At 48.6% G+C, this 66912-nt stretch overlaps 3 protein-coding genes across 5 annotated transcripts; 2 read left to right on the top strand and 1 right to left on the bottom strand.

Annotated features, from left to right (window-relative positions):
• Nucleotides 1-32009: 32009 nt before the first annotated feature.
• On the bottom strand, nt 32010-48473 carry LOC149345793 (uncharacterized). Of its 3 annotated transcripts, none has more exons than XM_089586232.1 (3): nt 47520-47861; nt 45921-45925; nt 32010-32523 (listed from the first exon to the last, which is right to left on the bottom strand). In XM_089586232.1, exons 1-3 carry the CDS (start codon nt 47859-47861, stop codon nt 32010-32012), a joined length of 861 nt encoding a protein of 286 aa, XP_089442358.1. The 3 variants fall into 3 exon arrangements, with proteins under 3 accessions (XP_089442358.1, XP_089442359.1, XP_089442357.1); XM_089586233.1 differs by lacking the exon at nt 45921-45925 and adding an exon at nt 34735-34738 and having other exon boundaries at nt 32010-32518; XM_089586231.1 differs by lacking the exon at nt 45921-45925 and having other exon boundaries at nt 32010-32535; nt 47533-48473.
• On the top strand, nt 33018-34871 carry LOC149345795 (uncharacterized). Its single transcript, XM_089586234.1, has 5 exons — nt 33018-33204; nt 33455-33847; nt 34348-34462; nt 34520-34688; nt 34749-34871. The coding sequence occupies exons 2-5, from the start codon at nt 33542-33544 to the stop codon at nt 34846-34848; spliced, it is 690 nt and encodes a 229-aa protein (XP_089442360.1). The 5' UTR covers nt 33018-33204; nt 33455-33541; the 3' UTR covers nt 34849-34871.
• On the top strand, nt 34987-36470 carry LOC149345794 (uncharacterized). Its single transcript, XM_089585989.1, has 6 exons — nt 34987-35121; nt 35352-35525; nt 35645-35720; nt 35790-35900; nt 35988-36236; nt 36295-36470. Exons 1-6 carry the CDS (start codon nt 35035-35037, stop codon nt 36468-36470), a joined length of 873 nt encoding a protein of 290 aa, XP_089442115.1. The 5' UTR covers nt 34987-35034.
• Nucleotides 48474-66912: the final 18439 nt, after the last annotated feature.

The raw sequence follows: 66912 nt of genomic DNA, 5'->3' as shown, positions 1-66912 counted from the left end.
CAAGAAATTGTATGATCTAAAGGAGGGGTAGAGCCTTCGATAGAACTAGTAGTGTCATAAAGAATAACAACGATAAGAATGGAGTGGGCTACATTTGGCAAGTTCTCTCAGATCGTGAATGGCAATTTATAAATCCCTCAAGAGAACAGTACATAAAAACGATCTCTTAACAGCACTTCGTATGTGACAGAAACGTGGAGGATAATGAAAAGGGTTCATCTTAAATTCAGGACAACGTAGCGAGCAATGGAAAGGAAAATGATAGGTGCAACGTTAAGTTGCAGGGAGAGGCCAGAGTTGGTTGCGAGCAAATGCGTGTAAATAACATCGTGGTTAAAAATCAAGAGGAAGAAAAGGGCTTGGGCAGGGCATGTAATGCGAAGATAACCGCTGGTTCCTAAGGGTAACGGAGTGTATTCCAAGAGAAGGTAAGCGTAGCAGGGGGCGGCAGAAAGTTAGGTGGGCGGATGAGATTAAGAAGTTTGCGGGGACACGGTGAGCGCAGCTGGCGAAGGACAGGGTTAATTGGAGAGACATGGGAGAGGCCTTTGCTCTGCATTGGGCGTATTCAGCCTGATGATCACGATGCGAAGGACTAATAGATCTTTATTTGAAAATTTAAAGCAGTCAGTGGCGATATTGAGCTGTTGGTAACAATCGCTAGCCTGAACGAAAGATGAAATAACACAGTTGCACGTTTACTGCTCGTTGATGTGGAGCTAGTGAACAGCAATCGGGATTCTTAATTCCAGGCTCCCAAGCTATACGCGGGCTCTTGCGATAAACTGACATAAGCGAAAACTAAAATTTGAACTGGAATTCGTAAATTTGGGCATATTTTTCCTAGTGCAACAGTTTCATCCGTCACTAAAGCGAGAAAAGGGAGCTTTGTTTCTGTGCTTTAATTTTTCCTGTTTATGGGCAAGCGTGAAAACACAACTGTAATCTAATTTTATTTCGACCAGGACGGCGTAAAACCTGGTGCATATAATACTGCCGCGAATCTTTGTACTGTGTGCTTGTTCATTCTTCAAAGCTGGCGGCATGCGGCTTTATCTGTGTTATTTGTGATGCAAGGCGCCATTAGATTTATTTTCATTCATTGCATCCAGGAGGTGCCAATTGTACGTTGTTCCAGACAGTTGTGTTACCTTTGGATGCAGTATCTCGAAAGTTCGCTATCAGCTTTAAATTGACCACTGCCGATAGCGCCGGCCATTATGTTCGACGACCACTGAGCACGCTTGTTGCTACACCGCCGCCGAGCCATTCCGTTCTATGTAGGCGCGAGTGAGCCCTGTTACGTTTCGGGCGACTCGACGAGCGACGAGCAAGCGGCGACACCGAAGGTTATCTGGAACGCCTGTATTCGAACTCGGCAGGCGGGCAGGAAAGAGCGACGCAGCGCTCTGCCGTGGCATTTATATAACATCCCCAGAACGCCGGCGCACGTCCCACTCGGCTCGCCTAGAACGCCGGCACGCGTCCCACTCAGCTGGTCCAGAACGCCGGCGCGCTTCTCACTCCGCTGGCCCAGAACGCCGGCGCGCGTCTCACTCGGCTCGCCCAGAACGTAACAACTCCTCCCCCTTCTAGGAGGGCACCACATAAATTGAACAAGTTCTTCGCTGTTATGCCAACAGCTGTGAAGAGCTCCCCCACAGTCGCAAGTCGACAATAACGTAGTTCGTGAGAGCAACACGCACCGCTGCTCCATATAACAGTCATGACGACCAGTTCGGCGCTGTTGAAATCCTGCTTCCGAGATCTGGTGCGGCGGAGTCCACAGACGAAAGCACCAGCACAGCACAGCACAGCAGCACACCGTTCCGAGGTCTGGCTGGAGGAGGGGGCTGTAGCACGAAGATGAATTCACCCACACATCATTGTGACGGCTTCCATGCGGTTGAAGAGATGTGGACTGCACTGGCCAGGCATCAAGGGTTGCCCCGACGGTGCCTTTTTTAACCTCTGGCCGGAGCCACCGGTGTCCCATTCTTGAAAGAGGCTGATGGCTGGGCAGACGGGGAAACAAACAACAACCAAGCCCCACAGAAGCCACCGAGGCGCCGAAGATGTCAATTCTGTTCACCGCAAATGCCTTTGCTTGCCTTGCCTCATTATACTGCCCAAAAGTCTTCCTAAATGCAACCAGAGTTTTTCCCTAAAAAAAAATATCACTAGCGAACATTTGAAAAGAGGAATAAGCATGAATGATTATCTGATGAGACTATGTACAGTGATGCAGGTGAGCCAAAAGAAACAAGAACTCTAGATGGCGTACTTATTCGTGCGCCCGACTTAAGAAGTCTGCGTTCGCATGAAGTTTACCTCTCTTATGCTTTACCACAAAAGCATATTCCTGGATAGTTAAACTCCACCGGAGCAATCTGCCGTTCTTTTGAGACAGTTGCTGGAGCCATATCAACGGTAGATGATCAGTAATTAGAATAAATTCAGAGCCCAAAAGGTAACAGCGAAGTTTCTCGACAGCCCACACCAGGCAAGCACATTCTTTTTCAATTGTGCTGTAAGCTTGTTCCCTCGAAGTAAGCTTCCTGCTGACAAACAAAATCGGGTGTCCTTCCCCTTTGTCGTTTTCTTGGCTTAGTACCACGCCCATACCTCTTTCGCTAGCGTCACACTGCACCAGGAAAGGTCTCGTGTAGTCTCGGGTGGCCAGCACAGGCTGAGCTGTCAATGCCAGCTTCAGGGACTCAAACGCTTGACGCTTACGATCGTCCCATACAAGGTTATTGGGCTCCTTTTTCTTGAGGGCATCCGTAAGTGGACTTGCCTTTCCTGAGAACCTGGGAATGTACTGATGGTAGTAATTCACCAGCCCGATGAAAGACATCACCACCAGCACCATCGGCACCAGGGTAAGGGGTGCTTTTCGTCGCTCGTTCGGACGTCCCGTCCTCTGACACGTGTCACACGAACGAACAAACTCCTCAACATCCTTGGAACAATCGGGCCAATAATACTTTGCCAATAGCCTGCACTTCGTTTTCGTGATTCCTAAGTGCCCCGACCATCCTTCCTTATGAGCACGTTCCAAGAGGTCACGCCTGTACTTGCATGGAACTACCAGCTGGTCTACTTCATTCACTCCTTTGTCCTTAAAGTGGCGATAAATAATACCGTTGTTCACATAAAACGAGATGTGGTGTTACATTTTTTCCCAGGCTATCTCGACTTTTTCCTAGCGTTGGGTCCGTGGCCTGTTCTCTGGTAAGTGTGGCCTTATCAACATTTACCAGAGCACGGAAGTTCGCGCTTTCCGGCGAAACCAGCGTGGTTACGTCGGCTTCTTCGAGCGTATCCTCCGGCATCCTTTCTGCCGTTTCGTTATCTGACTTATCAGCTTCTGCCCTCGTCGCGAGCGTTTGCGGCTCAGAGGCGTTCGCTGACGTCATGGAGCGAGTGACTACTAGAACGGGATTCATGTCAAGCGAGGCGCCCGAGTCATCGAGCTGCCTTGCCGTTCTGTTCGAAAGAATGTACGGGCAGTTTGGCAATACCATAGAGTAATATAGAAGTAAAGAGCGGACACTCCCGTAGGCCCCAGCGGCCGACTTTAGTGCACAGCGCACCTAGCGGACCCGGGGAAACGCACTGGCCTCAGAGATGATAGGCATAAACAGGAATCTTGGAGGCTTTAATGTCAGACCCTGGTGGTGGGCATCTGCCCTTGACGCAGCTTTGTTGCCTCTTTGGAAGTGCTTAGGAAGAGCCGCCGCCGCCGCCTTTAAGGCCGACAGCTGCAGCTTCTTGTTGGACAGTTCACGGGGTGGAAGAAACAACCGTCGCAGCACCACAGCAGTACACAAAACGGACGTGCCCACGAAGCTTGCAGACGCCGCAAAAAAATACAGCCGCTCACACCGTCGGTCCGTCGCACACTGCCGCCTGGGCGTGCTTGCCCGTTGGCTTGACGCACTTAAAAGACGCCGCTGTTGCTGACGTAACTGCGACCGTAGGCGCGCAGCGCACGTCACTGCAAGCCAAGATATGCCAAGACCATACTCTTTTTCTTTTTTTATTTGCACGTTCAGTGCCATCTGGCGGAAACGGGGGAGCGCCGAACTCGGCCGCGAAAGGGCCCGAGTGTCCGCTCTTTACTTTTATGTTACTCTATGGCAATACCCCGTCGGACACTGCTGCGTCCGTGTCTACTACACCGAAAGGCCCGTCTAGTTTTACTCTGGCTACTGGCAAGCTGATTGTACGATCTTCCAGGGCCTGTCGAACCCACACGCAGTCGCCTGTGAAATCGTCTTGCTTCACTAGCGAGGAATGAACCAGGTCGTGTGTGGCTCCTGTGTATCTTAAAGCCTTGCAATACTGACCATTTATTTGTATGTCGTACAAGTATAGCCTAAGCAGGTCTTCTGCCTTATCCATGCACAAGCTAACCGGTGACACTTAGGCACACAGCAGCCTGAAGCCACATGACCCGGCTGGTGACATTTGTAGCAAAGAATAGGCTTTCTGGCTTCAAACGACTTTGTTTTTAGCTTTTGCTTTTCTGGATCCAACGCTTCCTTAACCGGTGACACTTTAGGCACACGACAGCCTGCAGCCACATGACCCGGTTGGTGACATTTGTAGCAAAGAATAGGCTTTCTTGCTTCAAACGACTTTGTTTTTAGCTTTTGCTTTTCTGGATCCAATGCTTCCTTTGAAGGTGGAACATGCGTCGAACGCTCTGCTTTTTTAGATAACGCACGAACCGCTCCTCGCTCGTGGCTTCGGACAAAGCTAGGCTTTTCGTTATTAAACGTTTTCCCGTGTCTGGAGCAATACAGGTCTGCGTAATCTGCCACCACTTGTACGGTTTTTACATGTGGCCTGTCTTGAATCCAATCCTTCAGGGTTGAAGGAATAGAACAGAAAAACTGCTCAAGTGCAATGTGCGCTAGCACCTTTTCGCGGTCCTCATAAGAGTCTACACCACGGAGCCAACTCTCTAGAAAGCCCATTAACTTGTAAGCGAACTCGGCATAGCTTTCTTCCGGCTGTTTCCTTGCCTCTCGAAACTTTATTCGAAAAACCTCAGGGGACAACCTGAACTTCTTCAGTAGGCAGGTTTTTAAAGACGAGTAATCATCCGCCTCTTTGCAATCTAACCTTGCCAAAACGTCAGCCACTTCCGCTGGCAGCAAGCTCAGAAGCCTTTGGGGCCAGCTCGACTCCACGAAGCCCCCTTTTCTGCACACCCGCTCAAAATTTACTAAGTAGAGACCTATGTCTCCTCCGACGCAAAAGGGCTGCAAGAGACTTCGCATGTCCAATTTTGTCGATATATTGACCGCCATGGCTTCCTCGTCCTTCTTAACCTTTTGCTTAAGCATTTTTAGCTCAAGTTCCTCTTTCTTCCGTTTCCTCTGCACCTCGGTTCAAGATTCTAAAATTTCATCGGCGCCCGCGCCACACTTTTCAATGGCCGAGATGATCTAGGGCTTTCTCATGGCTTTCGTCACCTTTATGCCCAACTCTTCGGCTAAGAGCATTAATTCGGGCTTAACAATTGCACCGAGATCCATCTTGCTACGACCGAAAATTTTACGAGGAAAAAAATCTGGCTGCTTTCCACCCACTGCCCTTTCTAGTCAGTGACAGTCTACTTTCATATTTAAAGCTACCTGATGAACAAAAGAGACTTTTCAGGCTCTCACCGACAACCGCCGCGGAACCCGGAGTCGTCGATCTCCACCGCTGCTAACCAGCTGTTACGTCTCGGGCAACTCGACGAGCGACGAGCAATCGGCGACACCGAAGGTTGTCTGGAACGCCTTTATTTCAACTCGGCAGACGGGCAGGAAAGAGCGACGCAGCGCTCTGCCGTGGCATTTATATAACGTCCCCAGAACGCCGGCGCACGTCCCACTCGGCTTGCCTAGAACGCCGGCACGCGTCCCACTCGGCTGGCCCAGAACGCCGGCGCGATTCTCACTCCGCTGGCCCAGAACGCCGGCGCGCGTCACACTCGGCTCGGCCAGAACGTAACAGCCCAATAAAGAGTTTCCTTTGCAAGCCTTTCCGCTGCTTTTCTGCACGCCAAACTACCGTCGATACTACTTGACAATAAAAATCGAATCATGACAAAGTTGAAGGTGGTTTAATAAACCAGTATTGCAGATACAAAAGTTTGAAGAGCTCTGTAGCACAGTACGCGTGCACCGTGCGTGTTGCACAACTGGGCGACTAGCCGGTGATGATATTGCAAGAAGGAACCATTCGCCTTGCCTAGCTATGATCAATGCTTTGGTAAACAAGGAACAACGTCCAGATTGGGAGTCCTGGCTTTATTACTGTAGCATAGCTGGCCGAAATCCCGGTCCCGAGCATCAAGTCGAAACGATGTCTAGTGGTCTGATGCTTTCAGAGGCACGCCATACGTGCAGCAAGGTTCCGCGTGTTTCAGAGTTGCGCCAATGAGCTGAAGGTGTGTGCCATTTATCGGTTCGAATGCTTCCTACATTCGGTCGGGAGGAGCAAGTCCACATCATATGCGGCGATCAGGAAGGAGGAACAAAGTTTTCGTCTGCATGAATATTGCCGCAACGCATTACTGGCGCCGCCTAGTAGTCGCCTAGTAGTCTGTGACATTTTGGTGGAGGTGCTGGGTACATCCCATGTCCGAAGAGCTTTTGGGTGCCTCCGAAGCCCCGCTACACACCGTGGACACACCTGTGCACAAGGCCAGCCGCCGCTTGAGAGGCTTAGCTCCCGAGTGTGGTCCCCTTCTTTCCTTGCCGCGAACCATGACGACTACAGAGGCAAGCCAGCCCGTTCACCTTCCAGTGAGTGCCCAGCCGCTGTTCTTCCATGCTCCGCGTATGCCCACGCCGTTCCATGGCGACAAATTTGAGGATGTTGAGGACTGGTTGACGAACTACGACCGGGTCGCTGCGTTTAATGCGTGGGACGAGGAGCGAAAGTTGCGGAACATTTATTTTTCACTTGAAGACGCCGCCAAGATGTGGTTCGAAAACCACGAGGCTACCATCACCACCTGGCAAGATTGCCGGCAAAAGCTGCTCAGCACATTCGGCAACGACGCAAGAAAAGAGATGGCTGAACTGGCTCTACAGTCCCGAGCGCAGCGGCCCAATGAGAGCGTCGCCATGTTTGTAGAAGAAATGACTCGGCTTTTCAACCGCGCGGATCCGTCCATGTCGGAGGCAAAGAAGGTGCGCCATCTTATGCGTGGCGTTAAAGAACAGATCTTCGTCGGCCTTGTACGTGACCCTCCATGTACTGTGGCTGATTTTAAGAGGGAGGCGACAAGTATGGAGCGTGCCCTACAACAGCGATTCGTACAATTTGATCGTTCTGCGAACATCACTGCTGTGGACTTCCGCTTGCCGATGAACGACAACGAGAGTGGCGCCCTTCGCGAGCTTGTCCGAAGCATCGTACGTGAAGAACTTCAAAAGCTGCCCTTTCTCGAGCAACACCCGCGTGTTGGAGGCATCTCGGATGTTATACGTGAAGAGCTGCGGCAAGCAGTGCCATCAATGCCATCCCCCCAGCCGCCTGCGCCGCACGTCATGTCCTACAGCGACGCGTTGCGTACCCCTGCGCCAGCACCGCCGGCAACCTACAGGCCCGCTCCTCTCGTCCGTCCTGCACCCCGACATCCAGCTCCGGCTGATGCGCCCGACACTCGACCGCCCGTTCGCAAAGCACACGTGTGGCGTACGCCGAACAATCTACCTCTGTGCTTCCACTGCGGCGAAGCCGGACACGTACTGCGCCACTGTCCATACCGTCGGATGGGCTTGCGCGGATTCTCACCGGATGCCCCTCGGCCGCGCTATGGTGAACGACCTCGGGACATCGACCAGTACCTCAGCGCCAACGTCCCACCTGCGTCCCCACCGGGACGCCAGTCCAGGTCGCCATTGCCGCGACAGTTTTCCCCCAACCGGCGTACTTCCTTCAGGCAGTCCCCAAGTCCGCGCCGGGAAAACTGAGGACGGCGACTCTCGGAGGTAGAGCCGCCGTCGATGAGCACTGCCACCAACATCCTCCATTCGCCGATCCGATCAAACATTCCGACCTCCGACCCCCCGCATCGACCAGCAGTCCGACCACTTTCCGACGATCGCCGCAGTTTTCCTCCGACGCCCCCAATCGACGCACCGAACGACCAACGAGTCCGACGACCTCCCGACGATCACAGAAGCTTACCTTCGACGCCGCGCTTCGACGCACTGAACGACCCGTCAGTCCGACGATCCGTGATACGGCGCACTTCGTCGACGTTGAGCTTCTTTCCGCTGAGATACCGATCGCCGTTGACAACCACCATACGACTGCCCTTGTAGATACCGGCGCTGATTTTTGCGTTATGAGTCGTAGCCTTGCTACAATCCTACGCAAAGTTCTGACTCCTTGGCACGGCGCGCCGATAAAGACAGCCGGAGGGCATGTGCTGACGCCGCTAGGAGTGTGCTCCGCCCGAGTCGAGATTCGCCACGTAACTTTCTCTTGTTGCTTTGCTGTGCTGGCGGAGTGCTCCAAGGACCTGATCCTCGGTCTTGATTTTCTTCGAGAAAACGGCGCAATCATCGACCTCCGTGACCTCATGGTGACTTTTTCGACCCAGCGCGCAGTTTCCGACGACTACACAGCAGACAGGCCAGTTTTCCGGGTATGCGATGATCATGTCACACTACCTCCACGCACCAGCATGTTTGTTACAGTGCACTGCGACCGTCCACAAGCCCATGGGCCTCGCCTGTTGTGCTGGTCGCTAAAAAGGATGGAACACTCAGATTCTGCGTCGACTACAGGAGGCTCAACAAAATTACAAAAAAAGACGTCTACCCACTGCCTCGAATCGACGACTCGTTCGACCGACTCCGCCATGCCCGATACTTTTCATCGCTCGATCTACGCAGTGGCTATTGGCAGATCGAAGTCGATGAACGTGATCGTGAAAAGACGGCGTTCATTACTGCTGACGGCCTCTACGAATTTAAGGTGCTTCCCTTTGGTTTGTGCTCCGCCCCCGCGACCTTCCAAAGAATGATGGACACTGTCCTAGCCGGCCTCAAATGGCAGACGTGCCTCGTCTACCTTGACGACGTCGTCATTTTCTCTGCGACTTACGACGAGCATCTCCAGCGCTTGACGGCCGTCCTAAATGCCATCCGCGCGGCCGGCCTCTCACTAAAACCGGAAAAATGCCACTTTGCATTCCAACAGCTGAAGTTTCTGGGCCATGTCGTCAGCGCTGAGGGTATTAGCCCTGATCCAGAGAAGACGGCTGCCGTAGCTGCTTTCCCGACTCCTACTGATAAAGGTTCTGTTCGACGGTTTTTGGGCCTCTGTGCATATTACAGACGCTTTGTCCATGACTTCTCCCGGATAGCCGAACCACTGACTCGTCTGACAAAGGACGACCAACCTTTCATCTGGGCCGACGAGCAGCAAAGGGCTTTCGAGGAGCTTCGCACACGCCTTCAAACAACGCCCATACTTGGCCACTTCGACGAGGAGGCGGATACAGCATTGCATACCGACGCCAGTAACGTTGGCCTCGGAGCAGTTCTCGTTCAGTGGCAAGATGGTGCTGAGCGGGTCATTGCTTACGCCAGTCGCACCCTCTCTCGTGCCGAAGCGAATTATTCTACTACCGAAAAGGAGTGCCTTGCAATTGTCTGGGCGGTGACAAAATTTCGGCCGTATTTGTATGGTCGGCCGTTTAGAGTGGTCAGTGATCACCACTCTCTCTGCTGGCTAGCCAACCTTAAAGATCCTTCTGGCCGCTTAGCCCGCTGGAGTCTCCGCTTGCAGGAGTTCGACGTCACTATTGTGTACAAGTCCGGCAAGAAACACAGTGACGCTGACTGTCTATCCCGAGCCCCTATCCCGTGTTCTTCACCTGAAACAGATGACTCCGTTTTTCTCGGCGCTCTCACGACGACTGATCTCGCTCAACAACAGCGAGATGACACCGAACTGCGGCCCCTCATCGATTACCTCGAGGGAACCGCCTCATCGCCACCTCGCCTTTTTACGCGTGGCCTGTCGTCTTTCTGCTTGCGGGATGGCGTCCTTTACAAGAAAAACTACGCTTCCACAGACATTCGGTACCTGCTGGTGATCCCAACGCCGCTCCGTCCCGACGTTTTGCAGGCATGCCACGACGAGCTTTCTGCCGGCCATCTCGGTTTCTCACGGACCTTGGCTCGCGTACGACAAAAATACTACTGGCCCAAGCTTGCTGCTATTGTCCGGCGCTATGTTAAGACGTGCCGTGATTGCCAACGTCGGAAGACGCCGCCTGTCAAGCCGGCCGGTCTGCTGCAGCCTATTGGTCCTCCTCGAGTACCCTTTCACCAAGTCGGTATGGACTTGCTCGGGCCGTTTCCTACGTCATCTTTGGGCAACCGCTACATTATAGTCGCCACTGATTACCTCACCCGTTATTGTGAAACCAAAGCTCTTCCCAGCGGCGCTTCTACTGATATTGCGAACTTTTTCATCTTTAACCTAGTCCTCCGTCATGGTGCTCCTGCGGTCGTTTTAACTGACAGAGGCACTGCATTTACTTCAGCTCTCACCCACGAAGTTATGCGGCTCAGTGGCACTTGTCATCGCAGAACAACAGCTTACCATCCTCAGACGAATGGCCTTACTGAGCGACTCAATAAGACCATCGCCGATATGCTTTCAATGTACGTCGACGAAGACCATAAGAACTGGGACCAGGTACTACCGTATGCAACATTTGCGTATAATACCGCAGTCCAGGAAACGACCCGCTTCACCCCGTTTCGTTTGGTGTACGGTCGCGAAGCCGTTACCACGCTGGATGCAATGTTACTGCCCGATGTCGCCCTTCCATCAGTTGCCGGCGCTGCCCAATTCGTCCAGCACGCTGAGGCCGCCCGTCAGCTTGCTCGAACGAGACTCCGGACGCAGCAGGTTAAAGACGCTCAACGCTATAACCTTCGTCACAGGGAGGTAATTTACAACCCTGGCGATAAAGTCTGGGTGTGGGTTCCTGTTCGCCAGCGGGGTCGCTCCGAGAAGCTTCTGCGCCGCTACTTCGGCCCGTACGAAGTGCTGCGCAAACTCAGCGACGTCACCTACGAAGTGATTCCGCAAGGAACTGTTCGTACGTCCCGACGGCAAACACAGTCGGAAGTCGTACTCGTTGCCCGGATGAAGCCCTTCCACGCCCGCTAGGTCAAGCCTACGGTTCTGCTTGACCTCGCCACGCAGCATCGGGACGACGCTTTTTCCACCGGGAGGGGCAATGCCGCAACGCATTACTGGCGCCGCCTAGTAGTCGCGCTCAGGAGGCTGGAGCGCGCTCTTCGCCCGTGAGCTCGCTCGCTAGTCGGTTAGCCGGCCGGGCCGTTTCCGCTGGCGCTTGGACGTTGTGGCAAATACAAACCTGCCTACCTGCTTCTGTGACAATATATAGCTAAAGTGTCCTCAAATGAAGCGGAAAGGAGTCGGGCGACAATAGGTTCAAGCTCAAAATGCCCTTGTTGTACGAGCACCGCCATCTATGCTCGGCAACAAAAAGATCACAGTGCTGACTCTGGACTAGCATTTATGCCCATTGCGACAAATTCACGCGATCTGCGTTGGCGTTGTTCACAGTGCACACTTGATGTTCGTTCGCGATTGTTTCTATCGGCACGAACGAGCCGTTGAACCATCACATTCGCATCCGGAGGCTGTTAATGACCGCCCGTTTGTTCACGTCCTGTTTTAAAAAGAGGGCGTTGCTTCATCATGTAGGATTTATTGCCGTGAACCTGAGCAACCACATTTTTGATGACAGATTTCTGAGGCCTTATCATTATTACAAAAGCCACCTTATGGCTTTGGCTCTCTTTGTCAACATAGCACACGATAACAGTTGCTTGGTAATGTGAAACTTCTATGTTAATGAGGCACCACAACTACGAGGACGGAGATGTGGAACGAGAGAACAAGAGCTCACTATAAATTGGCAAAACTTCACTCGGATGCGCAATATATGCAAAAAGGGAAACAAAACAGCAGAAAAGCATCTGACATGCGGAGTCCAATTCATGATTACAACATTCAGCCAGAAGAACAGCACGTGAAACAGCACCGCGAGTCAAACCGTATCACAAGGATAGTGCTCAAGAATCTGTGCTGCAATTGAGAGGTATGACACAGCGCATGGGAGGAAGAACGGGTGTGATGTGAGTCACTCCGATCCGTTATTAGACTTTGCTTGCAGGATTGTTTACACTATTCGTCCATCTTGTGACCTGCATTATACTGGTCAGATAGGGCACTCTCCAACGTGCGCCTTCGTAGACATGCTAGGTCAGTTGATGGCAGTTCAGGAACACATTTGAACAAGCCCGTTAAGAGTCACAAGCGCACTCCACTGTTGGAAGAAACGCGCGCTCTATACAGACGTAGAGATAAGACAGCCCGGGAGATTACGGATGCTTTTTGAATAAGAAAATAAGCCGACACATGTGTGAGTGCGCCTTCGCTGTTGTTACTTGATTTAGAGTTTCAGTATATTGACAATGTATTATCAATTAAATACGGTTTGGATCGTGGTGTTCCCTCACGTGCTCTTTTTCTGGCTGAATGTTGTAATCATGCATTGGATTATGCATGTCAGGTGCTTCTCTCCTCTTTTATTTCGTTTTCTGTTTTGTATATATATAACGTGTCCGAATAAATTTTGTCAGTTGATGGTGAGCACCTGTTCTGTCTTTCGATGTCTCCGTTCTCGACCTTGTGGAGCCTCTTTAACATGGATCCGTGCCAACTAACTCCCCCTGTTTTCAACCCTTTTGCCAAAATTCTATTTTAGTTCGCCTTCAGGAGAAATTGAAGGGTTGAATTTTGTGCCATGTGTGGCTAACGAAAACATAGCCATAAAATGGTTCTCGAACCGACGCGTCAGCTAAAAACTGTCGCAGTGTTGGCATCGCCTGAGTATAAAAAAAAAGGAGTCCTGACGAAGACAAACGCGCGAGCAGTCGAAGACAATTTATATCGCATAAAACCGATTTTGTTGTCAGTACTAGAAAAGAAAGCACGCTCCTCGACAGTCATTGTGCAGTGGAAAACAAAATCCGCGTCGCAAAGGGAAGCCCTAAGGCAGGCAAGAAAAAGGAACGCGTTTGTTTCCGGTTGATATACTGTTGAAAAATGACACGAAGGTTCCTCGACCTTTCACTGCGAGCCAGGGAAATGTGACTCTGCAGTTGCCTTTTGAATCATCGGTTGGATCTTTTTCTCTTCCGGCGTTTTCGCACGTACAGAGACCAATGAACCCTCACGCACTTTCCCACCCCCGCTCGGAAAGGCCATCAGCCGAGACAAAGGAATCGATGCTTGCTGGGCTATAGAGCCACTTTGACGGGAGCAACACAGCGCACTTCTTTTTCGGAAAGAAAACAAGAATCTATCAAATCTAATAGCAAAAATGACTTCAGTGAAGCAGAACAAAAGCCTTGTGTATCAACCGTTCGCGTAAGCACTCACTTCTTCGTGCCGCTGTCAATGGGCTCCGTTCTCGTGCTTCGTGACAGGCCAATTTCGATCCGGTTGATGTTGGGCAGACATTTGAAAAGATCGTTTTGAAGCGCTAATGTACACCGGCACTCTATTTTTTTCTTCATCGGCGCTGACATTACACGTCGAAAGTTCCGAAACACGCTAGCCATTTCCTGAAGACTCAGTGCGCCGCAAACAGCCGTACGTGTACACCTGCACTTTAGCCACAACGAGGTTACACGAAGAACACGTAGCCGTTCCATTTTAGTGCGTGCTACTAGAAAAAAAACAAAGAGAAATTTAAACCACTTTCTGTGCTTATAAGAAAAGCTTCGCCACTGGCGAACGTTGCTCACTTTATGCTGGCAGGACGGTCACAATTAATACTGCGCTTCGGAGTTATATTGGTCTATTGGGGTGTGTATTTCTCGTATTATTTTTGTTGTGATCGAAAAGCGTTAAAATATCTCCTATTGCTACACCGTATATGTTTGAATTCAAGGCATGTACTTTTGCTGCGGCAGGCTCTAACTCGCATGAGGTGGCTAAGGCCTAGTCAGGCTTCCAAGCCTTTAGCCTTATGCAACCCGTAGGAATTGATCTATAGTGCTTCCTGCAAATAAAAGCCAATTAAATTCAATTCAGTTAATCATTGTGTCTCTCAAGGAACTAATCGACCTGTTGATGTTCATGCAACGGTAGTTCATAGGAGTGCTACGCATCTCTAAGCGAAAAAAATCTGCGCCGCCACCTAGTAAATATAACGCAAGTACACGTCATGCAATGCGCATAGAAGTATCATGACTTTTTTTTTGCAAGCTAGCAATTATTAAGTTATTGACTTCCAACGGCGTCGGATGGGCGTGCTGAAGGAGCAGGGTCGTGTTGCCAAATCCGTGGAAACGATGGCCACCAGCCTATAGCCGTTTTCTCGATTCCGGCGGTAGGTTCTGTGGTCAATTCTTTGACGGATGTTGGTATTCATCCCATTAGGGGCAGCATTAGTTTCATCATCATCATAATTTATTGAATCATTAAGGACCCCTTACATGGCATTACATCAGGGGGGGGGGGGGCTATTCACGGAACACAAAGTCAATGAATTTGAAACAAAAAGTTAGAAATGCTGTCACAGAGATTAATCTACAATGAGTGAAATAAGTGCAATATCGATACAACCAAATGTAAATGCACTTAAACAGAGGCCGCCGCGGTGGCTCAGTGGTTATGGCGCTCGGCTGCTGACCCGAAAGACGCGGGTTCGATTCCTGCTGGGGCGGTGGAATTTCGATGGAGGCGAAATTCTGGACACCCGTGTACTGTGCGATGTCAGTGCACGCTAAAGAACCCCAGGGGGTCGAAATTTCCGGAGCCCTTCACTACGGCGTCCCTCATAGCTTGAGTCGCTTTGGGACGTTAAACCTCAATAAACCATTAAGCAAACCAGTTAAAACAGAGATAAAGATTGCTATCAAGCAGAGCAAGTGAAGTACATATCAGTTGCTCAAGTACATCAACCTCGGAAAGTGGCAGGAAACTGAAATAATTTCTTTTTCATTTTTTATTTTAAAGTACTTCTGCTTTGATTTGTTGACATTTTTGCTTTTGTTTTGCACAAGCTTATAATCACGGCAAGAAGCATTTGCGGTCCCTGTAGTGAATAAATCACAGGTATTCTGACGTATACTTATTTCAGGAGAGAAAATTTAACGCTACCAATAAGCGCATTCGTGTGATGATCAAAGCAACAGCACTGGCGAGGATAGCTATAGTGCAGTAGAGCAACCAAGAAATTCACAGACGATCACGATTGTCCGTAATGCGAAGTTTGAATGCAGCTCTTCACGTATTTTACTTTTCCCAAACTTCCGGATCTTCCCGTTGCAGCCACCTGGCGGCGGTCTATTCGTGCTCTTTCGCCGTGGCACGTGGCATCTCGCTCTGCTATTGCCTGCCACCTGTCACGTGACCGTGCGACCTTTGACCTGTCAGGTGGCATGTTACGCTGACTACACCGACGCGTAGCGGCAAGTGGCGTGCTACGCGGCTAGCCGCCCTCCGGGATCTTCATGTGGCAGCCACCTTCCAGGTGGCGTTTCGCTCTGCTGCTTGGACAACCAGTTGCACCGAAGACGCCGAAGACGACGACAACGCCGACTACGACGCGGAACGCAAGATCGGCGTCTAAGAGCTCCGCTCTAAACTGAATTCTAAACAGCCACAGAATGTTCATAACCCTCATAGAATGATTCTACATTGTAAATAAATATACTGACTGATTGTTATTGAACAATTCGCTTCGAATCGGGGATACTGAGAGGAAAGTTACTCTTACTGAAGTGCCTCTTTTCGGGTTAAGAAGTTAGCAATACGGAATGCCCTGCACAGCTCCGAAAAAAAATCGGAAGCCAAAATGTCACGCACGCGTAAAGATAGCAAAGTGGGAGCGCGGAAAGAGTCAACACATAGACCAACTATTCTTATCGTCACTGATAACCAATAAAGCAGCCAAAAACAAGCGAGAAATGAAAAAAAACTAGGGAAACAAAGGCACGGAACGTAAAGAAACAATTCCAAAAAGTTCTAAAAAGACCTCGAAGCAGCCAACAACCGACACGGCTAAACGAATGAAGATGAAAGGTGACAAAGATGATGGCACTAAAAACTGAACAGACTGAAGCATACAAGGTGCAGGAAAAGCCTGCAGAAGATGTAAAAAATCCGCACGGCTAAAAGATCACGGAATTAAAAGCGTTAAAACAGATAAAAGCAAAAACCTGAGAAGCCGATGAGAATAAAAACAAGCAGGAAAGGTGGTCACTAAAAAATGAAATTGAACAGACAACAGATCTCTAAAATCAAGCAATGAATCGTAAAAACGTGTGGGCGATAAAACCTAAGGTGAGATAACAGAGAAGTTTTTACAGAAAAGTTTAAGATGGAAAACATCGTAAAAAGTGGACGCCAGCAAAACATCACGGGATGAAACCAAAAGAATGGACTGAATCAAATCGAAGCAGAGAGGAATGAACACTCTTTGTCTAACAGGGCAACTGACGGTGTGCTAACGCACTCATCTTTTAGCTTGGTAATAGTGGCTGGTTCAATGATTTCTCGGGTCAGTTGATTTAAGTTTTTCGCCAGAATATCTGTTTCCTTGAAAGTGGGGGAGCGGCGTCGGCAAGGACTGCAATCACGGCAGTGGATGGCCAAATTACCGCACCTTTTATCCGCAGCATTAGCTTTATGCTCTAGTAACCGCTTGTTAATACATCGCCCTGTTTGACCGATCTACTTCCTGCCGCAGGGTAAAGGGATCGAATATACTCCTAGTTTTTCAGCGCAACGCCACACGGCCAAAGAACAGAAGCAGGAAGAGAAGAAGGACGAACACAGCGCTGTGCTCGTCCTTCTTCTCTCGCTGCTTCTTTTCTTTGGCCGTGTGCCGTTGCGCTGAAAAACTATCAGTGTAAATCGAGAATACCAACTAGCCCAAGAACTAACTCTACGGATCGAATAGACAACACCCGACGAGCATGCTACGAACGGATCCCGCTGCTTAACTGTGCACTCTGTAATTTTTTCCCCAGAGCCATTGACCCTTCTGCAGAGTCTAGACAGACGGTGAGGGGCAGAGAAAAGAACGTCTACCCCTGCCCTTTTTCCAATTCTTTTTAGATTGTGGGACACTTGGTGGATGTAGGGTATTACAGCAACTTTTTTATTGCGACTCTGCCCTTCCCTTGAGGTTAGGTTCTTTCCTTGCCTCATTTTAAACATTTTCTGAGCAACTGAGGACAGGAGTAAGGCCGGGTACCCAGAACTGAGAAGCCTCTGCGCTTGGTTAAAGAAACTGCTCTCGAGACTGTGCTCACAGGACTTGAGTAATGCATTATTGAAGGTGGCCTGGACTATGTTTCGTTTGACTAATTTCGAATGCGCTGACTCAAACGGTAAAAGTGGCTTATTGGCCCTTGGTCCGAAGATCCAACCTAAGTGATCGGGTGAGAAGTGCAGCTTAAGGTCAAGAAAGCGAAGACAGCTATTTTCCGGAACTTCATGCGTTAATACGAGGGGATGAAAAGACTCTCTAAAAATGGTTAGTAACTTCGAAACTTCGGTCATAAAAACATTGCCTGGACAGTCAAGAAAAGTTAGATAATCATCGACAAATCTGAATATCTTTAGTACCGGCGAATTTGCAATCTTTTTGCGTACTTCTCTGTCACGCATGGCCAAGAAGAGGTCTTCTGAAGGAACCAGCGCACAAAACACAACGGACAAGAAAAAGGCTGAACACGACGGACAGGAGCGCTGAACTTACAACTTTATTTCGGAAGTACAGATGCAACGTATATATATAGCCATGTCAGGGGGGCGTGCCACACAAGGAAAGAAAGAACAAGTGGAATCTACAAGGTCATGAAGAGACATGCGACACAAGCAAACCAAAGATCTTAACTAATATAACAAGTGAAGGTGAGAAGTTTCAATGGAGGCAAGAAAAACAACAGGGAAAAAACAAGGAAAAAACGCCAGACATCGTGAAGATAGTTTAGTTTAGTTTAGTTTATGGGGTTTAACGTCCCAAAGCGACTGAGGCTATGAGAGACGCCGTAGTGAAGGGCTCCGGAAATTTCGACCACCTGGGGTTCTTTAACGTGCACTGACATCGCACAGTACACGGGCCTATAGAATTTCTCCTCCAAAGAAATTCAGCCGCCGCGGCCGGGATCGAACCCGCGTCTTTCGGGTCAGCAGCCGAGCACCATAGCCACTGAGCCACCGCGGCGGCCACATCGTGAAGATGAAAATTGATACTGAAAATACAAACCGATAGAAACAAAAAGGTAAAAACCAATAAAAGCGATAAAAGCAATAAAGTAAACAGGGCAATGGAAATGAAAAAGATAAGATGCCAACAAGTAACACGGCAAAAATACTAACAGCTAAAATTAAGAAAACATCGCGGAAAAACTAACAGCTAAAAGGTAAAACCCACAGAAACATAAGGTTAAGTCTTGTGTATCAAATAGCGGAATAAAGTTGGCGGGAAAAAAGACGGATGCATAAGGTGGGAAGTTAAAATGTTAGTGCCTCGAATTTTTTGCCAGATAGCCGAGTTCTTTCTCAGATAGCGACACTGAAGGCTGGCTAATGCACTGTTCTTTTAACGCAGCTATTGTGATTGCCTCAACTATTTCACGGGGCCTCGTGTTTCTGGTTGTGGCCATTACCCGAGTTTTTTCAAAATGTGGCACACATCCTGTTTCTACATCTTTGCAATCCCGACAATGGATACCAATGTGACGGCACTTTTGGACATTTGCGTTGTAATCATGTTCATTTAGTCTTTCATTTAAACAACGCCCTGTATGTTCATAATACTGCTTTCCACAGGACAGAGGGATGGAATAGACAACTGAATCGGTACACTGCACAAAATTCTTCTCGTGCCGGACATTGCATATACTCTCTTTTTTAAGAGTTTCACTGACCTTTCTGCAAAGCTGGGAAAGTCGCTTTGGGGCACTTAAGACGACTTCAACTCCAACACATTTCCCAATTTTCTTCATGTTGTGCGAAATGCGATGCAAGTAGGGCATAACAGAGACTTTCTTTCTATTGGCGTTGTCAGTCGTGGCAGTCGAATCGGGTCGTTTTGATTTTTTAAGCATTGCTTCAGCGACTGAGGCTAAAAGCTTAGTGGGGTAGCCAGCATTTTCTAATCTAATTGTTTGCGTTTAGAAACTGGTCTCAATTTGGTGTTCACACGATTTTACCAGCGCATTTCTAAAGATTCCTTGAACTACATTCCGTTTAACCAACTTAGAGTGGGCTGAGTCAAAAGGAAGTACCGGCTTCTGGCCCCTTGGCTCATAAGACCAGCATAGGTGATCACACTTGAAATGAAGGCCCAATTCTAAATATATCAAGGACCCATTATTCGGAAGTTCATGTGTAAGGGGTTAGAGGAGATAAGCATTCTAAGAAAATGGCCGATGTTTTCGAGACATCAACTTGGAAGGTATCCTGATTGCAATCGAGAAAAACGAGAAAGTCGTCTACAAAACGAAAAATCTTTGTTGCTTTTGTACCCTCCAACCGACTGTTCACGTTTTAATCAAGTTTGGCTAAATACAGGTCGCTCAATAAAGGGGCAATGACGGAACCAATACAGATTCCTTTCTTCTGAAGAAAAATCTTGTCATCCCATTCTGCAAAGGTTGATTTCAGATAAGCTGTTAGAAGTTCCAGGAAACCGCTTACTGCAATACCACATTCATTTTGAAAGGAAACCGGACCAAACTTCTCATTGTCAAATGTCAATTGTCATTGTCAACTTGTCATTGTCAAATGCCCTGATGCGAGGATGCCTCGGGCAGTTGGTGTGATTATGCTTTGCTAGTAATGACGGTATGTAGCTTGGGAGTCGGTGCAGATATCCGTGATGTTGGGATCTTGTGTAGCGTGTATGAACACCAAGGCGATGGCCGCACCCTAAGCCTAAGTAGGATTGCTAGCATGAAGGGTGGCCGCGGCCCCGATGTTGCCATCCTTGTGGGCGGCGACAGTGGTATAATATCCGGAAGCGCGATGTGAACTGTGAAATTGTTTTTCCGCTGTCAGTCTTGCGTAGCAGACAGAAGCCATTATAAAGATTTGACAGTCACTTTAAAAATTTTCTAAGTATGCCTCTGTCGACGCTGTTTGGTCCATCTGTGGTGCAACTGCGACGAGTTTCGCATGGTTTCATGTCATCAGTAAATAAACGCTGGACGACAGCTAAGTAAAGGCAGCAGCAGACTGCAAAAAGGGGTTTATTACTCCAAGAAAATAAATTGCTCACCAACGCATATCAACGAAAACAGCATCTTTAAAATTAACTTGGTCAAATGTTTAGGGGAATCCTCCAAGGTGGAGTAGATTTGTAATAAGGGAGTAATTACTCATTGGCATCCACCCGAGCGCAGCCATACGGCTACAAAGGAAAGCTGTACAGCTTTCTCAGAAACTTCGTAGTTAAAGAAAAATTCGTCCTGGTCCGGGATTCGAACCCAGGACCACCGCTACACCGGAGCAGTCGCTCTACCAATTGAGCTAACCAGGACGGCAAGCTTATGGTAGGGCGAGATCAATTCGATCTCGCCCTACCATAAGCTTACCCTACCATAAGCTACGTTGCAAGCGCAGCTGCTGTGGTTGAAGTACTCGGCGACGGCATTCCCGGAGCCAACGCCGGGTTTTCTATTGACATCGAAGACTTGTTTTACAGCATCCCTCATGACGAACTATTTATTGCAGTGCGTGAAGTGATTGAACAGAACGGCCTAGTTGCCTTCCAAAATGCTTGTGGCATCTCCATCGATGCGTTCTTAGAACTGTTAACTACTTATCTTTCATCTACCCTTGTAGATTTTAAGGGCGGTCTGTTCATACAGAAAAAAGGAATCTGTATTGGTGCTAGCGTAGCTCCTATCTTGTGCCAAATTTTTTTAGCGAAGTTTGACAACACGCTTTTAGGCTCTTTTCTTGACAAACGAGTGTGCAAAGTTTTTAGATATGTTGACGATTTCTTGATAATGTTAAATCTTTCACCGACTGACTCCTTGCATGAGGTTGTAGAAAATGTCTTAGAAGATTTTAAAGCTTGCTCGAGCTCCCTTTCTTTTACCTTTGAACTACCCGCTAACCGGTCAATTCGTTTTTTAGAACTTCAACTAACTTTTCGTGACGATGGCCATGTATGCTGGTGTTTTTTACCTAGGAGTAAGAAGGCTTTATTACCGTACTCGTCTGCACACTCAAAAGTCGTCAAGAGAGGGATTGCCATGAGCTGATTTCGCAATGCTCTGCAGAAGAGTTGCCACCATAGCATGAAATCAAGTTTCGACAACCAGGTTAAGCGTTTGCAAGAGGCCGGTTTCCCAAAACCGCTTTTGAATGCTGTGGCAGAGTCGTTGCTGCAAAGAATTAAGAGCCGTGACGAAAAGGTGGCTGGCCCTACTAGGACTGAAAGAAGAAAATTTGAGGTGATGCCTTATGTGCATGGGGCTTCGCACAACATCAAAAAAGTTGCTGCAAGACAAGGTGTCAATGTTGTCTTTTCTGCTCCTTGCAAACTTTCAAGGCTTTGTTGACGTGTCGCGCGTGGCAGAACTAGACCACCTGTTTGTTCGACGCGGCATCAAAACTGCTATGTTCCTTGTGCGACACGGGTGGTTTATAAGATTCCGCTGACATGCGAAAAAGTTTACATCGGCCAAACTGGCCGGTGTATTAATGAAAGGCTACGAGAGCACCATAATTCTCTGACTCCGGCTGACGGAGCAAACTTGCCTCGCCATTGCCGCGATTGCGGGTGCTACCCGTTGTTTTCGAATGTCACTTTTCTCGGTAGAGGCAAGGGTAAGGTTGAGCGGGAAATCCTCGAAGCATTTCACATTAGCAATCATGGAGATAACTGTGTTAGCACGGCTTCTATCACGTTGATGCAGAAAGAATTAGGTTACTTGTCCCGTTGACACTGCAGCTTGACTATCTTACGAGCTCGCTGTTGTTGTTTTTTGTGCTGGTTTTGCTGTGCCGTTGAGCTGCGCATGCTCTGTTGGGTTTTCTCGGAGACTGGCTGTTTTTCAATAAAGCACAGTTGATAGTCCAGTCGTTGTGTGTGCCTCGTCTCTCCTTTGTCCCCGTCTTTTTGGCTGGTTTTTCATATGAGGGCATTGTTAATATGATGTTAAGGTTGAAAATAAACTCATCCCCAGGACCAGATGGTATTCCAAATACGTTTCTCCGGCGCTATGCAGAGCAATTAGCTAGGTACATTGTATTAATCTTCCAGCTTTCAATCAGATATTCCTCTCTTCCAGATGACTGGAAGATAGCGCGCGTAGTGCCTGTCTTTAAAAGAGGCAACCCACTCTCAGTATCATCGACCTGTAAAAATGCTTGAACACATAGTGAGAACTCACATCTCTGAGTTCCTAAATAACCACAATATTCTATCTCCGTTCCAGCATGGCTTCAGAAAGGTGTTTTCAACCACAACACAGTTAACAACAGTTGTTCATTTTTTCGCTTCTGCCCTCGACAGAGGTGGACAAATAGATACTATATTTTTGGACTTCAGCAAAGATTCTGATGGTATTCCGCATGACAAACTTATTTTCGGATCAAAGGAGCTTGAACTTTCCAGTTTCCTCATTGCCTGGATCCCCACCTACTAAACCAACCGTTCTCAGTATGTACATATAAATGGTTCTGACTCTGGCTGTCTTCCCGTCTCTTCCGGTGTTCCGCAAGGTAGTGTTCTCGGGCCACTCCTCTTCCTGATATTTTGAAATGATGTAGTTAATGTGATCCACGATCCAGTGAAAATTCGTCTCTTTGCCGGTGCCTGCGTTATCTTTAATGAAATTGTGGTACCCGAAGACCAGCATGCACTTAATGTTGAACTAATTAACATACTAGATTGGTGCCAGGAGTGGGACATGCTCCTAAACTCAGAGAAATCGGTCTTGCTTCGCATAACCAGGAAAAAATACCCACTTCAGTACACTTACTCTGTCCCGGACTGCAGTTTAATCGAAATGAACGAATATAAATACCTCTGGGTTACACTAAATACCCGCCTCCGCTCGAACACATATATTGTTATCATCTCCTCTTCAGCCTTTCGCAAACTATGCCTGCTCAGACACAACCTTAAGGATGCCCCCGCTCATGTTAAACTTCTCGCTTACACAACTCTTATAAGACCTGCACTCGAATATGCTTGCACAGTGTGGGACCCCCATACGATGCGCAATATAAACGCTCTTGAAAAAATTCAGAGACGGGCCGAGCGTTTTATTTATTCCAAATACGGTTGCACTGATTCGGAATCTGAATTAGTAGCGGAAAATGGTATTGCCACTCTTCAAGCAAGAAGAAAATTGCTCCGTCTTAAATTTTTATTTATCTTACTTAATCACAAACCCTGCACTTGATCCTAGCCCTTACGTTTGCCCTCTTACCACTAGGCAGACACGCCACTCTCAAGCCCTCTCTTTAACGCCTCACTTTGTAAGGACTAACTTAAACAAATTCCCCTTTTTCCCTAATACAATTTCAGATTGGAATAGTTTGCCTGCTTCTTCCCTCCAGTCTTTAGATACGCCGGAATTAAGTATGTAATGGCTATGAAATCTTGCCTCCTGTCAGTTCTTGTGTGTCGATTTTGATTGTGTCAGTTTTTTTGTGCTTTTATTTTATGCGCAGTAATAACCTCTTCAACTGGTCTACTCAATGTGTTGATGTGTTTTGTAACTGGTGCATTCATGCTTTTTTTAATTTTATGCATACCACTCCTGCTTGGGCGCTCAGCCTGCAGTTTGTTCAAAATAAAAATAAAATAAAACACCGCGCTAAAGGCTCTTGGCTCACCGCACTTTAGGTCAACAAAGTGCTTCCTGAATTTTTTCATAGCAGAGTGGTTTAGCTGTCGAACTTCCGTGACCAGTTCATGGGCTCCACGATGAAGAGCAGCTTGTAAGTATTGGAGGGCAGCTTTGGGATGGGTGAAAATAGACCACTGCTGAGGGCGCTGCTGATTGATGTGTTCAGTGGCGACACGAAGAGCGGCGAGTTCTGCACTCGTCAAAGAAGTCTGGTGAGCTATCCGAACTCTAATTTCAATAGTCCTTTCGGGGTGACCACGGAGCCCGAAGAACTCTTAGGGTTCAGTGAGCAGTCGGTGTATACACGCACGCGGTTTGCATGCTGCTCATTGAAATATTGAAAAGTGACTTGTTTTAGTTCTATCCGCGATAAATCAATGTTCTTCCTGATGCTAGCTATTGAAAGAAGCACACAGGGATATTACAGGCTCCAATGTAGCGAGGATGGTCTAGAGGCGGGTTTAAACTTGGACGGCGGAATGGCGCTATATGAATCAATGGTGTTTTTAAACGATATGCGCTACCTCGTAATAGTAAGACTGGCAATATTGTTAGAGGGAACCCGGGATACGTGTCGGAAATGTGCCCTCAGTGCGTTAACTGTTAGGTAGGCAGGGATTTAACGCTCCTGGCCGATGAGTACAGATGCGGCCGTAGAGGCACATGTCGGCAATCCTAGGCAAGTCCGGAGAGCTTGAGCTTGAATGCTTTGTAGACTTCGTATGTTTGTTTTTCGATTGTTTCCAAGTACAGGGAGGCTGTTGTGAAGAAACCCCATGAATAAGGCGTACAAATAAGCTAGGGAAGCTACTAAGCTCTCGAGGCAACAGGTAAACAATAGCCATTAGGCAGAGTGCACAAAGCAAGTATGGTTTTTTGCTGTTATTTGCTGTAGCCTTTGCCGCCTAGACATGCGGAGGAGGCCTGGCCGTTTCTCGCTGACTAGACCTTTATTTCCCAAACTCGCAGCCGACGAAGCCTGATCTCGAGTCAGCCCCAGCGCGCAGAGCGGTAGGTTTCTTTGCACTTTGCCGCTCCCTGTAGAATACACACTCAAACAATCGCACAGGAGTGAACGGGAGGGGGGGCACATAGGCGACGAGGGGAAGAAGTCGTGAGTGAAGATCATGCGAGTAAGAGCCGTTCGACGAAGATACGCTTTTGTAACACGCGCACGCGCACTAATGGGGATGATTAGTGTTAGCTATGGAGATATAATCACGTTTCAATTGCATCATTCACCGGCGATGTCACTCATACAGGATACTCCGGTATCCTTCCAAGTTTCATGTCCACGGAGCGTCCTAGTTCTCCGAAGTTCAGAGGGAGGGGCGGAAGCAAATCGGAAGATGTAGAAGTAGCGAAATTCTCCTTTCGCCACCTGCTCCTGGAACCCACATGCACACTTGCGCTGCACCTCAAAACAGTACAAGGTAATAGGAATGGATACCCACTTGAAGTCGCAAGGCGGCGGCCGCTTCGAAGAGCAGAACGTGCCAAAGCCCCGTAGCTTACTGCTGGGTCGGTGATCATTAAAAGGTTCGTCTACAGTGAGCCTTCACCAAGTTTATCTGCTGTTTGATTGCTGTTTCTTGCGTTTTTTCATTCCCTTCGAATCCTAGCTGGGACTCTTCGTGCGTGCTTCTTTTCTTTGTTTTGTATACAACACGAGTGCGGTGACGGAGAAGGCGTGCGGCTACTAGCCTTTCGTGTTCTGCTCGCACACCTTCTCACTGCAGAAACCACGTCTTCACCAGGAACCCTCGCGCTGAGGACTAGCGGGAATTCATAACGGGCAGCACAGAGAAGAAACGTTAGCCCGGAGTACGGTTCGGGACATCATACCCCACTCAGACCGTGCCTCTTGTCATGCCTCCCCCTCACCTCATGTCTTCCCTCCCTGGCCATCGTCACGGCCGAGTGAAATACTCATGAGGGGAGAGTGAGGACGCCCTCATGAGGATGCCTAGGTCCGATCCTTCCTGAAAATACCCCGACTGCCATCCACTTATCGCCCTTTACGCGTTCCATTATAGCACTTTTGCGCCTCATCATGTTTGAGTCACCAGCAATAAGCACGGAATAACTACCTTTCTAAAATACTTAACTCACAAATGAGCGCGGAAAATCCTAGCTTCCGGAAAGAATAAACCTGGCCATTAGGTCACTGACATAAATTCTGCTTTCTAGCCTGCACTTCACATCATCATCACCATCATCATCAGCCTGGCTACACCCACTGCAGGACAAAGGCCTCTCCAATGTCTCTCCAATAAAACGGAGAGTTGAGCTAGTTGGTACATGTTGCTGGAAAAAAAAAGCGCTAAGACGAAGGACCTGTTTTCCTCTTTTCTTTGTCCTTCGTGTTATCGCTGTTTTTTTCCAGCAATGTCTCTCCAATTAACCCTTTCCTTTGCCAGTTGCGGCCACTGTATATCCCCGCAAGCTTCTTTATCTCAGCCGCCCACCTAGCTTTCTGCCATCCCCTGCTGCGTTTGCCACGTTCTTCGTAATGGCATTAAATAAAAGGTTAGCTACTTTTTCTCTGCTAATTAATTACTTTTGTATGATGGAAAACTACTGCAGACTAGTACACGCGACTGTCAATAACCCTCAGTTGGTTTCACAGGGCTAGGGAACATCCTCTTTAAAGAGCGTGAGCTCTTATTCATGTCTTTATACGGTGAACATCTATAACTTCTTGGTCGATGAGCGCTTCAAGCATTTCTTTTTTGTGAGGTGGAGAAAATCTGTTTTAGAGATGAGACTTCGGAGAGTGTTTAGAGATAGATGGGAAGTGATGGAGACTGGGATGCACCCTTTGGACACGATGTTCTCGAGTTTTGAGTATTGGGCGTTCTCGCGCAGTTCGAGCAGTAAGTCACCAGAGGTCATTTTGGACACCTTGCAGCCAACACCCAAGACATCTGTCAAGCGCTTTGCTACCAGGAAGGGGGACTAGATTTTTCCTTCTTTGACATGTATTTATTATTGTTGAATATATTAACCCACCCCTTATGTAATACCCCCTGAAGGGGGTCTTTAAGGTGAATAAAGTGAAGTGAAGTGAAGTGAAGAGCGTTAGCTCTTATTAATCATGTTCCACAATTTCTTGGGGTCTGCTACCACCTCTCTGCGGCGTGAAATTTTCCAACTCCGAAGAATTTATGACAGCGTCTCCCATAGTACATCGGTACAGCAACCCAATTGGTGACTCATCGGTAACGTCATTAGTATATCGATTTGGTGATTGGCGACGTCACTGATTTTGTGACGTCATAAATAACTAGTCGGGTGATTATGTTTAATCGCTTTTAGCTCAAAAATTAATAATGCATTATGAAACGAATTGGATATTTGGAATCCTCTATATGAGTAGAACAGGTTAGACACCAAAATTAACTAATGAAGTTAATATTTATTTATGGGTATGCTTATATTTAATTGCTTATCATTAAATAACCGATAACGTCATCATCTAACTTATAAATATTCGTTACGGGCTCGATGTGTAGGACATGTTAGACACCAGTATTGTATAATTAGGTTAACATTTACTTACGGTTAGGCTTAACACGGCGGCCATGTCGTATACACTCGGCAGCTCAAACTTTCATACCTCATGGCGACCAGGCACCTACCGCCTTGAAGTGAGTAAAAATGGCCCTCCAAAGAGTCAGAAAACTTTTTAGGCCAAAACTGGTCAAAAATACCCGACCTCAATGTGGTAGGCGCCCGCTCGCCGTAACGCATGGAAAAGTAGCCTAATTACGTGGCAATACATCACATTGGCGATAGATGACGCCACCGAACAGCTAACGATCGTTGCTTCAACGTCTTCCAGACGTTTTTTTACATGCTTGGTTGCATTTAGCTGGGACGCCCTGTATATAGAATGCCTATGTAGCAGTTCTCTGGTGTATAAATCAATTTGTCGGTTTGCGTTGCAGTCATGTTAAATACGAGCGTTAGAATAAGCCGATGATAGAGCCATATTCGGTGTGCGCAAGGAAAGCGTTAGTCAGGCAGCAAATGCGTTGAAGAAATTTTGTATGATTAGTCAATATTCTTTCAATTGGCAAATATGTGTAGGGTTACTGCATAGGGACTAGGAAACAAAGCCTCTGGCACTTGAGAATGTTGCTTAGCAGTTGAATTCAACATAGTACCTCGGAGTACTACAAGAAATCTAGAGGGACAGTGACCCATATTGGAGACAATAGATATAATGAGAAATAAAGCAGAAACATGGAAGGCAAAGAAAAATTCAGTGTTTGCTCACGCCTCTGCATCCGATCTGTTCTTGTCAGCAAGATTGTGGTATGTGCACCAGGTTTTTTACTGTTGAAGGATGAATATGCAAAAGCTACGCCGGATCCTTGCAGTGCATATCAGGGCTTCATATGTTGTGAAAAGAAAAACAAGTCGAATAAACCTTTTCGCTCAGTACGCTATGGTGGCCTTTCTTTTTCACATATTATCTTGTGTCAAGTTGTTAACCGGTCCATCTTGAAAGAGGTGGAGGATTCATTCCTACGAGCTCTTTGTGAGGTTGGCTTGGCAAGAGCTTTACTGATGTTTCCTGTATCAACTGTTTGTCATGTCACTGGGGAATGTATGGTTGTTTTCGTAAAATTGTCAAAAGAAACCTTTTTTTCTGCACCTGTTTCTCAACGGAATATTTAATTAAAGTTGCCAAAAAGCAGCTTTACAGAGATCTTGGTGAAGTAGCCTTGCCTGTTACTGTGTATAGGTCATTGTACTCTTCTGTTCCGGAGAAAACGTATTGAAACGTGGAAAACGAATGCTTGTACAGCCTGCTGTGACGAACTTATTCTTTAAACTGCGTTTTGGAGTTCCCGCCCTAGAAATATGGCGGCCGGAAAAAGGTCTTTGTACCTTGGGGTGTCAATTGCTTTTTGGCAGAAGCGCATATTTATAGATTGTTGGATTGAGGTTTTACTTTGGGATGTTTTGTAGCAATATTTCGTGAATCATCTTCTTTAGGTCTCCATGACAGTCGGTTTCTGGTAGTCGAGAATGATGGTGGTGGGCCGTATGATATGATAAGGATGTTGCTTTTCAGTTCAGTTCAGTTCAGTTTTATTCCTTGAAGGCCCCCTTTTCAGGGGGTGTTACATAAGGGGTGGGAATACACTTGAAAATGTGAAAAAAAACAGCAATGATTAACACTGAAGATGATTTGTTACACGCGCTTGAAAAACAGATGGCGAAGCGATGACGACGATGTCATAGGGAAGGCCGTTCCAGTCTGAAGCTGTTCGCGAAAAGAGCGATGCAGAAAAAGTAGTAGTGTGCGACGATGGGCGTGCAACTTGCAGTGGATGACTGGTGCGGTGAGATATGCGTGCTGCGGCTGTGATGTACGGTGCTTGATTCAGGGAAGAATAAAAAAACTTGTGAAAAAGAGCGAGGCTAGCGATGCGGCGACGAAATGAAGGGAGTGGCAATCCGGATTTCACTTTCAAAGTTGAAACACTGGTGTCGTACGAGTATGAGGAATGAATGAACCGGACGGCACGATTTTGAACAGATTCCAATGCAGTGATTAGATATACTTGATGTGGGTTCCAGATGGCAGATGCATATTCTAATTTTGGTCTTACCAATGATTTGTACGCGAGCAGCTTTACCTCAGGTGGGGCAAGACGGAGGTGACGCTTCAGGAAACCTAGTGTTTTATTTGATGCTGAAATGATGTTACAGATATGAGCGCGCCATGAGAGATCAGGAGAGACGGTGATTCCCAGATATTTATACGATTCTGTTAGCTCAATCGGTGTATCAGAAACAGTGTAATAAAAACGACAAGGGTTACGACGACGAGAAAAAGACATGAGTTTGCATTTAGTAGGATTAAGGGACATCAAACAATTATTGCACCAATTTAATACACTGTTAAGATCTGCCTGAAGGGTGTGTTGATCATCGCGATTATTAATGGTACGGTAAATGACACAATCATCGGCGAACATTCTAATGCCGCTGGAAACATGCATGGGCAAGTCGTTAATATATATTAAGAATAAAAGGGGATCAAGGACAGATCCTTGTGGGACACCGGATGTTACTGGGACGGACTTAGACAGGTGGCCGTTAACATAGACCGACTGCGAACGATTAGTTAGAAATTCTTCAATCCATTTTAAAATATTAGCGTGTAGGTTGAGCTGCGAAAGTTTTAGTAATAGTCGGCGGTGAGGGACCTTGTCAAAGGCTTTCGCAAAATCTAGAAAAATAGCATCGGTCTGCATGTTACGGTCGAGATTAGCATGTAAGTCATGAAGGAAGAGTGCTAGTTGGGTTTCGCATGAGAGGCCCTTGCGAAATCCGTGTTGTGAAGGATGGAAAAATTCGTTTGCGTCAAGGAAGTTCATGATTTGTGAGTATATGACGTGCTCCATTATTTTACACGGTACGCTAGTTAAGGAAATGGGGCGGTAATTCAAAGGTGAGTTTCTGTTACCCGATTTGTAGACTGGAACGACCTTGCCCTGTTTCCAGTCAGCTGGAATGATTCCTGAAGACAGTGACTGTGAAAAAAGAAGACATAAATAGGCTGCGCAAATAGTGTTCACGTTCTTCAAAAGTTTTGAATTAATTAGGTCTGTACCAGCTGCAGACGACAGTTTCATATTATGAATTATGGATGAGATGCCTTGTTCGCTAAAGGCGATAGCCGGCATGAAGGATTCCAAGTTAAAGGATGATAAGTGTGGAGGCGCGTCAAACTCGGTGGTGAAGACAGTTGCGAATGCATTGTTAAAAACATCTGAACAGTTGTTATCAGCAACAGGTTCATTCAAGTCATTCGTTAACGTAATATGGGAACGGTGCGTAGGATTTAGGACCTGCCAAAATTGCTTTGGGTTGCTTATTAGTAGGTTTGGTAAGTCGTGGTGATAAAATGAGTGCTTGGCATCACGAACGGAATGTAAGTATAATTTTTCGATTTGGTAATATTTTTCCCATGCGGCAGGTGTGTCTATGCGTTTGGCGGAGCGAAAAAATCGTTTTTTTTTTGTTTTCTAGTCGTTTTAAGGGCCGAGTAAACCAGGGTTTATTGCGGTTAGTGTGAAAAGTAATCGTCGGGACAAACGTATCAGTTAGACTGTTTAATTTGTTCTTGAAGATTGACCAGTTTTCATGAATTGAGCGAGTGTGAAATGCGGATTCATATTCGGGAAAAAAAGTGCTAAGATCTTCAGTTATTGCGTTGTAGTTTCCTTTATCGTATAGACGTATTGTTTTTTCAGATGTCTGTTTTTTAGTAGAGTGAAATGAAAATAGAGCATGTATGACTTTGTGGTCACTGATTTCCGGAAGAAAACTGATAGGTGTTAGTTTTTCGGGGCTATTGGTTAATATCAGGTCGAGTGTGTTTGCTGATTCTTGTGTCACACGGGTTGGCTGTGATACTAATTGGGTAAGGTTAAAATTTAGACACATTTCGATAAAGTTCTTTGCCTCTGCATGGCATGTTATTTCAGAGCTAGATAAGTTCTGCCAGTCGATGTCAGGGTAGTTAAAATCACCAAAAAGAAGGATGTAAGCATTTGAATATGTGGAACGAAGTTTATGAATGGTATTATTGAGATGACGTGGGAAGTCAGGATTAGTCTGTGGAGGTCTATAGCAAACGCCGAGAAGTACTGTTACGGGGGCAGTGCGACAAATGAGCCATAATGATTCGATGTCGGAAGTGACGTCAACAACAGAGCAAGATATATCCCTATGAATTGCAGCAAGGACACCACCCCCCCGCGAATTTTTCCGATCATTTCTATAAACATTAAAATCAGGCAAATCAGTTAGGAGTTCAGCATCTGTTACATCACTATTTAGCCATGTTTCTGTTAATATGAGTATGTTGCTCCTGGATGACGAGATGATGTTTGATACGAGTTCACGTTTAGGAAGGAAGCTTCGGATGTTAGTGAATATTATGGAAAACGAAAGAACATTGCGGGGCGTGGTGGGTCGACATTTTGTTGATGGTTGGTGAGTGGGCAACTGCTACGCGACTTCTCTAACAGTATCAGACGATGCGTCGAAAGTGTAGCGTTTTGATCCTATATGCAGTGTTTTGAAGCGTAAAGAGTACTTGTCAGAGTGTGCTTTGGCGAATGTTAGCAATTGCTTCCGTGCGTGTTGAACGGGGCGGGAAAAGTCTTCACCAATACTGTAACCGGTGTTTTTCAATTTCCGGCCATTTGATAGAAGAGCGTTTTTGGTTTTGTACGATAAGAATTTGACGATGACGGGACGAGTTCGATCGGCTGAGTGCTTACCAAGACGATGTGCTCTTTCTATGTCGGTAGGTTCTACCTGTATACCTAGATTATTCTGACAAATATCAATAACTAGTTTTTCGGACTCAGCCCATGATTCAGTGCTATTGTCGGGGATGCCATAGAAAATAAGATTATTCCTGCGAGATCTGTTTTCTGCGTCGTCAAGGTGTGCTTCCAGTTCGTGTATCTTATTATTCATGGCTATTGCGTTTGCTTGCATGACATCCATATCTGTTCTTAAAGGTGCACTGAAGAGGATACTGAACATGTCTTTTTGCCGCGGGAACTTGATGTACACGTTCCCAGCATTCTTAGGAGCTGCGACTTATTGCCCTGTGTGGCCGATTTCCTCAATTAAATCTAATTAACGTCCGGCTCCCGCCTTTTTTTTTGAATTCGGCCTCATACGATGGGCGGAGTCTACCAACGCGTCGAGTGCCTTTCAGTCAGCTCTGTGGAGGCTTTGCTTTGGCTTTATTTTGTTTTTTAAGTTTCCGTGAATAAGTAGTTGCATTCGTAGATAATATAGCCGCAAAATAAGCCAACAGAAATAAAATTACGCGCGGACTATTTGCTTTCGCCAATGACTTGACTGAAGTGAAATGAAAACCGCGAAAATAATCGAACTAATTTCTATTACTCTTTCTGGACACGCAGGATACAATAATTTGATAAATCCGCGACATAGTTGTGTTTCATAGAGCGTATCACTAAAAAACAACAAGCCCGAAGCAGCCGGACTATGTTTTCTCCTCGTCTGCTGCCATAGGAGTGATGCGCCCTACCGCGGTGGCTTCGGCCTGCTCCGAGGAAGCGCTCGCCTCGCTTCTTTTACTTGTCGGTTGTTGGTGCACGCGGTCCTTACTCCCAGAAGGTCCTGTGTGCCCCACTTCCTACTTTTGCTATCCTGCGACATCCTTGGATCTACAGCCGCCGCGGTGGCTGAGCGGTTATGGTGCTCGTCTGCTGGCCCGAAAGACGCGGGTTCGATCCCGGCCGCGGCGGCTGGAATTTCTTTGGAGGAGAAATTCTAGAGGCCCGTGTACTGTGCGATGTCAGTGCACGTTAAAGAACCCCAGGTGGTCGAAATTTCCGGAGCCCTCCACTACGGCGTCTCTCATAGCCTTAGTCGCTTTGGGACGTTAAACCCCATAAACCAAACCAAACCTTGGATCTACACTTTTTCGTGTGATCTGTGGGACGCCATCGCGTTTTGTTGCGAGTGTTGTTCGGTTCGCGAGTGATATTTTCGCGATGCCGGACGTTTGTGCGGTGAGGTTGTGCCCTCATCGGACTAAGAAAAATTGGCACAAGGGCCTACGTTTGTTCGCCTTGCCGAAGGACGAACCGCGACGTAGTGCATGGCTACGTTGCGCGGGGCTCGATAACACCGAGACGCTACCAAAGTGTGTCCGCTTCTGCTCTGAACACTTCGAGATAAGCGCTTTCCATCGGCCCGACGTGAGTCACTCTCGCCTGCGTTGGAACGCTATGCCCACGCTTCGACTTCCCGTCGTCGATGGAACCGAGCAACAAGCCCCGAAGCGCCAAAGAGTACTGGTAAGTATTTTTATGAATTAATTTTCTTAGCATGGCTCGACAGTGTCGTTCTGTAGGATCGCTGACTCGAACATGCGTCAGGCTGAAGATATAGTTTGTTCTAAAAGTTACGTGGCTGTATCATGACGCGAATGGTCATCATTTGCAGAAGCGAAAGAAGTAACAGTGTTCCGTGCTTCGCGTTCGTAAGTGTGGGGTCGGCTAAATAAGCTTAGAAACTTTGATATACAGCTTGTTCGGCAATTTTACGCGCGCCGTACAATGCTTCCGCCGGCTAAAACGGTGCATTGTTCGCGCTCAAATTTCGCGCAGACATGGCGTTTGGTTGTAAATGCTGTGATTCACGATGCCGTGCACCCGATAGAAACTAATCAAGTTCCCAAATCGGTGTATTTATAGTGAAGGCATGGAATGTAGAGCAATCCTGAAATGCTATGTTGCACCACCTCCAGCTTTGTAAACCGAAGTGACTGATCGGCCTTTGTACAACCATCTTTCAGAGCAAGGATCTTCAACCAGATCCCTCTGAGGCAAGGCTTTCAACAGCTGCAGCCAGCAGTGGTCCGTACCAGGACAATGGTTCTGTCGAACACAGCACTAGATCTGAAGCTGTCTGTAAGTCCTTATTGCATTTCGTCCATTCTGTGTGGATAAATATTTGTTTCCCTACAGTGACGCCAGCTGCGACTTCTCCTGGCCGTGTCACAGAGGAGCCCTTGCTGCTTCCACCCTTCGTCCCGGCCACATGCAGCAGTGATCCACTTGACTGCACATCTCCACAGGGTGACAAGCTAGACTCTGACTCCAGCTACTCTCCAACCTACCATGACGATACCGAAAGGTGGGCTCTTCACAGCTGCATGGGTTTTGGGCCTAACAGTTGGCACTATTCTGATTCCAGTGAGTCATCCGCAGAGAGTACACCGGCCCCCCCAGAAGAAGAACGGCAGTTCTTGGTCTTTGAGAGCTGTCTGAGGGAGCTGTTCCAGACATGCCCATAGTGCTCGAGGCCTTGTGAAACCACCATTACCACCAAAGGCAGCTTCATCAATGTCATTAGCATCTGTCCTCTGGAGCATGTCCGGACGTGGAACAGCCAGCCTGTCATCAATGGAAGGGCAGCAGGAAACCTTCTGCTGTCCAGCCACCTCCTCTTTTCAGGAGCAAATGTAGCTTCCACACTGAGGATGCTGCGCCACATGAATGTGCAGGTCCCAAGTGACCGGACCTTCTACAACTATCAGGATGCCCTCCTTTTTCCTGCGATAGAAAAGGTGACCAACAAACCATACTGATATATTTACCCCAGCTTGACCAGATGTTTTCAAAAAAGTTCAATTCTCGTTAGCCAGAAGGCAGAAATGAAGTTCAGATTAAACGAACACACTTCTCCTGACATCACTTTTTTGTTGTTTTGTAGTAACTACCGCTGCAGTAGTGCACAATCAAACTAAGTTGTAATTTTACACTGGGCTAGTCAAGAAATGGAATAACATTTGAACAGATCTGGCTACAAGAACAAGCTGAACTCATGGACCAGTTGAACAACCAAGAGGTTGATGTCACCGGTGATGGACGATTTGACTCCCCTGGGTTTTCTGCCAAGTTCCTGACATACACCACGCATGTTGAGCAGATCAACAGAATTCTTCACTCGGTCCAGGTCCAGCTGGGGGAGGTCAGTAGACACGTCTGTGGAAAGTTGTTGCAGTAATTCAGTGATAAATATTTATGTAAGCCGTTGGTAAGTAGAGTGGAAATACAGGAATGTAATGTTTGAAACCCGTCTTCATGCAGTCGGAGCAGGCAATGGCCAGCGTGAACATGGAGAAGGAAGGCCTAATCAAGCAGCTGGAATTCTTCAAGGAGAAATGTATGGCATGCCACAAAGGTTTATATGGTAGACAATTTATCGTTATCCCACCGAAAATGCATAACACAGGTATCAAGATCCGGTCTCTCACAACTGACCGTCACCCTGCCATACGAAAGCACATGCAGACCCGTGAACCCAAGATCAAGCACTACTTTGACATTTGGCACATCTCAAAAGGTAAGAAAGTTGAGAGCATGATTGAAAAGATGCTTGCTTGCACAGAATGTGCTGCAGGCTTCCCTGATATGCCTTTTTAAAATTAAGGTGTCAAGAAAAAGCTAGCTGCGGCAAGCAAGCGGGCTGGATGCAAGGAGCTGGACCTCTGGATTCAGTCAACTACCAACCACATGTACTGGGCAGCCCGCGCTGGAGGGGGCAATGCAGAGCTGGTCGTCGACGTCTGGCGGAGTATGAAAAATCACGTCATCAACCAGCACTCTGGACATGGTGGACTGTACCCAAGGTGTCTCCACAGCGACATGCCAGAGGAGACAAGAGTTTGGATGGACCCCAGTGAGTTGTTTTTGCACTTGTCTAAAGAACTTGTTTTAAAGCATACCTTTTCCTCAAGAGTCCCAGGCATACGAGCAATTCAAGCACATCACTGAGGACAAGCGTCTCCTCAAGGATATCACACAGATGTCCCCCCATGGCCAAACGTTTGCTCTGGAGGCATTCCAAAGCATCTTGATTGACTTCGCGCCAAAGTCTATGGCATTTTCTCCAGCAGGGATGCTCGCAAGGTAATATTATATTGTAGTTCTGTCCTCTGTCTAGAGGCAGTTGGTTTATTCCAAGTCAGCACGTAACCACATCCACGTACTCCAGATCATTAGGCAGCATTGCCATCCGATGCGATATCCTCAACTTACAGGAGGCAGCTTGCCATCCTCCACTTCAATGAAAATGCAGACCGGTCCCAGGCGAAGACAAAGGAAGGCAATTCACGCTGGATGATGAAGACTACCAAGGCGCGAAAAGGCCATCACACAGTGTGCCCCATCAAAACAGCTACCACTTACAGTAAGTATTATGCTTCATCCCAAATGAGTGACTTGAGGGGAGCCTTTTGGAATGAAGTAATGTGAAGATTTCATTTCCAGAGTATGTCGGAAACCTTGTAAAAGAAGTTATCAGCAGCAGCGAGCTCTGGCAATCTCTCTCTGATGCATCAGAGGCCAACACAAGTACTTTCCCAGCGCCAATGACCTCGGCCTTCACAAGGCCTTCTCTTCAGGACCTTGTGGAAGCAAGGAGGTCCCGCTTCAGCCTGGGTCCCCAGTGAGGCTAGACCAAACAAGGTGAGGGCGACAACATCCAGCGTGTTTGAAAGTCTGAACTGTCTGACGAGCTGCAAGATGTGTGTTCCCCCTTCTGCTGCACCAGAGGCCGACATAGCATCTTCGTGGCAGGGCTCGGAATCCTACTTTGCAAGTGTAATGAGGACCAATGGCTGCCAATGACATCACTCACACTGTGTCCCATGCAAACACTTCCAACTTTCAGTGAGTAACATGTGTAACTTCTGCATGAATGACATTCGGGGCGTATTTTCGAACAATATCATGCGCCAATTTCCTTTCCAGAGCGCACCTGAAAGTTTGAGAAGGAAGTTATGAGCAGCGCCAAGAGTCAGCGATCCTTCTCTGATGCATCAGAAGCCAGCATAAGTGCTTTCCCAGCACCAACGATCGGCTTTCGCCAAGGTGAGGGTGACAACATCCAGCGTGTTTGAAAGTCTGAACTGTCTGACGAGCTGCAAGATGCGTGTTCCCCCTTCTGCTGCACCAGAGGCCGACATAGCATCTTCGTGGCAGGGCTCGGAATCCTACTTTGCAAGTGTAATGAGGACCAATGGCTGCCAATGACATCACTCACACTGTGTCCCATGCAAACACTTCCAACTTTCAGTGAGTAACATGTGTAACTTCTGCATGAATGACATTCGGGGCGTATTTTCGAACAATATCATGCGCCAATTTCCTTTCCAGAGCGCACCTGAAAGTTTGCGAAGGAAGTTATGAGCAGCGCCAAGAGTCAGCGATCCTTCTCTGATGCATCAGAAGCCAGCATAAGTGCTTTCCCAGCACCAACGATCGGCTTTCGCCAAGGTGAGGGTGACAACATCCAGCGTGTTTGAAAGTCTGAACTGTCTGACGAGCTGCAAGATGCGTGTTCCCCCTTCTGCTGCACCAGAGGCCGACATAGCATCTTCGTGGCAGGGCTCGGAATCCTACTTTGCAAGTGTAATGAGGACCAATGGCTGCCAATGACATCACTCACACTGTGTCCCATGCAAACACTTCCAACTTTCAGTGAGTAACATGTGTAACTTCTGCATGAATGACATTCGGGGCGTATTTTCGAACAATATCATGCGCCAATTTCCTTTCCAGAGCGCACCTGAAAGTTTGAGAAGGAAGTTATGAGCAGCGCCAAGAGTCAGCGATCCTTCTCTGATGCACCAGAAGCCAGCATAAGTGCTTTCCCAGCACCAACGATCGGCTTTCGCCAAGGTGAGGGCGACAACATCCAGCGTGTTTGAAAGTCTTAACTGTCTGACGAGCAGCAAGATGTGCGTTTCCCCTTTACTGTAACGGAGGTCGACATGAACGTCTTGTCAGCACATACTTTTACAAGTTTCTTGCATGCAGGTCCAACCAGCTACAGATTCCCAGGTTCCTGTCTACCCGGCCCCAGATTGTATGGACATGCCAAGACACGTATCCTTTGTTGAATGGTCACCTTGGCAACCAACATCTTTTGCAGAAAAATGACTGGTTCAGCCAGATCACACAGATTTTTCTCTCGGCAGAACCTGCCTGCTAGAGAGCGCGTATCCCAGTTGGCGGATAGGGATGCTCTTATCACAGTCTGGCCGTTCTCCTCTGCAATTTGTGCAGTCACTTGCAAGAGACTGTTAGCAGGAATAAACTTTGATTCAGTGCACCTGCAGTTACATTCCCCTTGACTGGCAGAGGAGCAATTGAGGCAAGTGTGATAAGAGTGGTGCTTGCACCCGTGGACCAACAGGCATTCAGATTTGAGCAGGATCCCGGCCACCTACCAAGTGCCGGAAGGATTCTGCAGATACATCTAAGCAAGTCAATAAACTATTTTACAACTGCTATTCTGAGTGGCTTTGTGCATCTTTTCGTACTTTACCGCATGGCTGAAATACAGAGCTATACATTATGCTGCAAAAGAGCAATGGAGCCACCTAACTTACTGATTTTGAAACGCTGCTAGGCAAATACATTTCCTGCGATTCAGTTGTGTATGGCAGTTTGATGAGCTGCAGAACAAAATTTTGTGAAGATGTGGAAGGTTCACACCTTGTTGGTTCATGTATCAGCAGGTTAGTTGAAGTCTGAAAGTTTTGGTCCACCACCACAGTTCTGTAAGCCTTTTAAACCAACTCTTATAGAGCAGTTGAATTACAAATAAGTCTTTGCTACACAGAGACTGAATAAGCTTAGTACATTCCAAAAAAAAGTGGTCTGGATGAATTACAATGTGCAAAAGCTCTGATGCACTGCAAGCAAAAATGTGGTATGAGGTGATCCAGTTCTTTATCCTGCCAGTGGAAAGCTGAAATCCCATGTTCGGGTGCGTAGGATGCCTACCTTTGGACGATTTACAAGGACTGTGGGTCGGCACACTCATTCGTGAGTGCACTCTTATCACCTCACTCGCGTCTGTGAGCATGAGTGGTCATGATTGGAGGCAAATGCCGCGTGACAGTGAAGTTTGTTGCATGTGCTTATTTTTTTTCTGTTGATAGCTGAGGGAATTACATATTCACTGCCGAAGGCGCTCGAGGTAGCATAAGGCACCATACCGGTGTCTATTTACGAATGACGCAGAGGATTACGCTGGCGCGAGAATGGAAATATTTCGTTGTTGTTCACCTTACTAGTTCACCGTTGGCATGGGCGCAGGTTCGCGGGTGCATTGAACCGATACGAGTTGTGTCCGATCCTTTTATCGAATTTCGCATTACCACAGCTAGAAAGGCAGATGTCTGTTGACATGCCTCCTACACGGCTCGAGCTCTGTACACAGAGTTCCAATGCTTGCTGCTGAAACCACGACTGTCAACTTCTCAGCAATAACTAGCGTAAGGTGGGATCTCGAGTACTGCAGTGGACGCTTCGTTTTTTTTTTTCTATGGCCGGCCGTGTGCACTGTAGAGCTCTGCTCGGGCCATAATTTTTTTTATTGGGCCAGACCCATGCAATGAGCCTGATCTACTTGGCCTAGCTCTTCAACCACACAAGCGAAGCTTGTGCGGTTGAGTGAGTGGTCATGAGTTTGGGTGACGGGTTGTGAATGTGAGTGAACATTAGTGCGAGTGTGTGAGAGGACGTGAATGAGCGCTTGTGAATGCGAGTGGACATGAGTGTAAGTGAGTGCAAGTGGCCGTGAGTGTGAGTGTAGTTGAGCAACCTCTCATGGTGCTGAGGTATGACAAGGACGAGCTTCTCCTTGCCTGTCAGGGAGAGACTTTGTCTATACTACTACACAGACACTGAATAAACTAAGCACATTCCCAAAAATGGTCTGCATGCAATCTGTAAATGCTGTGACGCATTGGAAGCAAAAATGAGGTGCGAAATGGTTCACTATTTTTCAATATATTTCAATGGTTCAATATATTTACAAATAGGGAAGAACAGCTGCGAGCGGCACCGAAAACACAGTCCGAACTTCGTTGTCGTCTTCTACTCTTCCCACGCTCTTGGTCGTCGTCTACCCACTTCAGGACCCCCGGCTGCTGAAACGCCGTCTCGGCGTTAGGGCGGCGACGTATGAGCGTCGTGATAAGGTTTAAGGCGACAGACGTGGACGATGTCGGTGGTGGCGCCAGAGGACGATGGCGAGGTTTCAAGGGGAGCAATTTCATAGTTCACGTCGGTAACACGTCACACGACACGGTAAGGGCCACGGTAGTGCGAAAGGAGCTTCTCGGAGAGACCGACGCTGCGAGAGGGCGTCCAGAGAAGGACGAGTGATCCTGGGGTAAATTCGACGGCCTGGTGACGGCGGTCGTAGGCTGACTTCTGGGAAACTTGAGAGGCTTGGAGCCTACTACGTGCTATTTGGCGCGCCAGCGTGGCCTGGGAGATGGCGTCCCGAGCGTAAGCAGTGGTGGGGGCTGAAGAAGGCTGCATGAGTGTGTCCAAAGGCAAGGTGGGATGCCTACCAAACAAAAGGTAGAAAGGAGAATAGCCTGTTCTGTCATGAAGGGAAGAGTTATATGCAAATGTCACATAAGGCAAGGCTGCGTCCCAATCTCGGTGGTCTGGCGATATGTACATGGCTAACATGTCGGTGAGCGTGGGGTTGAACCTTTCCGTAAGCCCATTGGTAAGCTGTCGCGAGCTGGTGCTGCGTGTCACACGAACGAAGAATGTCGTGAACTACTCTGGATAGAAAATGACCGCGGTCGGTGAGCAGTTGACGAGGGGCGCCGTGGTGAAGGGTGACGTCTTGCAGAAGAAAATTGGTGACATCGGTAGCGCAGCTGGACGGCAAAGCACGCGTGATGGCGTACCGAGTCGTATAATCAGTTGCGACAGCGATCCACTTGTTGCCGGAGAGGGACGTGTTGGAAAAGGGCCAAGAAGGTCGAGGCCAACACGGTGAAAAGGTTCCGGAGGTATGTCGATGGGTTGCAGAAGACCGGCAGGCAAAGTGGAGGGCCTTTTCCGACGTTGACACAGGTCGCAAGTGGCCACGTAACGCTTGACGGAACGATAGAGAGCAGGCCAAAAGAAGCGATGCCGCACCCGAGCGTACGTGTGGGACACGCCAAGGTGACCGGCTGTCGGCAGATCGTGCAGTTCTTCCAGGACAGAAGAGCGTAGACGTTGGGGTATCACGAGCAGGAGCGGAGGGCCATCGGAGCGTAGGTTTCGGCGATACAAAATGCCGTTCTGGAGCACATAAAGGTTCAGAGACGGAGATCGGTTTGCAGAACGGATGCCATCAAAGATAGGTCGTAAAGATGAGTCGTGGTGCTGTTCGTTGGCAATATCCGCAAGATCAGAGATAGCTAAGAGGCAGGGCAGGGTCTCTGCGTCCTCTAGGTCAGGTGGTTCCACAGGGTATCGGGATAAACATTCAGCGTCCTGGTGATGGCGCCCTGACTTGTACACGACGGAGTATGAGTATTCTTGGAGGCGCAATGCCCAGCGACCAAGGCGACCGGTGGGATCTTTTAGTGAAGACAGCCAACAGAGAGCATGGCGATCAGTGACAACAGCGAATGAAGGGCCGAACAGGTAGGGTCTGAATTTAGCTACTGCCCAGACAAGGGCAAGACACTCACGCTCACTAATGGTGTAATTTTGCTCTGCGGCTGAAAGTAGGCGGCTGGCATAAGCGATGACTCGATCTTGACCCTGTTGACGTTGGGCTAGGACGGCGCTGATGCCATATCCGGAGGCGTCGGTGCGAACCTCTGTGGGAGACGACGGGTCAAAATGTGCTAAGATGGGCGGAGTGGTCAGCAAATGGACGAGGGATGAAAATGAGTTCTCTTGAGCAGGGCCCCAGGTAAAGGGGGTGTCGTTCTTCAGAAGATCGGTGAGGGGACGAGCGATGCCGGCGAAATCTTTGATAAAATGGTGAAAATACGAGCACAAGCCGACAAAGCTGCGCACATCTTTCGACGACCTTGGAAGAGGAAAGTCCTTCACAGCTTGAATTTTGATGGGATCTGGGCGTACACCAGAAGCGTCAACGAGGTGTCCGAGAATAGTGAGTTGGCGACAACCGAACTTGCATTTCGATGAGTTCAGCTGAAGTCTGGCGTTACGAAACACTGTCAGAATATTGGAGAGGCGCTCGAGGTGCGTGGAAAAAGTAGGCGAGAAAACCACAACATCGTCTAGGTAACAGAGGCAGGTGGACCATTTAAAGCCATGAAGAAGGGAGTCCATCATTCGTTCGAAGGTAGCCGGGGCGTTACAGAGGCCGAGCGGCATGACTTTAAACTGGTATAAGCCATCAGGCATCACGAAGGCGGTCTTCTCGCGGTCCTTTTCATCAACGGCAATTTGCCAGTACCCCGATCGAAGATCAATTGAAGAGAAATATTTGGCGCCGTGGAGGCAATCTAAGGCATCATCGATCCTTGGGAGTGGATATACGTCTTTTTTTTGTGATGCGGTTGAGGTGCCGATAATCAACGCAGAAGCGCCAGCTGCCGTCCTTTTTCACCAGGACGACTGGTGAAGCCCAAGGACTTGACGAGGGCTCGATGATGTCTTTTGCGAGCATCTTGTCCACCTCTTGATTTATGACGGTGCGTTCGGCGCTGGACACTCGGTACGTACGTCTGCGGAGAGGAGCGGAATCACCAATGTTTATGTGATGCGTCACCACAGAGGTCCGAGCCAAAACACGGCTATCAAAGTCGAAGATGTCGCGGAAAGATGATAAGAGGCACCTAATATCGCGAGCTTGCATCGGCGGTAGGTCAGAAGCGATCATGTCAGGGTAGTCGTCCGTTGGGTTCGCTGTTGATGGGGCCGCAGGCAACCGGCATTGCTGAGTGGAAGGTAACCAGCTGTCCACCACTGATATCACACATTCGGCAGCAGGGCACAGCGTGGCGAGTGAGATGCCTTGCGGGAGCGGTTGGTTGGATGAACCAAAGTTCAGGACAGGAAGGTACGCGCGGTTGGCCGACAATGTAAATACAATGTGTGGAAGCGCAATGCTGCGCGTCAGGGCGACGTCAAGTTCCACAGTGACTACGTAGTGACCATCAGGTACAGGGGAACAGATGAGAAAGAAATGTAAGTTGCGGCTTGAGGCGGTAGACGAACAAAGTCGACAGCACAAAGACTGTATAACTGGGGACGGCGACTCAGCAGAAAGAGGAAGGTCAAGCTGAACAACATTAGTGGCGCAGTCAATGAGGGCTGAATGCTCAGACAGGAAGTCGAGGCCAAGAATGACTTCATGAGGGCACTGGTCTAGAACAGAGAACAGAATGGATGTATGGCGGCCGGATATGGTCACACGGGCTGTGCATAGTCCAACAACATGAGGCGTTCCGCCGTCGGCAACGCGGAGAACGGCTTTGGGTGCAGGGGTCAGTACTTTTCGGAGGCGGCGTCGTAGGGCTGAACTCATGACGGATACGTGCGCGCCTGTATCGATCAGGGCTCTCACAGGCACTCCATCGACATGAATGGCGAGCAAATTATGGTGTGCACGAAGGGCTAATCGAGGATTTTGGGACTGGGGCTGTACTGCAGCATAACCTCCAGACACTGCAGCGTCTAGTTTTCCGCTTGCGAGCGTCCGTAGGGGCCAGGAGAGGAGTGACGGCATTGGGGCGAACGAGACTGTCGACGCAGGGGGGACGGGGAGCGGCTGGAGCGGGGAATCTGGCCGTCGACTGTAGCACCGTGCTGGGCTTGAGGGGGCGTGTAGTGGCTGGGCTGTTCGTCGTCGCGATGGGAGCTGAGAGGACGGTATGTGCTGCGACGGGACCAATAATTTCGACAGTGGCGGGAGATGTGGCCAATGCGGTGGCAATGGAAACAAATGGGCCTGTCGTCGGTTGTCCGCCAGTCGTTAGGGTTTCGGCGACGTGGAGTGAAGTACGAATGTCGTCCAGGAGCAATCGCAGTGATTTCGGGTGGTGGTGAAGACCGTACAGGGCTGACTGGCTGGAAACCAAGGTTTGCAAACTCTTGGCGGACGACAGCTTGTACCAGAGAGATGGTAGGCAAGCGGTTGTCGCCATCATGTAGATGCAGGGGGGCAGGGGACATAGCTTCGAGCTCGCGTCGGATGATGCGGGTCACATTTTCTGGGGGCGCTGAAGTTTCCCTGTGTCGCAGGTCTTCACATGAAGAAGTCGCAGCCGTGTTGGGGAGGCGTGTGTACGGCTGGCTAATACGCCTGCTTTTGGCTTCCTCGAAGCGTCGACATTCCTTAATTCCGTCGACTGTAGTGCAGTTCTTGTATACGAGCAAGTTGAAGGCATCGTCGGCGATTCCCTTCAACACGTGGCCGACTTTGTCAGACTCGGGCATGTTGGTGTCAACTTTGTGACAGAGGGCCAGCACATCTTGAATGTACGACACATAGGACTCCGTAGATGTTTGAGCTCGGGAGGCGAGGTCCTTCTTAGCAGCAAGTGTTCGGCCGAGCGGCGGTCCAAACAATTCGCGGAGTTTCTCTTTGCACACGTCCCAGCTGGTTAGATGGTCTTCGTGGGTCTCATACCAGACCCGGGCAGTGTCTTTTAGGTAGAATATTACATTTGCGAGCATAAGGGTCGGATCCCAGCGGTTGTAGGTACTCACTCGCTCGTACATGTTGATCCAGTCGTCGACGTCAGTGTTGTCGGTACCAGAAAATGCCCCAGGGTCACAAGGGGGAGAAAGAACGAGTGATGTCATGGCCGGGGCTGAGGTTTGCTGGGAGGCGTCTTGGGTCATGATGAGGGAAGGCAACTGGCGGCCGCTGCGGAGCTCCGTCGTTGGTAGACGTAGGGGAAAGCCGCACCTCCACCAAATATGTTGCGGGAAAGAATATATTTACAAATAGGAAAGAACAGCTGCTAGCGGCACCGAGAACACAGTCCGAACTTCGTTGTCGTCTTCTACTCTTCCCACGCTCTTGGTCGTCGTCGTCGTCTACCCGCTTTAAGGAGTTGCAAGCTGAAAACCTACATGGTTTTCAGCAGGATATTTTGCCCTTATTGCCTTCACCATGCAGGCGGGCAGGGGCCTTCTGTTGTGGCGCCCAAGCCGCCCCCACAGCCAGAGCACACACTGCCTGTAGGCAGCAAACCGGTAGTGCCTGAAACAATGCCAATGATTAGATGTAGCAAGCAGTACACAGGATGAAGTTGATCAGATGCGCATCCAAGTCGGGAGGGGACAGAATGTTCTGACCCCTAGCCGCCTCCTAATTTTTTTAATTCAGCCAGAAGAGTGCCTGTTCTGCATATTTACTCATTTGAACCAAAAACAATCATTCCTGTAACTACACTAAACAATGGTGACTTGAGTAAGCATGCACACCAAGGTTGAGGCCCAATGTTCACTCTTTTCTAGATGTCTCAAGCTGACCTCCCTTGTTGTTGCTAGTGGCTCTTTATTGATAATAGAAAAAATAACAATGGAAGCTAACGATGTTGCTAGCCGCGGCATCTGCCATCCAAACCTGAGCTGCGGCTAGCGAGAATAAAAGGACAGGGAGAGGGAAAGAAGGGGGGGAGCGATAGTAAGAAAGGATAGGTGTTGGGCGGCAATATACACTATGTACAATTCCATATATGGGAACCAAGTTCTACAACTCTGCTAAATGCTCCAAAAGCACACTTTTCATCACACTTACTAGTATTTATGTTATCACTGCAACTAAGGAAATTTATATATATAGGTGCCAGAAGCCCACTTCTGATAGGACAATCTCCTTTGAAATTTCGAATTGGCTCAGCAGTTGCTGCCAACTGCAATAAAGATAAATTTAAACCAGCCAAAATCCCGACGTACCTGAACCCGGACATGTATTAGACTAGCAGTCAATAAGGTCTGCCTTATTTTCAGCCGTTCCTGAAACTGTAAATAAGGTTCCTTTTTCTGAAAATGACAGCATGTAAGGTAAAAAAAGGTTCCATGCTTCTTATGCTATATAGCTCGTAATCTAATTCCTGAAAGGAGAATGAGTCTGTCTCCTGCACAGTAATGGGCTTTGTCAGTGCAAACTATCCTGATCCCATTTGTTTGCGCAGTGGACAGCTGCAGTCTTTTGCAGTGGTTATGGCCATAGCACACCGTGATTCCGCACTGTATACGAAGTTTTAGGCATTCTCTGTCGTTTTTTTTTTAAATAGAACAGCACCGCATGCGTATGCGCTTTAGATCGCACTGTGGTCAATAAACGTAGTTGCAAGAGCTAGCACCGGTAGCGTTATTACGCAATCCGTGAAGCTTGCAGTTGTACTTACTCGTTCGCGGTGTCGCCCATGCCTGGCTGCCGGTAATGCCGCATGTTTAAATATGCAAGCTGCAGCACACCCTCGTCCAGGCAAAGATACCCGAACTCGGGGTGCGCTGTGATGCAGTTGTGTCCCGGCTGCTTTTTAACGGCGGCCGGGCATTCCCGGCAGCAGACGTTCTCGATGGCTGTCGGCATGGCAGCGCAGCCGTCGCACTGGCACCTTCGCAGAAAACGGATGTCAGCGATGCGTGCCACGAGCATAATAGAGTTCATATCACTCACCAGTCCACGTTTCCCACTCGTTGCCAGCCGTTCTCGGAGCCATCGGCGTCCGAGTCTTCGTCCGTGGTACGGCCGGACGGATGGCCACTGCTGCTACCTTCGGCCGTATCGCGCAAAGGCGTACTATCGTAAGAGATGGCGCCTAAATCTGCCGTCCGCCGAAGAATCTCTCTTTCAAGCTCTGTGAGATCGTCGACGTCCATCTCATCGGCTTACAAAAACACAAATGGCTGAACGTAGTTCGGCCAACAACGTGCGCATTTTCAAAAGTCACTCCGCGTATTACTACGTATTACTCCGCCGATGACGGAGCGGCAAGCCTCCACGGAACTGGCTGAAAGGCACTCGACGCGTTGGTAGACTCCGCCCATCGTATGAGGCCGAATTCAAAAAAAAAGGCGGGAGCCGGACGTTAATTAGATTTAATTGAGGAAATCGGCCACACAGGGCAATAAGTCGCAGCTCCTAAGAATGCTGGGAACGTGTACATCAAGTTCCCGCGGCAAAAAGACATGTTCAGAATCCTCTTCAGTGCACCTTTAAGAGATTAAGTGTTTGATAGTGTGTTTCTAGTTCAGCCATTCGTTTGTTTAAGTCTGTAATGGTTTCATCCGTCTTGCTTAGCTGGGTTTTCAAGCCCTGTATCTCGGTAATTAGTTGTGTCTGGCCGGCGGTTAATTTCTCTAATGCAGCCAGTACAGCAGCCGTGTCTTCGGGACCAGGGTTAGTTTCGACGTCGCCTGATAGCATTAACAAAGAATGAATTACACAAACGCACTCAACAGCAATGGAAACACAGCACTGGGGGCTCGGGAACTGCACTAGCATATAGTTACTTGATTTTTTAGCGAAGAGGACATACGGTTTACTGACCTGCATCGCAAAAGTGAGTGGTTTAGGTGCCTGCGCCGTAGTGCAGTCACCGAGCCCACAGAGCCGTGTCGGCGGATGACGCCCTTTTAAACATGGTGATGTCGATGATGATGCGGTAGCCCATGGTCTGGTGAGTTCCGGGAGTTGCTCTAGCGGCAGATCCAGCGGGGGAGTGCGGCTGACGGGTGTTTGGTTGTAGTAGCCGTATCCATATCCAGTGCGTGGCAGTACGCTTGGCGATGACGCCCCCATAGGTAGGCTCGCCAGCGACGGCAGCAGCAGGCTGGCAAACCCAAGGATGGTCATCTGCATCGCAAAAGTGAGTGGTTTAGGTGCCTGCGCCGTAGTGCAGTCACCGAGCCCACAGAGCCGTGTCGGCGGATGACGCCCTTTTAAACATGGTGATGTCGATGATGATGCGGTAGCCCATGGTCTGGTGAGTTCCGGGAGTTGCTCTAGCGGCAGATCCAGCGGGGGAGTGCGGCTGACGGGTGTTTGGTTGTAGTAGCCGTATCCATATCCAGTGCGTGGCAGTACGCTTGGCGATGACGCCCCCATAGGTAGGCACGCCAGCGACGGCAGCAGCAGGCTGGCAAACCCAAGGATGGTCATCTGCATCGCAAAAGTGAGTGGAAACGCATGTGGAAACGCCGAATGGCTTTTCGACATCCCGATGTTGATATCCGGGATTTTCTTCAGTTTTTTGGTGATTGTGAGCGTGAAATCATAGAGGTTTTGAACACGCAGTCATAGGTGCCTGGGTCGATAAGTACACTGGAGAAAGTGGCAACCTTGCATCATTTATATAGATTGAAGGGGCCGTATTCTATGAGCTGTCCATTTTAAAATTTCATTTCGTGTCTATCTGGTCCTTTTTGATTGGTCACTCAGATATACCCGCGGCTTTCAAGCGTCTGTGGAAAGCTATTCGGCCATTGGGTAGAAGGCGACCGTAACCCACCGTTGGCTGCATATCGCAAACTATGGCGGCCAGTGGGCAGATCCGGTCGCCTGCTGTTGACACAGTGCTACGATGCATCTCACCAGTCGCTGCATCTCGCAGTCAATGCCAGCCAATGATGCCCTCCGGTCGGGTTCTAGCCGATGACCAAGCACCTTTCCAGGCGGTCGAAATTCGATGGAGCAAAAATTTAGAGGCCAGTGTACTGTGCGATGTCAGTGCACGTTCTAGAAGCTCAGGTGGTAGAAATTTCCGGAGCCCTCCACTACGGCGTCTCTGATAGCCTGAGTCGCTTTGGGACGTTAAATCTCCATAGGCCATAAATCATAAACAGACGCTTGAATGCCGCGGGTATATCTGAGTGACCAAAACCCAATGACAGAGGGCCAGACAGACTCGAAATGATCATTTTAAAATGGACAGCCTCTAGTATACGGCTCAAGTTGTCTGTAAACCGGACCATCTTCCAATTCCTTTCCTTTATGTTGCCTTTAATAACTACTTGAAAATGGTTCTCACAGCAGACCACGGTCGCCTACCATCATTCAGTTTGTCTGTACTCGCTATCTCTGGTGTAACAATAACTGTAAATGGGCTGTTTAATTTATTGTTAAACCGTGTTGTCAAGAAATCACCCGGCCCAGATGACATCCGAGATGCTTTTCTGAAACAGTATGCGGAATGCCAAGTACTCATGTGTGCTTTTAAAAGATCCTTAGATGAAGGCACTTTACTGGATCATTGGAGTATTGCCGGGATTAAAACCTTGAGATAAAGCTAGCCACAAAACAGGAGCACAAAATTATCGCCCCTGATCACTTACTTCGACAGCATGCAAGGTCTTCGAGCATATTATTCACAAGCATTTAGCTACCTTTATCGATGAACATACCGTATTGTCAAAACCTCAATATGTTTTTAAAAAAAAGGGTATTCGATATGCACAAACCAAAGTGAAACAATTCTCGATTTCTCAGAAACAACTAACGAAGGGAAACAAACTGATCCAATATTTTTTTTATTTTCGCAAGGCTTTCGACACGGTTTCAAATTGAAAGTTAATTTATAAATTAGGTTCTGTAAAGAATACGATAAGCTGATAACCTGTATTAAAGCTTACTTGTCAAACAAGAGCCAGTTTGTGGCCCTGGACCATGCTTTCTCACATAGCATTCCAGTTGGGACTGCAGTGACCCAAGGATCTGTTCTTGGACCACTTTTGTTTACTATATTTATTAATAATATCGTTCGCGATCACTCTGTTCGTGTTAAGCTCCACACTAACGATTGTGTCCTTTATAAAAAAATTAGTTGTATTGAAGACCAAATCAGGCTAAATAATGATTTCCAGAAGGTAATGCGTTGGTTTGAAATGTGGTACATGGTGATAAATTTTGATAAGATGGTTTATATGAGACTAAAACTTAAACAGAAACGTCTCCCTTCCTAGTATGGTACTAACAATAATCCGCTTTTTGAGGTAACGTGCTACAAGCGGCCTCTGAATTCCCAATAACGTTTCCTCGGGAAAACATGTTAATAAAGTCTCGGCTAATGCTCTTCGGGAGCTGTTCTTTTTGAGGCGCGAATTGCGGTTTACTACACCTGAAGGTCGTTTACTTTCTGATAACGCTGTTGTCCGGCCAGTCTTAGAATATGCTGTAGTCATCTGGGACCCCTACATTGAGGCCAATATTCACAAAGCAGAAATAATTAGAAAAAAAGCAGCGAGATTTATCTGCAATTCATATGGCCACTCCTCTATTACTGACCTTCTTAGAAAAAGTGGCTCACTATCCGCCACTGAGAAGAATTTTATTTGTCGCTCGAAATCCTTTTTGCAGTTGATCAAAGGGCAATACAATACTGACACCTCGCTAATAATTTGTTATGCTAGTGGTTATGCTACATGCATTTGATGTTCTCTTTCAATAAAACCTTTGTCAGTAAGAACTAGTTGCTATAAATATTCCCATTTCCCTAGAGCCATTACAGAATGGTTGCCTAGTGAATAGGGAATAGCGCGCCCGGCTCCCAGCCTACGGGACAGTGCTTCGATTGCCACCACCGGCGGAAAACTTTTTTTCTTCCTTTAGCTTTTGTTCGTCCAGCATGAGTGGTTGGACTCCTACTTTTCTCCTTCCGGACGAACAGGAAAGTCCTAAGAGATGATTCGTTGCCTAGCTATCGGTTAGCTTCTCAGCAGTTAGTCTCGGGAAGGTCTAATGGTTGTGGCAGCGCAGTTCACCTCTGAAATGGCCAATTTTTCATCCGAAAGGACGAGAAAATTCTTAGAGTGAAGGAGACGCGCCCCGTTTGAAAACTCAAGCTGGAAAATCTGAAAGAAAAGCGCCATAGATAATCAGGCTGAAGTCCATATATATTCAGGACTGACAGATCTGCCCCACAGTCATGTTGCAGTGGCACGTTGCCCAGAGAGGTGCATAAGCATCCATGTGGAATGGACAGAAAAAATCTGGACTATGACGCTCGGAGAAACTGGCCTTGTGAAATCGTTTCAATTACATTGACACTGCTGGTAGAGTTAAAATATGAAACACAAACTGCAAGAGAATTTCACGACTCCTAAAGACTTCTCCAACAAAGTTCAGAAACAATAGTCTCACTTGTTCTGTATTTAGCACACTCCGAAAATTGATTATCTATATCCCTGCACTGCTAAATAAAAGATTCTTTATTCGTGGTTGCATAGTTCTTCATGGCTGGTTTACTTTGTGGCGGCAGCTGCATATCTGTATCTGCTTTCAGTTTTCAGCGCCCAAGATATCATTCTTGTTTTATCACATGTTCTCTAGATTTCCATCAAGCATATACCACAAGTGTGTCCCCAGCTGGGCTTCCTTCGCCTTTCGGCGACACGGCTTCGTGCCGATTGTGCTGAATAAAAAAAAGAAAAGATGACAGATTTCAAGCGAAGCTAAGATGTCGTTGGCCTAGGAGGTGCGTAGGTGATCCGCGTTCTATTCTTTTCTGTATTCAAAGCCACGGGCATGTTTAGGTCTTCGATCGTAACCGGCACCACCTCCTTTTAGCCGCGCAGAAAAGCTCTGGGACACGCCCTCCTCTCCCTTAGCCAGGGGGATGATGGGAGCCTTATCTCCCCGCCCGCCGGGGAGGAACGACGCGGAGAAACGCGAAGGGAGATAAGAGACTGCGCTTCAATCCCCGGCCCTGTATGGACAAGCGCATCAACGAACAGATGGGGAGCAGCGGGCAAGAGGGGCGTAACGGCAGCTCAAAAGACGAATGTGCGCACTATTTTCTGTTTATCTCAATATTTTTCACTACTTAAAGGCGTTATGGTTTGAGTCTTCCGTTCTTTTCTGCTACATTTTTCTTCTTTCGGTGCACCATAACGGTTTTCGCGAGCAGAGCGTTTCTGAAGGCCTGTAAGTAAAAAATAAAAGGCCATTCTTTGAGCGGAGGGCAAGTCTGTAAGCTAAAACATTCCTCCGGTCGTTTTAAAATTGAAGGATATGTTTTTTATTTTTTTAAATAGTAAGATACTCTGGACATATAGCAGCGTCCCTCAGATGGCCTTGTGTGAATGCCTTTAGCGCTGCTATTCTTGTTTGCTGACGGATTGTACAACGCCTGGGAAGTATAGCTTATTTTTCCCGCCATCGTCAAATACTTTCAAGACGCATCATTTCAATAACAGACTGAAAGACAATGGGCATTGCGCTGGGCTCCATTGATGATGACGACGATGCTAGATGTTTTTCGCATCGGGTACTTAGCCATCTTGTGGGAGGATGGGTGATGGATTTTAAATTCATGTCTTTCTCGTAATAAACTGCAATTTCTGCACTGCATTATAACCAATTTCATCAAGTTCGGATTCTGAAAGCTCTAAGGTGGAGCATGTAATGAATTGACCCGGTAAGCGCAGTAAATAAATCATGCACAAGTGCAGTTTACTTTTTGCTGGTAGTCTAAGTAAATTGTTTTATATTAAAAAAACTAAGGCACACCTAATTATATTCTGAGTCGGCAATGCGGTAGCATTGGAAGCTGTTCACGCTTTCCGGAAGTGACGTCAGTGCTTATCTGGTGGTGCTACTTCTCTGCAGTCGATGGGCAAATTTCATGACCTAAGACGCAGACATCTTGCAGGGAAAGCATAACTAGCCCCATTAAGAGGAAAGCCGGCGGCATGTGTTAGTATGTAAAACTGTTAGTGTTTGTATGTATTCGCAGATGTACAGAAATTTCCGAGTGATGGCAAGCACTATAGAGTGATATCATTCAAGCATCCGTAGGAAGCACACAATAAGCCAAGCCCCGTCATTTGAGATAATTGTACGCATGTTCGTTCGTCTATATATACAACCCCCCCCCCCCCATATTCTTCCACCGTGGTCTGACCTGAATGTGGCGCCAGTTATCCACATTATATTTGAGCCAAAATTATGAGAAGCCGTTTGCCGTAGAGGGTTCTGGGTGGTGTAATAAGATTTGTTGTTGCATGTGACTTATATGTGCCAGTCAAATTGGAGGCTACTTCGCGACAGGCTTTCGAACCGACGTCGTATGCACCTTCATTTCTATGCCTTGCAGACTCTTACCTCCTCTCTTAAGGCGCCATTGAGGTGTCCACCGAGCTGTGAGATAGTTACAATGCACTTATTTATTTTTCGTCTTTGAGGAAAGGAAACGGCGCAGTATCTGCCTCACTTATCCAGGCGGACACCTGAACCGTGCCTTAAGGGAAGGGAGGAAGGTAGGAGTGAAAGAAGAAATAGAGAAAGAGGTGCCGTAGTGGAGCTCTCCGGAATAATTTCGACCACCTGGGGATCTTTAACGCGCACTGACATCGCACAGTACACAGGCGCCTCTTGCGTTTCGCTGGACACCGCCGTCGGGTTCGAACTCGGGCACTCCGGATCGGTAGACGGGCGCCTTACCACTCAGCCACCGCGGTGGGGCATCTTTTTTTTTCAGAAACCAATTTTTGTAACGAAATTGTGACGCAACCGTTCATGTACACTACTGCAGGTGATGACATACGATTTCTTGTTGCTTGAAAAACGTCTCTTACGTGGGACCCCGGCTAGCGACTTGTATTCTAATTGAGTGTCCGAGTGTTTCACTGACACATTTGTGGATTCAATGTTTGTGCAGTCAGTGTTTCGTGGCGCGTCTTCGTTTCATTTCTCAGTGCGCAACCTGCGTCGAGGTCGAGCGCCCATAATGACACCCTAATTCTTGCGTCTTAGAAGCACGTAAGCAGTCTCTAGTTCCCTCTGAATACATTTGCGACGGGAGTTTTGCCTTAAACTATTTTTTGAGTCTCTTTGTAATGTTCTCGCAACGCAAGCAGGTCAGCACTATTGTATCATATCAGTGCTGGTGCAAGCCTGATACCGTCAGCTGCTAATGTGCCACGCTTCTTTCTCTCCTGCTAATCACTTACCTTCTCTCCCCATGGCCCTTTAAAAGTACGCACCGCAATAAACCAGTGTTCATGGTTCCCTGACTGTGCCGCTCGCCATCCCGGTTGATAGCCGATACACCTATCAGTAATTGTACGCCTCTTTGTGCGCCTGGTCGGCTGTTATTTCTCAATGGCCTGTTTTTCGTCATCCCAAGGGGTCAATATGTAGAATCGATCATACAAGTTTTCGAGATGAGCGTTATGGAAGAAAAAAAAATACTCGTAGTTTAAATCCGCTTAAACTGAAATGTAGTGTGGGAAAGGGTGGTGACGTAAATGGTCAGACCACAAGTGACACCACAGCAAGCGAGATTGCGCAAACCTCAATGCAGTGAACAACGTTTTGGGACATTGGTAGAAATCAACAGTCAAATTTCGGCGCAATACAGCTCTCTACAGGACAAAATAAAAATCCGACGCCGATGTAATTGCATAAGGAGGCGTCGGGAGCGGCCTGAACAAAGTCACCAGATGCGACAACGCATTCCTTCACCAGAACAGGATTTGGCCACCTGGTGTAGTACTTGGCGGCTACCTCCTATATGAATACACGAATGAGCCCTCAGCCCTCAATCTCCCGCTCCTGCGAAGCTACTCACCAAAGTGGTGGTAAGATGTACAGAATTTACGGGGTCGCAGCGGAGCACCCGAACAAGAGGTCCAGCGTTGCAGGCTTCTCGAGCCGAACAGCCCGTGCCGTGCTTGAGCACCAAGCATGCGAAATTCAAATTTTTCTTCTTTCGCCGGCTGGAACGCCGATCTTAGCGCCTCCGCTTAACAGCGTCGCTGTGCGCTAGGAAAAAAATTGCGGAGGGTGCTAAGAATTTCTGGCTCTATGGACAGGCCCCCATCGGAAACTGAACCTTCCAAGGTGTAACGCTGGAATCTTACTCAGAAGTGTGGTATAACACTGATGTTTGAGGAATTAGCGGGTATAAAATGGTATGCCATAGGAATTAGTGAGGTTAGGAGGACAAATGAGGTGTATTCAGTGTTTAAGAGGGGCCACGTGCTTTAATATAGTGGATTAGCGGAGAGACAAGAACTAGTTGTTGGATTCCTCATCAATCAGGATATAGCTGGCAGCATAGAGAAATTCTATAGTGTTAACCAGAGGGAGGCATTTACCGTAATTAAGCTTAATAAAAGCTACAAGCAGAAAGTGGTACCAATCAATCAGCCTACACGCAGCCATGATGGCTTTACTGCCGAAAGGTTCTGTTAAAATGGGGAATCGGCAATGCCCTAAATAAAAACTGAGTACGCTGTATTCATGGGAGACTTTAATGCCCCCGTAGGCAAGAAGTAGGCTGGAGACCAGGCAGTGGGCGACCATGACACAGGCTACAGGAATAGTAGGGCAAAGTTATTTGCAGAGCTCGCAGCCACAATTTCCGCATCATGAATACCTTCTTCCACAAACGGCAGAACAGGAAATTGACATGGAAAAGCCCCAAAAATGAAACTAACGATAGAATATGTTTCATACCGTGCGTTCACCCCGGCATCATGCAACTTGTGGAGGTTCTCGGAGAGCTGCGTTTTAGAGAACACAGGATGTAAAGGTCTGGAATTAGCCTAGACATGAAGAAGGAATGGAAGGAACTAGCAAAGCTAATGCCTATCAAACAGTTAACAGCAAGAAAGAATGCAAAGGAATTCAGGATCTCGCTATAGAACTGTTGATCGGCTTTGAATGAGGATGTCAACCTCTTGCGTTCAAAGAATGAGCAATTATCTCACACCTATCACTACAAACTGCGCTGTAGGAGTCGCCGCTAGGATTACTAGAAAGCATAGTTCCGCCTGGTGCTCTGAAGTGGTGCATGAAATTGACGATGTTGAACTGTATCGTACTGGATAGCTGCCGTATTCGGTTTGTCAATGACCTGTCGCCCTGTCTTCCATGACATATTTCGGTGTATGCGCTGGGTAAAGATCCCTGCCCACGTCCCATACTACTACGGATACCCTAGGCTCCTGTCCTTTACTACTCGACAGCCCTGTGCACCGTGCTAGCAGGAAGAAACAAGGCGTTCCTCCCGACCACGGGCCTTCGAAGTTCGCTGGGGCACCCACCCATCAACCAGTCAAGCAAGTTGCGGCCTACTACACCTTGCAGAATCCTCTACTGCCCAAACCATTGCATGGCAATCAACTCGAAGGCTTCGAAGACTGGCTTGTCAGGTTGAACGGTTCGCCTCGTTCAGCTAGTGGGACGACGCCGCCAAGCTTCAAAACATCTTCTTTAGTTTGGAGGATCGCGCACGTACCTAGTATAAAAACCGAGAAAACGCCTTACATCATGGCGCTAGACCCACCGACGCCTGCTGCATACCTACATCTGCAGAGATCGTCGAGAACGGGCTTTGCAGTCTAGCATTCAGATGCCGAACGGGGCTAACCATGGAGGACATGACCTGGCTCTTCCGGCGAACTGACCCGGCCATACCCGAAGAGAAGAAGGTGCGCCACCTCATACGCGGCGTAAAAGAGCAACTGTTCCCTGTCCTCATGCGCAGTCCACCAGGGACTGTTGCCGAGTTTCTACGGAAGCGGTCACAATGAAGAAGATGCTCCCAGCCGGTCTGCAACCTACGGCAGGCCGGTACTCGCCGCTTCAGCTACAGAGCCGTTCACTGCTTTCGGGGCTAACCCTGATCTTCACCGCGAGCTGATCCGCTGCGTTTTACGCGAAGTGCTCCAGACGCTTTTCGGTGCTCCCAAGCCAACGGCCGGCTCTCTCGCTAGCCTCGTCCGCGAAGAGATTCAAGCATTTAGGCCTTCGTTATCGTCCGTTGAACCACCGTCTTTTCCCACGGAGTACCATCGGCCAACGTAAGCTTGCGACGTCCTGCGCCTTCTTCGGTGCCGTTTCCTCCGTTCAATCAAGGCTCACTGTTTTCCACTAACTCTGACACGTACATCGACAATCGACCACCACCCCACGGGAAGACGGGCCTGTGTCGTGTCGCAAATGGGAGGCATCTGCGCTTTCACTGCGGAGAAACCGGTCAGCTGTATCCCCAGTGCCGATAGCGACAGCTTGGGCTGCAGTGGTTTTCCGTCGGCATGCCCTGGCCACCATTACGTCAACGACCCCGGGAGATCGAGGACTACGTGGCCCAGCAGCGCATGGCGAAAATTCCATAGCGGCAGTCCCGATATCCATCTCCACGCCGACCTTCGCCACAGCCCCACAGCTCTTCCTGGATGGCATAGAGATGGTCGTCAAGCCCCGCCGGGAAAACTAAAAGGAGCGACCTCCGAGGGGGAGGCCACTGGCAATCGATGCGAACAAGAACCCTGACAACGCGAACAGCGGCCGACGGCGACTTGAAGGCAACCACTGCAGCTCCTGAACTTGGAGATAAATTCTTGCTGGATATACCAGTGCTTCTCGACAGCTATAAGGTTAGTGCATTGGTGGACGCTGCCACTGAGTTCTCGATTTCAAACGGAAAGCTAGTAACGGTTCTTAAGAAGGCAATGACGCCATTCTCTGGCACATAGATTCGCACGGCTGGCCGACATGTCGTAACTCCGCTTGGCCTATGCACGGCATGAGTCAAAATTCGCAGCTCCACATTTGTTGTTAGCTGCCTAGTTCTACGTGACTGCTCCCGTGACTGTTCATCACGCTTGCCGCGTGGAATTCCGGCCAATTTTCTATTTCAGGTTTCAAATCCTTGGACCCAAATCTGAAGCTCCGGCTTCCATCCGGCCTACCACGAGGTGAAGAAACTTTATTATGTCACCTCTGTCTTGGTGTAGCTTTCACCAACCATTACTCCCTTTTAATCGGCATGGCTGATAGCCCTGCATGTGACATCTGCGGGCATGACGAGACTATATACCATATTCTTTGTGACTGCCCTGCCTACAGCGCCGAAAGACAGTCTCTCAGCCATGCGCTGGAGCGTCTGATCCAAGCCCACCGATAGAAATGAAGATTCTCGGCCACTGGCCGCGGTGATCGTCGGCGGTGAAAGCCTCCAAGGTACAGTCCCGCTTCTTGCGAACTTCTGGCCTGCATGATAGCCTGTGACTTTAAAGAACGCCGACTTTTCATAGTGACTACAATTTTCTGCTAATCTCATTTCTCTTTCGTTTTTTTATCCACTCACCCCTTTCCCCCATGTAGGCTACCAAATCGATTATTCTTCAGGTTAACCTCCCTGCCTTTCGTCTTCTACCTCCTCCTCCTCCCGTGACTGTATCCTTGGCGTTGATTTTCTCCGGGAGTATGGAGCTATTATCGACGTCCGAAAGTGCACTGTCACATTTTCGACCGAAAAAGCTGATGTTTACACTGAGCACCGCCCACGCCGCGCCGGGCTCCGAATTTACGTCGAGAGCGTTTGGATTCCGCCACTCAAAAATGTTTTAAGAAGAAAGCGTTTAATGCCTCATCGTTGCCGACAGAAGGTTGTCAACGAGGTGTCACGCTTTTTATAGTCATTAGAAAGATGGGATGCGCACAAGGAACAGACACAAGAAAGAAGACGGGACGGGCGCAAACTAGCAACTGAGGTTTATTCAAGAAATCGACATTTATACATAAGCATGTCAGCACTGGCAACACAGCGCTTCAAAGGCAGTCAGGGCGGATAAAAAACGAGATAAAAACACTAACTGGGTGGATTGAGGTCATCATGTTTTCGAGGAAACGTGTCTCTCTGTTATAAAGTTTGATTGACGTGTCACTGATACAATCTTTTCCTTTCTTTTTGATGAAATATGCCTCGAGAAGTTCCCTTGCTTTATTGTTACGGCACTTGCGTCAGCACGAAAGGTCCATTGAGAACAAGGAGCAGCGTCATTAGCCGTTACATTGCCTACAACAGAAATGCATGCTGCTCCCGACACAAGTCAAGATTCTACGCAAGTGCCGTAAAGATAAAGTACGGGATCTTCTAGAGGCATATCTGATCCAAAAGAAAGGAAAAGATGGCATCAGTGACACATACTGATCAATTCGCACTAAAAGGAAAGTACACACGAAAACACAAACGGACGAAGCGCGTACGTTTGTGTTTTCGTGTGTATGTTCCTTGTAGCGCGAATTGATCAGTATGAAGCACCAACTAGCCCCCGCTCTTGCATTGCTATCTGTGACACGTCAACCAAACTTTATAATAGAGAGACACATTTCCTCGAAACCATGATGACCTGAATCCACCAAGTGTCTTAACATCGTTTTTTATCCGCCCTATCTGCCTGGATGCCCTTTGTTGCCAGTGCTGCCATGCTTAAGCATAAATGTCGATTCCTTGAATAAACCTCAGTTGCTACTTTACGTTCGTCTCGTCTTCTTTCTTGTGATTGTTCTATGTGCGCATCCCATCTTTTTAATGCAATATGAACCAACTTGCCCAATAACGGATTCTCCTTTTTCAGGTCAGACCAGAAAAAAAATCTTTCTCCGCGATGGGACTCAAACCACCATCCTTCCGTTCTGCAACCGAGCGTGCTAATGGCTGCGCTACTTCCTGCCAACGCATATGTAGTTCTCCTTGTCTAGGACGCTGGAAAGTGTTTGCAGAAAGGCATCGAATGAGACGGATGCCTTCCAAACGCCCTCCAGTGTATCCAGCATTTAAGATTCACAAACAATTGTGCACTTAATTAACATCTTAACCACACATCAGTGATACTGCCACGTATAATTGTAGTGTCCCTTCGTTCGCACTCAAGAAAGCGGTGTTATCATTTTTGTTTGTGACGCGAGAACCGACCGGACTAATCTTGAATGATCAAAGCCATGAAGAGCTGCATCTACGTTTTTCTAGATTACTGTAGATGATCATGTCCCTTTATCTCGAAGTTTCCTAGCTGGCTTTAAATTGAACGATGCCCCGAGCGGCGGGCATTCGTAGTTCGACGATTGACGAGGACGCTTGTTGCTTACGCCGCCACCGAGTGATTCATTTCTTTTACGGTCGCAAGTCAGCCTAAATAAAGAGCTTCGTTTGCAAGTCTTTCTGGTGTCTTCTTGACCGCTGGACTGCCGTCACTACAACGTGACATCTGGTGGAGGTGCTGGGTAGCCTTCTATGTACCGGAAACCCCCAGGAAGTCGTGACACCAGCCCTCTGAGTCATTCACCGAAGAACCTGACTCCAGTCCACCGCACAAGCCGACGTCTGCTAGGCGACGCACCAGAGTTCGGGACTCTGCCGGACCCACCCGGAAGCGAAAGCCAGCAGCAACGTCCACCATGAGCTTGCCCCAGACGACGACTCCAATCAGTCTGTAGCAGCCCCGGGTGCCACCAACCTTCGACGCTTCGCCTGGCGCAGACCCCGAAGAATGGCTAGAGCAGTTCGACCGTGTGGCTATCTTTAACAACTGGGACGATGCCATGAAATTTAGGTACGTCTTCTTTGCCCTGGAGGGACCAGCAAGAGTCTGGTTTGAGAATTAGGAAGCCAGCCTCGCGAATTGGGAAACCTTCAAAGAGCAGCTTCTCAAGACCATCACAAACGTCGTGAGAAAGGAAAGAGCCCAGCAGCTGCTACAGCCTCGCACACAACACCGAAACGAGACCGTTGCAGTGTACACTGAGGAGATGAAGCGTCTCTTCCGGCGTGCCAACTGGAGCATGAAGGAAGATGAACAGGACAAGCTGCTTATGCGAGGAGTTAAAGAGCAACTCTTCGCGGGCCTCGTTCGGAACCCACCCAAAACCGTCGCGGAATTCGTCGAAGAGGCATCCACCATGGAAAAAAACTCTTGATGCCAGAACCCGCCAGTGTGACCGCCAGCAGCGTTTTTTCAGCAAGCTGCATGGACACCGCTAACAACGATAACCTGCGGGAGGTTATACGCGAAATTGTGCGAGATGAGCTCCGACGATTGCTCCCAACAGGAAGGCAGCCGCAGCTCACTTCGCTCACCGACGTCATCTGGGACGATGTGCAACAGGCCTTGGGTGTGACACAGACAATCACGCAGCCTCTGCAGCCCACAGCCATGAATTATGCCGCAGCTGTGCGCCGTCGTGCACCTCGACGACGGGACCCAAGCCCCCATCGCCCTTAGCCAGCTGCGTTGGACCACCACCCTCTCGCCCCAACCTCCCGTCACTGCCCATACTGCCGCTCACTCCGGCACTGCCCATACAGAAGACTGGGCATCCGAGGGTTCTCTTACGACACTCCACGACCCCGACGCGGCCAGCGACCTGCCGAAATCGAGTTTTTGCGTCGGGAAGGATGCTCATCGCCGAGCCGCTTATCACGTTTCCCGTAGGCATCTTCACCGCGCTTTGTATCTCCTAGCCGAGGCTACGCGATGCGTGGACGCTCAACCAGCCCCCGAAGGTTAAACTGACTAAAGCAGCCTCTGGAGGTGAGGTTGCTTCTGAGCGCAAGAACAAAGACCCTCCATCGACGAAAACACAAAACCTTGCCTCCAATACGACGACAACACCGACGACGACGACGACGCGGCCAGACTTGAACCATATGCCACCGGCCAGAGAAGTAACTTCGGAGTACGCCCACCGCAGTCTCACTGCCCGACGAAGCCGAGATCGTACACCAAAGACAACGTGTAATACGAAAACGCGAACAAGTGACCTTGAAGTTACGGTCGACGGTCACGTGGTCACTGCCTTGGTCGACACGGGAGCTGACTACTCCGTCATGAGCCGGCCACTCGCTGTGCGACTAAGGAAAGTGACAACAACTTGGGATGGCCCGCTGATCCGCACCGCAGGTGGTAACCTTATTACGCCGTCAGGACGCTGCACAGCGAGAGTTACAGTAAGTGGACGAACCTATGCTACAACCTTCCTGGTCCTACAGAAATGCACGCGAGATTTGATTATGGGAATGGACTTCCTGCATGGACATCGGGCGATCATCGACCTTCGATCTAAGTCGATCAAGCTAGCTTTCCACGGACAAAGCCATATATGCAGCGACGACAGCGACTCATCACGTTGCCTTAAACATCCTCGACGAAGCATTAAGCGTGCCGCCCCGATCAAGTGTTGTCGCCTGCAGACATCGAAACTGCCGAAGGTGTCGTCGAGGGGAACACCCAGTTACTCTTGGATCGAGGACTGGGCGTCGCAATGGGAGTCGCCCAAATCCGGAATGGCCAAGCCCAAGTGCGGCTAGCGAACTTCACCAAAGAATACCGGCATCTAAACAAAGGTACGACGATTGCTTTTCTAGACGAGCTGGCAAACATCAGAGACATATTTCCCAACCCGACCATCCCGTAGAACCATCTGACCAAGGCCATCAACCCACGTTTGATATCAACCCAGCATCCACCCGGACCAGACAAGACCAAATATGCAGTCTTCTTGAAAGGTACACGACTGCTTCTCATCAGCATCGAATGTGCGACAAACCGGGCTTGCCAAGCACCGCATTGACACAGACGAACACGCCCGACCACTGCGACAGAGCCCCTACCGCGTATCGCCACTAGAACGCCAAGCTATCCGCAAGCAAGTTGAGCAAATGATTCGTGACGACGTCATCCAGCCATCAAGGAGCCCCTGGGCAGCACCAGTTGTCCTAGTGAAAAAGAAAGACGGCACCCTTCGCTTTTGCGTCGACTACCGCCGCGTGAGCAGCATTACAAAGAAGGATGTCTATTCCCTCCCCCGCATCGACGACACATTGGATCGGCTATGCAACCCTAAGTACTTCTCATCGGTGGACCTGAAGAGCGGATACTGGCAAATTGAAGTCGACAAAAGAGATCGTGAGAAGACTGCGTTCGTCACGCCAGACGGACTCTTCGAGTTCAAGGTGATGCCCTTCGGCCTCTGCTCTGCCCCAGCGACGTTCCAGCGAGTAATGGATACGGTGCTCACAGGCTTGAAGTCGCAGGTTTGCCTAGTCTACTTAGATGACGTTGTTGTCTTCTCCTCAAGCTTTGAAGACCACCTCAGAAGAGTTCAGATGGTGCTGGAAATGATCAAGTCTTCAGGCCTGACACAGAAACCAGAGAAGTATCACTTGGCCTACGAGGAGCTGCTGTTCCTTGGTCACGTCGTAAGCAAGGATGGAGTTCGCCCCGACCCCCAGAAGATGGCTGCGATCGCAGAGTTTCCACAGAAATGACAAGAAAGCTATACGCCTAAGGACAAGAAAGCTATACGCAGATTCCTTTGATTGTGCGCTTATTACCGGCGATTCGTCACGAACTTTTCGCTCATCGCTGAAGCTTTGACCCAACTTACCAAGGCTGACATGCGTTTTAAATGGCAAAAGCCGCAAGACGAAGCTTTCAACGAGCTGAAGCACCGCTTACAGTCCCCTCCTGTGCTCGGGGACTGATGAAAACGCCGAAACCGAAGTTCATATCGATGCAAGCAGTGTGGGCTTAGGAGCGGTCCTCGTTCAGAAAAATGGCAGACAGGAGAAAGTTGTCGCGTACGCTAACCGTTCACTGTCGGGAGCCGAAGCCAACTATTCGATGACAGAGAAATAATGTTTCGTCGTTATTTGGGCCACGTCCAAGTTTCGCCCCTACCTATACGGGCGACCATTTAAGGTTTTGAGCGATCACCATGCTCTGTGCTGGCTGGCGAATTTGAAAGATACCTCCGGTTGCCTTGCTCGTTGGAGCCTGCGTCTTCAAGAATTCGACACAACTGTAGTCTACAAATCTGGCCGCAAGCATTCCGATGCAGACTGCCTATCGCGAGCCCCGTAGACGCAGCACCGGAAGAGGAAGGCGACGACGCTTTCTTAGAACCGGTAAGCGCCAGCAGTTTTGCGCAGCAGCAGCGCTCGGATCCTGAGTTGCGAAGCCTAGTTGATTATTTGAAAGGCAAGACCGCATCGCCTCCCCGAGGGTTCAAGCGCCAACTGTCGTCCTTCGTCCTTCACAGTAATGTCCTCCTGAAGAAGAACTTCGCGCCCAACAGGACAGTGCATCTTCTTGTCGTGCCCAAAAATCCCAGGCAAGAAATTATGCAGGCATGTCATGATGAACCGACCGCGGGGCATCTCGGGATTGCTCGCACGTTGCCGCGCATCCAGGAGAAGTACTATTGGCCGCGGCTAGCTACCGACGTTTCCCATTACGTGAAAACGTGCCGTAAGTGTCAGCGACGCAAAACGCCTCCGACTAGACCATCCGGACTCCCGAACCCCATACCATCGCCAACTAAGCCCTTTCAGCAAATGGGGATGGACCTCCTCGGCCCCTTTCCGACGTCATCATCAGGTAACAAGTGGATCGTCGTGGCCACCGACTACATGAGCCGCTACGCCGAAGTAAAAGCGTTGCCTAGGGGTACCGCAACAGAAGTCGCAAAATTTTTGTCGAACAAATTCTCCTGCGACACGGCGCCCCCGAAGTGCTCATCACAGACAGAAGAAAGGCATTTACAGCGGAGCTGACGCAAGCCATTTTAAACTACAGGCAGACAAGCCATCGGAGGACAACTGCCTATCATCTGCAAACCAACGGACTTACAGAGCGTCGGAACAAAACCATCGCAGACATGCTCTCCATGTACATCGACGCCGAACACAAGACGTGGGACTCCATTCTGCCGTACGCGATCTTCGCCTATAATACTGTCGTCCAGGAGACAACCAGGTTTACCCCATTCCAGCTGGCATACGGCAGGAAGCCCCTCGACGACACTCGACACAATGCTCCCGCACGATTCCGGCGAAGACAACCTCGACGTCGCCGCCTACCTTCATCGCACCGAGGAAGCCCGAAGACTTGCGAGGCTTCGCATTCAAGACCAGCAGCACACCGACGCCCGACGCTACAACCTGCGCTGACGAGACACGCATTACAAGCCAGGTGATCGTGTTTGGATATGGACGCCAGTTCGCCGCCGTGGACTGAGTGAAAAGTTGCTGCGACGTTACTTTGGCCCGTACAAGGTTCTCCGTCGCATCGGTGACCTCGACTATGAAGTCATCCCAGACGTCACGACAGCATCTCAGCGACGCCGCACACGCCCGGAAGTCGTACATGTCGTACGCCTGAAGCCATATCACGAACGGTAAAGGACTCGAAGTTTGCATTGTCCATGTTTATTTTCATTTTAAAGCATCGAGATGATGCTTCTTTGGGAGCGGGGTAATGCCACGTATCATTGTAGTGTCCGTTCGTTCGCACTCAAGAAAGGGGTGTTATCATTTTTGTTTGTGACGCGAGAAGCGACCGGAGTAATCTTGAATGATCACAGCCATTAAGAGCTGCATCTACGTTTTTCTAGATTACTGTAGATGATCTTGACCTGTTATGTCGAAGTTTCCTTGCTGGCTTTAAATTGAACGATGAAGCGAGCGGCGGGCATTCGTAGTTCGACGATTGACGACACGCTTTTTGCTTACCCTGCCACAGAGTGATTCAGTTCTTTTGCGGGCGCAAGTCAGCCCAAATAAAGAGCTTCGTTTGCAAGTCTTTCTGGTGTCTTCCTGACCGCTGGACTGCCGTCCTATCTGCCTTGATGCCCTTTGTTACCAGTGCTGACATGCTTAAGTATAAATGTCGATTCCTTGAATAATCCTCATTTGCTAATTTACGCCCGTCTCGTCTTCTTTCTTGTGATTGTTCCATGTGCGTATCCCATCTATTTAATGCAATATAAACCAACTTTCCCAACAACGGATCCTGCCTTTTCTGGTCAGACAAAAAAAAAATCGTTCTCCACGACGGGACTCAAACCACCATCCTTCCGTTCTGCAGCAGAGCGTGCTAATGGCTGCGCTACTTCCTGCCAACGCATATGTAGTTTTCCTTGTCTAGGACGCAGGAAAGTGTTTGCAGAAAGGCATCGAATGAGACGGATGCCTTCCAAACGCCCTCCAGTGTATCCAGCATTTAAGATTCACAAACAATTGTGCACTTAATTAACATCGTAACCACAAATTATTGATACAAGCAGCAGTACTGCGATAAAGGCTTTCGCCTCACGGCACTTTAGGCCAGCAAACCGCGCCCATGAACTTTTTTTGTGAGTGTTCCGCGCGACAGACTACGTGAAGGGACAGCGGTCGCATAAGCGAACCTGTTTCTTTTGCTCACCCACAGCATCTGCTCAGCGCGAAGCTTCGACCATCTCCACAACGGCTGGTCTGAGCTCCTGGTGACTAACTTCACTAACGAGCCCCGGCACCTTTTTCGTGCTTCTGCCATCGCCTTCGCCGAACCCTTAGCGGAGATTTCTGAATGTTTCGCGTTCGAAGCTGTTAGACCTGTGCGCCCATCCCTTGACGCTCTTGACATCAGTCCGGACCTTTCGGTGACTCAAGAGCGAGAACTACGTGCCCTCCTACTCGCATACGCTACCTGTTTCGCTTCTTCGTCGCAAGTACGGCAAACGGCTCTTCTGAAGCACCGCGTCATTACGGCCAACGATGCCAGCCTTATCCGCCAGCAGCCGTACCGTATCTCACCGAAGGAGCGTGAGGCGATCTAAATGCAGGTGAAGGAGATGCTTTCAGATGGAATCATTCAACCTCCCAACAGCCCTTGGACGCCACCTGTTGTGCTGGTGAAGAAAAAGGATGGGACACTCCGCTTTAGCGTTGATTACCGAAAGCTGAACATCGCTAAGGAGACGTCTACCCGCTGCCTCGTATCGACGACTCGCTCGACAGACTTCGTCGCGCCCAGTACTTCTCCTCAATGGCTTA

The sequence above is a fragment of the Amblyomma mixtum genome, chromosome 4, assembly GCF_055824585.1.
Source record: "Amblyomma mixtum isolate Tamu chromosome 4, ASM5582458v1, whole genome shotgun sequence".
Classification (NCBI taxonomy): Eukaryota; Metazoa; Arthropoda; class Arachnida; order Ixodida; family Ixodidae; genus Amblyomma; species Amblyomma mixtum.
This window is presented reverse-complemented; position numbering and strand designations above follow the sequence as displayed.

Coding starts and splice junctions, on each gene's coding strand:
- LOC149345795 (XM_089586234.1), top strand. CDS start 33,542: ATGCCGGACGTTTGTGCGGTGAGGTTGTGCCCTCATCGGACTAAGAAA. Junction 33,848..34,347: donor CGAAGCGCCAAAGAGTACTG/GTAAGTATTTTT, acceptor ACCATCTTTCAG/AGCAAGGATCTTCAACCAGA. Junction 34,689..34,748: donor TACCATGACGATACCGAAAG/GTGGGCTCTTCA, acceptor TTCTGATTCCAG/TGAGTCATCCGCAGAGAGTA.
- LOC149345794 (XM_089585989.1), top strand. CDS start 35,035: ATGCTGCGCCACATGAATGTGCAGGTCCCAAGTGACCGGACCTTCTAC. Junction 35,721..35,789: donor GGAATTCTTCAAGGAGAAAT/GTATGGCATGCC, acceptor TGCATAACACAG/GTATCAAGATCCGGTCTCTC. Junction 35,901..35,987: donor CATTTGGCACATCTCAAAAG/GTAAGAAAGTTG, acceptor TTTAAAATTAAG/GTGTCAAGAAAAAGCTAGCT.
- LOC149345793 (XM_089586231.1), bottom strand. CDS start 48,473: ATGCAGATGACCATCCTTGGGTTTGCCAGCCTGCTGCTGCCGTCGCTG. Junction 32,536..47,532: donor GAAACACACTATCAAACACT/TAATCTCTTAAA, acceptor TATCCTCTTCAG/TGCACCTTTAAGAACAGATA.